This window comes from Apodemus sylvaticus, chromosome 23 (genome assembly GCF_947179515.1).
Source record: "Apodemus sylvaticus chromosome 23, mApoSyl1.1, whole genome shotgun sequence".
Lineage (NCBI taxonomy): Eukaryota > Metazoa > Chordata > Mammalia > Rodentia > Muridae > Apodemus > Apodemus sylvaticus.
In genome coordinates this window covers 41,371,197-41,443,285 of record NC_067494.1, presented here as the reverse complement: position 1 = coordinate 41,443,285, position 72,089 = coordinate 41,371,197, and the positions used below count along the sequence as shown (strand labels likewise).

At 45.6% G+C, this 72,089-nt stretch overlaps 1 protein-coding gene and 1 pseudogene across 3 annotated transcripts; both read right to left on the bottom strand.

The window, feature by feature from the left end:
- Window positions 1–22,611: 22,611 nt before the first annotated feature.
- Window positions 22,612–26,031, bottom strand: LOC127673729 (ran GTPase-activating protein 1-like; annotated as a pseudogene).
- Window positions 26,032–45,474: 19,443 nt separating this feature from the next.
- Window positions 45,475–68,455, bottom strand: Mas1 (MAS1 proto-oncogene, G protein-coupled receptor). Of its 3 annotated transcripts, XM_052169704.1 has the most exons (3): window positions 68,361–68,455; window positions 51,041–51,232; window positions 45,475–47,042 (listed from the first exon to the last, which is right to left on the bottom strand). In XM_052169704.1, exon 3 carries the CDS (start codon window positions 47,004–47,006, stop codon window positions 46,035–46,037), a length of 972 nt encoding a protein of 323 aa, XP_052025664.1. In that variant the 5' UTR covers window positions 47,007–47,042; window positions 51,041–51,232; window positions 68,361–68,455; the 3' UTR covers window positions 45,475–46,034. The 3 variants fall into 3 exon arrangements, 2 of the variants coding, with proteins under 2 accessions (XP_052025664.1, XP_052025665.1); XM_052169705.1 differs by lacking the exon at window positions 68,361–68,455 and having other exon boundaries at window positions 51,041–51,328; XR_007975253.1 differs by lacking the exons at window positions 45,475–47,042; window positions 51,041–51,232 and adding an exon at window positions 67,880–67,984.
- Window positions 68,456–72,089: the final 3,634 nt, after the last annotated feature.

Genomic DNA, 72,089 nt, shown 5'->3' with positions numbered 1-72,089 from the left:
GAGACCCAGCCCTGTACGTGAAATACATATAGTTGCTCAGGCTGCCCGGCGACTCCCTATGGAGCTGAGAATGGTGTTGGGATCCCGATCTCCCTTCCTCTGTCTCCTGAGTGCTGAGATCCCACGCATGTGCCACCGTAATTGGGCAAAACTGCTTAAGTGTTCTCAAACAGCCTGTCCCTGTCAGGACACTTCCAGATGACAAACCCCATCTCAGATTCACCTCAAGCTACAACGCCCCAGAGTCATCTATCTATCGGCATCCTTTGAGGTCTGTCCTTGCCTCTCTGTTCCTCTTTCCCTTGTGCCTCCAGGACACTGTCACAGATCCCCAGTTTGATGTCGCTTCTCAGTCGACTCTGCTCTACTGAGGTTTTTCTGAAGTTCCTAGTTGAATTTCCAGATTCCTGAAGACAGATAAACAATACCCTGCCGAGGCTTAGCGTCTGGCTTAGGCAGAACAAACCCACTCTCTTTCCCAGACGCCTGCCAGTCTCCCCTAGTCACGTTCAATCAATCAATGTTTTACCACTCATACATTTATTTATCTTGCTGGGGGAGGGGAATGTGCCCACCTGGAGCTTCCTTGTGGAGCTCAGAGGCTAACCCACAGGAGTTGGTTCTCCCTTCCCGCCCTGTGGCTTTCAGAGAGTGTGTGGCTTTGTGCGTGGGTGTGGTTATCTCCTCTCTCTCTCTCTCTCTCTCTCTCTCTCTCTGTGTGTGTGTGTGTGTGTGTGTGTGTGTGTGTGTGTGTGTGTGTGTCTGTGTGTGTCTGTGTGTGTGTGTCTGTGTGTGTATCCATGTGTGTGTGTATGTGTGTGTGTGTGGAAACTGACCTGAAACAATCCTGTGGAATGTGGGAAGAAAAGACAAGAACCAATCATAATATCTTTCTTTCCACTTGTGCATTAAAATATGCACAAGTATTTTACAAATATACTACTTTGACTAGGCTGGGCAGTTCATGGGACTAGTCCATGTCTCTAATCCCAGCACTTGAAAGGCAGAGGCAGGCAGATCTGTGAGTTCTAGGCCAAGCCTGGTCTACAAAGCAAGTTTCTAGGTTAGTCAGAGCTACACAGAGAACCTCTGTTTCAAAGAACTGGAAAAAAAATATATATATATATATATATATGATGACTAGGATAGTGGTACCTGAACCAAAACTTTTGTACTAACCCACAGGTTTCTACCTAGGACCCTCCTAGGTATCTCCTTTGTTTTGTATTTGTGACAGGGTCTCGTGTGCTCTAGACTGGCCTCAAGACTGTCCTTGAACTCCTGATTCGCCTGTGTCTACGCCTCCAGTGCTGAGCTTTTAGACAGGCCCACCATACCCTGTCTTCCCAAGAAGACATACTGACTCCCTAGAGGGACTCCAATGCCACCTTCCTCAGTAGATTTTTGCCTGATTTCTAAAGTGTCTGAAGCCCATTCCTTTGTATCTCTTACTATAACAAATGAATGCTTTTGGTCTTGTCATTTAGATCTGATTTTTTTTTTTTTTTAGACAAGTGGCTCTGCCTAACCAAGGCTGGCCTCAAACTAGTGAACCTCCTGTGACTCGGTTCGCAGGAGAGTACCACGCCACCACTCCTGGTTTAGATGTGTATACAAGTTGCCCTTGGTCAGCATGGTTGAAGCTTACTGAGAGCAGAGATCATATCTCATTATCTCTGGAAGCCTAGCATTGCTCCACACAGCAAACAGACATTAACTGAATGTACATTTGAGGTTATCGCACACAAGAACCGAGACTGATATTTGTGTTTGTTTTTGAGGCCAGGGCAGCCTTGACACCATGATCCACCTGCCTCCACCTCCCATGTGCTGGGGTTTATAAGTGTGCACCCCCATTCTCAACTTTAAGGTTAGGGGCTGGAGAGACGGCTTAGTATCTGAGAGTACTGGCTGCTTGTTTAGAGGACCTGGGTTCAGTAGCCAGCGTCTGCATGGCATCTCACAACTGTCTGTAACTCCAATTCCGGGGGAAGCTAACACTCCCTTCTGGCTGCCACTGGCACCAGACACACACATGGTGCACAGACATAAAATGGAGGCAAAACACCCACACAAATAAAATTTAAGAAATATGTTTTTAAATTTTGATCTCAGTATAACTTGATTGTTTTTTGAGACAGGTTCTCACTTATAGAGACTAGATGACCTTAAACATGCCTCTGCCTCCTGAGTGCTGGGATTAAGGGTGTGTGCTACCACATACTGCCATGATTTGCTGTTTAGATAACGTATTCTTCATAGAGTGCGTAATGGTTATTAATAAAGAATCCTGGAAGCCTGAACATTTGTTCTTCCAGAAAAGGAAGTGTCCTGGATACCTTCCAGGTTCCAGTCCACAATAAATAAACAGATAGATAGATGATAGATAGGCAGGCAGGATAGATAGATAGATAGATAGATAGATAGATAGATAGATAGATAGATAAATGATAGATAGGTAGATAGATGGATGATAGATAGATAGATCGATAGATCGATCGATAGATAGATAGATAGATCCTGACAATGTGATTACCACAAGATGGCAGAGTAACATTTCAGTCCAACATTCTCGAAGTGCTTTCCTGACACCACAGGTGTCACTAGACATCCCTCTGAGAATAGAAAGTGTCCACAAAGAAATTTTGACAGGAGCTGGTGTGACCCACAGATTATCTGTTCTGTGTCTTGCTGTCCTCTGCAAAAGGTGTCAGACACCAAGCAACACCTACCTCCTGAGCATGTGATGGGGGTACTCTGTCCCAGCAGGCTGCATCTCTTGCAGAGTGGCAGAGTACAGCTGTCCCAGGAGAGTCACGTGGGCCCCGGAGAGAGACCAGCCTGGAGAACACAGAGAGGGGTTGTCTCAAAACAGAAGCATAAAAGAACACAGGCCTGCCTCAGGGTCAACCCTGGTGGGCGGCTCCGGTGACTTACATGGTCCCTGGGGAGCCAGAGGAAGTTAGTTTTGGGGATCGTTACATGGGTTACCCCGTGTTTCTCTGTGACCTGCAGGTCCCACAATGTTTCTTGGGGACTTAGCAAGCAGACAACAGAAGAAAGCAGATGGTATCTTCAGTAACCACAGTGGTTGGCTTTAGGTTTTGAGTGCCTGGTCAAGGTACTTCGTTGTGATTTGTAACGTAGTCTCACTACATAACCTGTGTGGCCTATGAACCTCAGTCATGTGGTTAATGACGTATGCCCCCATTGCTGGAGGAAGTGATTTTTAGAAGAATCTGTCCTGTGATGCCTCTGCATGTCCCCCTATCACTAACAGAGCCTGCAACAAGGAGATTCTGATGGACCTAAGGGCCTCTTCTCCCCAGCCCTTCCCTCAAAGAGAAATGATCAGAGAGGCAAATGGCCCCTTTCCTGGGACAGTGGACAAGCACTGTCCCAACTCCATATGATAATGTCACTCAGTGGAGACTCGCTAGGCTCTTACTCTAAGAACCCACACACTTAATCTTCATAACAATGCTTTGAGTTAAGCAACTTATTATTTATTTAAGACAGAGCCTGTCTTTGTAGACCAGGCTAGCCCTCAGATCTTCATATAGCCCAGGCTAAGAGAATATTTTGATTCCCATTATTTGCACCCCCACACCCCCACCAAGGTTCTAATAAAGCCTCCTCAGCTTAGAAGTTACCCCAAAGAAGGTGCCAAGAAGGGTGGTGGACTTCTACTCTCTAATAGCTTGTCCAGACACAAGGACCTGAGTTCAATTCCCCAGGACCCACATATAAAACAAAGCAAGGCGTAAGATCCTATGCTTGTGATTCCAGCACTGGGAAGGTGAGACAGGAGACTGTCCGAGACTCCCTAGTCTTCCTGGAATGCCCTAGGCCAAACTGAGACCGTTTTAAAAACCGAGAGAGACAGCACCTGAGGAAGAATGGCCCTTAAGGTTGTCCTCTGACCTCCACAAGTACACACACACATACACACACATGCACACACATGCACATACACACATTTGCCCATGCACATACACATGTGAACATACACACACACAAGAAAAGAGAAAACCATTTGCTTTTATATTGTATATCTGACTTGGTGGACTAAAACTACCATGAGAATGAATTCTAACATTTGGGAACCTGGGGGCGTAGAAGATTGACAGGTTCAAAGCCAGCCTGGACTACATAGTGAGTTCTAGGCGAGCCAGGATTAATAGCAAGACCCTCATTACAAAACTACACACACACACACACACACACACACACACACACAGATGCACACATGCAGAGAGAGCTTGATTTTATGTGGACCTGCCCTGGCAGATGCAGATTTCAGGGTTGCTAAGTTCCCCATATCAAGCCCAAGCACGCATAAATCTGAGAGCTTGTGACTGACATGCTCTCTCTAGCGGTGATATGACAGGGCTCAGAGGCCACTGTACAACAGGAAGTGAGCCTCCTAGGACGCCCCGGGAGAACAGGGCAGCTCAGCTAGGAGATGGATGGGTGAGCCCCTGCACATGGTACCCGCATACTCTGCCGAGTGCCACACACTCTCCATCCAGCTGGCGCTGTCCTTCTGCAGAAGGCTCAGGGACAGAAAGCCCTCCTGCCTGGAGCAGCTGGCTCCAGTGGCTTTGCAACTTTTGGCACCGTCTTATCTTACTTTGATAAAAAGGAATTTTGCAATAAAATTTCTTGGCCACGGTTCAGTGAAGAATTTCTCGTATTATCATTTTAAAAGCTTTGAGGGGTGGAACTGGGAAAGATAGCTAAGCGGTAATCTTCTAGAGGGCAGGCATTTGACTCCCACAACCACACTGGGTGACTCATAGGATTCCAGCAGTCATTCCAGCTCCATGAAATCCTCTTCTGGCCTCTGTGACCATCCACACTCAAATGTACATTTATACACATAGATTATGCATATGCATACACATACACATATACACATACATTTATGTATGCAAAACAAATCATTAAAAATTAAAAAAGTTTTGGAGGGCTATGGAGATGGCTCGGTGAATGGATGCTGGCTTGCTGTGGAAGGTTGATGATGGTTCTCCAGCACCTACATTAAGAAGAGCTAGGCATGGTCCACACAGGTGCTGGGCAGGCAGAGATGGGGGTACTTGGAGCTTGCTAACCACCAGCCTAGTATAAAAATGAGCTCCTGGTTCAGTGAGAAACTATATCACGAACGTAAGCACAAGATAGTCGATCACATTACCAGAGCTCTAAAAGAGACCATGCCTCAAAAAACTAAGGATTGTGATATAGGAGACAGCTGAGGTGTGCTCACATATACAAGTGCGCGCGCGCACACACACACACACACGTACTTCCCAGCTGGGTATATAACACACACACACACACACACACACACACACACACACACACGGTCCTATGTTGATCCCCAACCACACAGAAACAGAGTATGGCAGTACATACCTGTAATCCCAGCACTGAAGAAGACAGAGAGGCAGGGGGAATCAGAAGTTTAGGGCCATCTTCTGCTACATAAACATCTTGAGGTCCAGGTACATGACATCCTGCCTCAGCAAACAAAACAGAGACACAAACAGAATATTTTTAAAGTATCGTTAGTATGCTGTAACCTGTTGACACACAGACTGTCCATTGATAGCAGACAATTTGAGATGTTTTGAAACATGCAGAGGCCCCTGAGATCATCGGCACACTCAAGATAGTTTATGTGTCTATCCCCCACCCCCTGGAATATCCCTCTGTCTCTCCGATGTAGTCTGCTCCAGTCTCCACCAAGCAGACCTTGGTGTTTCCATCATTTTCTAGAGCGGACTAGAAATGGAAACCTACAATACTATGTAGTCCTTTGTCCGAATCCTTCCATTCAGCATAGTTATAGTGAGACTCTGCTACATTGTTGCATGTGGCCTGCTAGCTCACTCATCTGTGTTACTAAGTAATTTTCCACCGTGGGGATGTTCTAGGGTTTGATCCCTCTGCCTGGCTTTGGATAAGTCCTGTCTTTTCTCTGGAACAACTACCTGGCATTGCGTGGACTGAGCATACCGAGGCCATTTTTAAGACTCTTAAGCTAAACAATTATACCTTTTAAAAAATGTTTACATGATTCTTTCATTCCCATGGACCAGAGTTCTTCCATATTTTTGTCAGTATGTTTTAACAATGTATCTTAATGGGGGTGTAACGGTATCGCATTGGTTTTAGTCTGCATTTGATTTAATTAAGGCTGATCTTGGATATTCTGTGTTGTCTTTTTTGTCATCTCTGTATCTTCTGGGGACAGTAATTGGAGGTGGTATTTTACTACGTAGACTGTAGCCTAACTTTTGCTAATCTTTCTCCCTCGGCTTCTCAAGTGCTAGGGTCACAGGCCTCCACTTCCATGCCTAGCTTATCTTCCATCTGCTTACCTTCTATGGTGAAGCATTTGCTCAAATCTCTGCCCAGTGTAAAAGTGGATGAATTAACACACACACACACACACACACACACACACCAGTTACCCAGTTACCAGGGCTGGAGAAAATGTTTTAGCAGTCAAGAGCATTCGCTGATCTTGCAGAGGACTGAGGTTCCTATGCAACTGGAAATCATTAGACAAAATGTAAAGGAAGTGGGGTTTAGAGGGCCTCCTGAATGATCTTTGCAATCTGCCAATAAGCATAAAACTAGTCTGAAATGTGAATCTTTTTTTTAAAAAAAAAAAAAAGTCGAAGTAGTTATTTAGAAGAACAGCCAGGGAAACATTTATTACAGTTGCTGTGAAACACTGGATTCTAAAAAACAGTCATCCCTGTATTATCTTCCCAACTGCAAAACAGTCATTAGCCTCCAACCCTCCAGATGCTCCTGTCTGGCTGTAAATGTGTGTTTATTTCTTCAAGCTGTAAAACGGTTCTCACGGGGCTCCACAAAAGCACAAGTGTTTTAATCACCCACCCACCCCCCTCTGGGCACTCTCACCCTTCCAGATGTTTCTCTTCCCAAGTAACTTTGACCACGTTACTCTCGCTAGTGTGTCCGAGATACAGAACGTCCCTTCCGAGAAGAGTCCGGAGATGCTTAATGTGTGTCGCACGTTGTAAAACACACAAGAGAGATTATATGCTAAGGCCACTGCCAGGAATCACCGTGCTTTCCCATAGAAGTAGAACATGCATACCCATCCACCCGGGAACTGAGAATTGGAACCCCGCTGACAGAGGCATTCTCAAAACGCCTATCACATACCAGGGATGAGCCCTTAAGAGCAAGAACTCAAAAAGAGCACAGGGCTCTGTCCCATGTGGATACCAATTAGATTTCCAGATTCATGGTATAGCTTCATCCAAGAAGAAGGTTGTATAATATACACAGTGTTAAAATGACAGGGCATCCAAACCCTGAGCACAGTGAGGCCTCATCTAGCTGAGTGGAACCCATGATGGTTTGGTCTGCGCTGGACTTCAGTCCTGGGCTTGTGACCACAGCAAAAACCACAAGGGACTCAAGATTAAAATCCATTCCGAGTGTGTAGGACAAGCACAGAGCCATCCCAAGCGTTGGAGGTGATTCCTGGAAAGACCAGAAAGAAACCAAATCTTCACTGTGTGCCAGATTCATTCATCTGTGACAGAGATCCGAGGGAAAATGTGCCGGGAGGACTGGGAGGGGCCCCCAGGACACCCGCCTCAGGAGTGTATGCCTTTGCTGAAATAGGATCTGTGACGCACACTGTAGCCACAGATCATTCCAGGAGTGACAAAGTGGTCTTTCCATGAGTAAGTGCCCACATAAATAAGACTTCGTCTTGTGAAGTCTTGGGCCTCTTCACACACTGGTCTTGAGGAAGCTGTTATGAAGTGGCCATAATAGACAAGGCCTCCCTACTAACCACAGTGAGGAGCCACAGGCAAACTCTAGTGACTTTGAGCAGCTTCCAATCAGCAACCAAAGCTGCAGCTTGAAGCTAAAAATGAGTAGGTCCTGCCCATGACCTTCTGGATCCCAGCAACAGATCTCTACCTTTGAGCTTCCGATGAATAGCAGCCTGTGTCAAGGCCAGAGCCTGGAACCCAGCTGAGTTAGACCCAGGCTTACACAAGGCTCTCCTGTGTCTCTCTGGCCATTCTACCTTCTTATGTAGACCAGAATGGCCACAAACACTGTGATCCTCCTGCCTCCGCCTTCTGACTGCTAGGATTGCAAGTGTGAGCAGTCACTTCCTGCTACTGTTTTTCTGCCATTAATTTTTTCACATTGTAAGAAGCAACCTTCCCCACCCCTACAGTCACAGAGCAGAATCAGGAATCAGAAGATCCTGCTGGAAGGTGGCGGCTCAAGTCTTTAATCCTGGTACTCAAGAGGTAGAAACAGCTGGATCTCTGTGAGTTTGAGGCCAGCCTGGTCTACAAAGTGAGTTCCAGGACAGCTAGGACTACATAGAAACCCAGTCTTAATCTTACCGTCCCCACACACAAAAAAAGAAGGAAGGTAGGAAGGAAGGAAGGAAGGAAGGAAGGAAGGAAGGAAGGAAGAAATCTGAAGTTCCTCGGGGAATCAGTTATAAAATAAATACAAGAAAAAGAGCAGTTTCTCAAAGAAAGCATATGGTTTTCTTACCATTATTAAAAATAAGTAAGGTAAAACTTCCAAATAATAATTTTCCACCAAAGATCCCACCTGAGACCCAACCCATTTAACTTTGACAGAACAGTTGGCCCAGAGAGGGTGATGGCTTTCAGGAGTTGCATAGACACAACTGAGGCATTGCCTCCATCTTTCTCTGAAGGCTGCCACAGCTGACGTAACATGGAACCAAAGCTAAACAATTAACAAAGACAAACAAAAGATGTGGGGGTTTCTTTTTTTTTTTTTCATTTCACTGTGGAATGAAATTTGATATCTGAAAGAGAAGCAGCTGCTTGGCTGTCCTTTTCAAGTGTTTTCAAGCGACTTTTGTATAGTTGAGGCTGAAATAAATCATATACACACAAACAAGAACAGCAGGAGCAGGGAAGAGGGACTTGTTAAAGGAGAAAATGGTACAGAAACGGAGGAAATCCAAAAAAATCCTCAGATCCTACTACAAAAGCCTATACTCAACACAACTGGAAAATCTGGATGAAATGGGCAATTTTCTAGACAGATACCAGCTACCAAAATTAAATCAGGATTAGATAAACCATCTAAACAATCCCATAACCCCTAAAGAAATAGAAGCAGTCATTAACAGTCCCCCAACCAGGACCAGATGGGTTTAATGCAGAGTTCTATCAGACCTTCAAAGAAGACCTAACACCAATACTCTTCAAACTATTCCACAAAATAAAAACAGAAGGAACACTGCCCAATTCTTTCTATGAAGCCACAGTTATGCTGATACCAAAACCTCACAAAGACGCAACAAAGAAAGAGAACGTCTGATCAGCTTCCCTTATAAATATCCATGCAAAAATATTCAATAAAATTCTCACAAACCAAATCCAAGAACACATTAAAACAATCATCCATCATGATCAAGTAGGCTTCATCCCAGGAATGCAGGGGATGGTTCAATATACGGAAATCCATCAATCTAATCTACTACATAAACAAACTCAAAGAAAAAAACCTACATGATCATGATTAGACGCTGAGAAAGCAGTTGACCAAATCCAACACCTCTTCATGATAAAAGTCTTGGAAAGATCAGAAATTCAAGGCCCACACCTAAACATAGTAAAACATACAGCAAACAAGTAGCCAACATCAAATTAAATTGAGAGAAACTTGAAGCAATCCCACTAAAATCAGGAACTACACAAGGCTGCCCTCTCTTTTCCTACCTATTCAATAGAGTACTCAAAGTCCTAGACAGAGCAATGAGACAACAAAAAGGAGGTCAAAGGGTAACAAATTGGAAAGGAAGAAGTCAAAATATGAATATTTACAGATGCTATGATAGTATATTTAAATGACCCCCAAAAATTCACCAGAGAACTCCTAAACCTGATAACTTCAGAAAAGTGGCTAGATATAAAATTAACTCAAACAAATCAGTGGCCTTTCTCTACTCAAAGGATAAACAGACTGAGAAAAAAATTAAGGAAACAATACCCTTGGTCATACCTTGGTGTGACTCTAACTAAACAAATGAAAGATCTGTATGACAAGAACTTCAAGTCTCTGAAAAAGAAATCAAAGATCTCAGAAGATGGAAAGATGTCCCATGCTCATGGATTGGCAGGATTAATATAGTAAAAATGACCATCTTTCCAAAAGCAATCTACAGATTCAATGCAATCCCCCATCAAAACTCCAGCTCAATTCTTCATAGAGTTACAAAGAGCAATTTGCAAATTTATCTGGAATAATAAAAAACCCAGGATAGTGAAAATTATTTTCAACAATGAAAGAACTTCTGGCAGAATCACCATCCCTGACCTCAAGCTGTACTACAGAGCAATAGTAATAAAAACTGCATGGTATTGATACAGTGACAGATAGGTAGATCAATGGAATAGAACTGAAGACCCAGAAATGAACCCACACACCTATGGTCACTTGATCTTTGACAAAGGAGCTAAGACCATCCAGTGGCAGGGAACAGCATTTTCAACAAATGGTGCTGGTCAACTGGTGGTTAGCATGTAAAAGAATGCAAATCGATCCATTCTTTATCCTTGTACAAAACCCAAGGGTCTCCACATAAGACCAGATACATTGCGACTAGTAGAAAAGAAAGTGGGGGAAAGCCTTGAGTACATGGAACAGGGGAAAATTTCCTGAACAGAACACCAATGGCCTATGCTCTAAGATCAAGAATTGACAAATGGGACCTCATAAAATTGCAAAGCTTCTATAAGGCAAAGGACACTGTTAATAGGACAAAATGGCAACCAACAAATTGAGAAAAGATCTTTACCAATCCTATATCTGATAGAAGGCTAATATCCAATATATACAAAGAACTCAAGAAGTTAGACTCCAGAGAACTAAATAACCCTATTAAAAATGGGGTACAGAACTAAACAAAGAATTTGCAACTGAGGAATACCAGATGGCTGAGAAACACCTAAAGAAATGTTCAATATCCTTAGTCATCAGGGAAATGCAAGTCAAAACAACCCGGAGATTCCACCTCACACCAGTTAGAATGGCTAAGATCAAAAACCCAGGTGACAGCAGGTGCTGGTGAGGATGTGGACAAAGAGGAACACTCCTCCATTGCTGGTGGGATTGCAAGCCAGTAAAACCACTCTGGAAATCAGTTTGGCAGTTCCTCAGAAAATTGGACATAGTACTACCAAAGGACACAGCTATACCTGGGTATATACCCAGAAGATGCTCCAACATGTAATAAGAACACATGCTCCACTATGTTCACAGCAGCCTTATTTATAATAGCCAGAAGCTGGAAAGAACCCAGATGTCCCTCAACAGAGGAATGGATACAAAAAATGTGGAACATTTACACAATGGAGTACTACTCAGTTATTAAAAACAATAAATTCATGAAATTCTTAGGCAAATGGATGGAACTAGAAAATATCACCCCGAGTGAGGTAACCCAATCACAAAAGAATACACAGGGTATGAACTCACTGATAAGTGGATATTAGCCCAGAAGCCCAAGATACAATTCACAGACCACATGAAGCTCAAGAAGAAGGAAGAACAAAGTGTGGATACTTCAGCCCTTCTTAGAAGGGGGAACAAAATGCCCATGGGAGGAGATACAGAGACAAAGTGTGGAGCAGAGCCTGCAGGAAAGATCATCCAGAGACTGCCCCACCTGGGGATCCATCCCATATACAGTTACCAAGCCAAATAAATACACTATTGTGGATGCAAACATGTGCTTGCTGACAGGAGCATGATATGGCTGTCTTCTGAGAGGCTCTGCTAGTGCCTGACCAATACAGAGGTGGATGTTCTTAGCCAACCATTGGACTAAGCACAGGGTCCCCAATGGAGGTGCTAGAGAAAGGACCCAAGAAGCTGAAGGGATTTGCAGCCCATAGGAGGAACAACAATATGAACCAACCAGTACCCCCAGAGCTCCCAGGGACTAAACCACCAATCAAAGAGTACACATGGAGGGACCCATGGCTCCAGCCGCATATGTAGCCGAGGATGGCCTTGTCAGAGGAGAGACCCTTGGTCTTGGGAAGACTCGATGCTTCAGTGTAGGGAATGCCAGGACAGAAGTGGGAGTGGGTGGGTTGGTGAGCAGGGGGAGAGGGGGATGAGATAGGGAGTTTTCTGAGGGGAAACAAGGAAAGGGAATAACATTTGAAATGTAAATAAAGAAAATATCTAATAAAAAGAAAGAAACCACACACACACACACACACACACACATAATGAACTAAGGTTTTGGCTTCTGTTTTCCATCCCAGCCTGCCTGCTTTCTTCCCTTCACGTTAATACTGTCAGGCGACTTCATAAAGTTGGGTGCTCGCGGGAAGAACACTTGAAGACTGTATCATGGAATAGCCTCTTCTCCATAGGAATGACGGAGCAGTCACAGGCGCCAGCTTCATGCCGGGCCACACTCTTACAGTCAGGGCATCTCTGGTCATGGTTCCCTCCTTGTTTATGTGACCTGCACCTTGGGGACAGTAGAGGCGTCTGGGGACAGCAACAGCTGAGAAAACTGTGTCCTGAGTTAGGACACAGTTACCTGTGGAGCCTAGTGCCCGTGAGATTAAAGCGCGGGACCTATCTCTTCCTGGACTCTTAGAAGGCCTAAGCATTATCAAGGCACTGTTAAAATCTGTCAACATTGCTAGCAATGTTAGGAAGATGGTTTTTTTTCCCCTCTACTCTTGTTTGGGTTTTGTTTTGTTTTGTTTTAAGGGTTTTTTTTTTTAAACGTGTTTTTGTTTGTTGGTTTGGTTTGGTTTGTCTGATTTTGTTTTTGAGACAGGATTTCTCTGTCTTGGAACTCAATTTGTAGACCAGGCTGGCCTCGAACTCACAAAGATCTACCTGCATCTGCCTCCTGCATGCTGGGATTAAAGTCATTCAATACCGCACCCAGCCTGTTTTTAATTGTTATTGTTTGTTTGTTTGTTGCTTTTTTAAAAAAGATTTTATTTATTTATCTTATATATATGATTTATACACTGTAGCTCTCTTCAGACACACCACAAGAGGACATCAGATCCCATTACAGACGGTTGTGAGCCACCATGTGGTTTCTGGGAATTGAACTCAGGATCTCTGGAAGAAAAGTCAGTGCTCTTAACCACTGAGCCATCTCTCCAGCCCGTTTGTTACTTTTTAAAATGTGTATGAGTGTTTGCCTATATGTATGTATGTATTGATGCCTGGAACTCACAGAGTCAGAGGGCACTGGCCTGCTGAGGGAGTTTCAAATGGTTGTGAGCTGCAATGTGGGTGCTGGGAACCAAACCTAAATCCTCTGCAAGATGAGCCCTGTGCTCTTAAGTGCTGAGCCATCTCTCCAGCCTCAGTATTTGTTGTGTTTATTTCTTTGTTTTTGAAAGGTCTCTCTACATAGTTCCAGGCTTTCCTGGAGCCCCCTGCATAATCTAAGATGACCTTCAACTCAAGACATCTGCCTGTTCCTGCCTCCCAAGTGCTAGAATAAAAACTACTTTGTTTTGAGACAATGTATTACACCATAGCCCAGGCTGCCCTAGAAATTACTTTGTTGCCCAGGCTAGTAAACTTTGCCAGTCTTTGTCATCTCTGCCTCCCAAGTGCGGCTGTTTATAGGATGAGCCACCACACCCTCCTATGCCAGGGATGGGCAATTTGACTCATGTTTGGCTTTCCCTTGTCCTCTTGGCTGCCTTAAAGATGCAGCGTCCCCTAGGGCTATTTCAAACAGTTCGTGCTGGATTTTTAGCTCTCACAAACCTTCTGATCACAAAGGTCAGAGGGGAAGCCCTCCCCCGGTGGCCGAGTGAGGAATTGCTGGAATTGGTGCCAAAGGGACAAAGCCTGAATCCATCCTTCATTTAGTGCAGATGTGATGGGACTGCTGCGCGCACGGGAGTGTACATACACACACACACACACACTCCTCCAGCTACTTAAGTTCCTTAATAAGCTGTCTAGGAGACATCCTCCCTCAATGTGCCCCCCATCCCCATAATCCCCATACTGCAATAGTAGGACCTACCTAAAGCCCTCTCGCTAGTTTTGGTTTTTCTTTCTTTCTTTCTTTCTTTCTTTCTTTCTTTCTTTCTTTCTTTCTTTCTTTCTTTCTTTCTTTCTTTCTTTCTTTTCGTTCTTCAAGACAGGGTTTCTGTGTGTAGCCCTGGCTATCCTGGAACTCACTCTGTAGACCAGGCTGGCCTCAAACTCAGAAATCTGCCTGCCTCTGCCTCCCAAGTGCTGGGATAAAAAGTGTGCACCACCACTGCCCGGCCTCTTTCTTTTTTAAAAAACACTCAAGGCTAGCCTCAAATTCCTGATCTTACCTTAACCTTCCAAGTGGCTAGGATTGTCACCACGCCTGACTTGGGTAGACTCTGCTTGTCTATGTTCGTAGTGCAGACTAAGGAACCGAAGCAGGAACGTGACACACGGTGTGCCGCTGGCAGCTAGCACCAGCTGCTGCTGTCCAGGGAACGAAGCGGCCAGCGTGAAGAAGCCTGGGGAGGGGGAGGGGTGAAGGCCACAGTCAGGGTCATAGGCTCGGCCGCCACAGTGAAGCCCAGAGGCAGCAGGCAGGATTGTTCTGGCTCCTTCCAAACTTCTCATAGCACCCCTCAATAGCAAGACTTAAACCCCATAGAGCAGAAACGCTCAGAGCCTTCCCAGAGCTGGGATTCTAGGTGAGCAGCCGCCATTCGACCCTCTGACTCGGGAGTCTAGCTACTATGGGAATTCGGGTAAATAGAATCATATGTTGTTCGTCCTTTTACAGCCCCCTCATTCCATCCAGGATTGCTTGAGAGTTCACCGCTGGTCAAGCACGCACGGGTCAGGACTCTGGTCTCCTCCAAGGCTGACTCTGTAGGTGTATGAGAAGTTGCGGCTTGCACGCCCCACTTATAGTGTGGACCTCGTCTTGCTTATCCGTCCCTCTCTGACGGGCACCTGTTCTAGAAACATGGACACGTGAGGGTCTCCTTGAGCCTCTCGGTCTGTTAGGGATTGGATCTAGAAGAATGACTGGATCCCATGGTATCCTAGATTTAACTTTTGGGGGACCCTCCATGATGCTTTTCACAGTGGCTGTATTCATTCCTATTGCTGTTGCCGAGTCCCTGTTGTACACAACTGGAGAAGCAAGGGTGACCGGGAGTCCATCTGGAATGTAAGCCCACCCCCTACCCCCAGCTCGTTGCGTTGGTAACGGAACCCCAGCACAGGACGCACTGCTAGTGTTGAGACTTTTCCTAATTAGGGTCCTCCTCTTTCTCTTGTGTGGTTGATTTTGTCATGAGCCCTGTGTGATGGTCCTCAACATCTCCTCTGTCGTTTATACCTGCCTGCCAGGCCAAATATGTCCTTAACCATTTCAAGCCGGCCTACTTTACAAAGCTCACAAAACCTGATATATAAGACAAATGCTGGGGAGATGGCTCAGTGGTTACAGCACTGACTGCACTTCCAGAAGTCCTGAGTTCAAATCCCAGCAACCACATAGTGGCTCACAACCATCTGTAATGGGATCTGATGCCCTCTTCTGATGTGTCTGAAGATAGCTACAGTGTACTCACATATAATAAATAAATCTTTAAAAAATAAGACAAACGTTCTGTAAGAGATACTGTATAAGTCTGGCTTCTCCAGAGAAATAGATCCAAAAGAATATATAAACATGTGTACATATAATAGACATACAGACATATGTGTGTACTACTATAGTGCATATACACTAATAAAGCATATGCTATGTGTGTACTGTGGATACATACATACATACGTGCATGCATACATATTAATTGCATGACATATTTATGGAGACTGAGAATTCCTAAGATCTGCACTTGGCATTCAGTAAGCTGGAGACAGGCAGAGCCCTGAGGCAGGAAAAGACCACAGTCCCAGCTCAAAGAGTCATGCAGACTCCAGATTCTCCCTTTAAGATTTCCTTACTGGGGCCTGCAGCAGATTGAATGGGGCCTGACTACCTGAGAGAGAACATATTGCCCAACTCAGTCTGCAGACTCACGTTTCGTCCAGAGATCTCCTCACAGAGTACAGATTAATATTTAGCTAAATGCTTGAGCTATTAACTCAGACCAGTGGATTTGTCAAGTCCACCTCCACAGGTTCCCAACTGCCCTGGTCCTTTGAAATGCTCTGGTCTCTTATTCTCCTTCTCTGGAGGAGTTGCCTTGTCCTCTCCAGGTGGCCTCCCGGATTACAGTCAGTCTCTGGAAGTCCTTTGTTAGGAGCAGATCTTTAGCCCGCCCTGCCCAGCACTGCTTTGAAACGTGTGCAGCAATAGCACCGCCTAGTGGTATGCCCTCTCCCAGCCACAGAAAAAAAACAACCCATTTTTTAAAATTGGTTATTTTATTTATTTACACTTCAAATGTTGTCCCCCGTCCCAGTTTCCCCACCACAACCCCACATTCCATCCCCCTTACCAACCCAACTACCCACTCCCCTCACTGCCCTACCATCCCCCTACACTGGGTCACCAAACCTCCACAGGACCAAGGGCCTTCCCTCCCATTGATGCCCGACAAGGCCAACCTCTGCTACATATGCAGCTGGAGCCCTGGGTCCCTCCATGTGTCCTCTCTGGTTGGTGGTTTAGTCCCTGGGAGCTCTGGGGGATCGGGGGTCTGGTTGGTTGATATTGTTGTTCTTCCTGTGGGGTCACAGTCCCCTTCAGCTCCTCAGTCCTTCCCCTAACTCTTCCATTGGGATCCCCGTGCTCAGTCCCACACTTGGCTGCAAGCATCCGCCTCTCTATTGGTCAGGCGCTGGCAGAGCCTCTCAAGGGACAGCTATCCCAGGCTCCTGTCAGCGTCAGCAAGCATTTCTTCAGCCACCAAATCTTGAACCACCCAGGATAGTCCAAAACCAGAAGCTTGTTTTTCACCCCTCTTATTCCAGCCACGTGCTTGGGAAGAAGCCAATCACCCTCATATCACCTTGTCTTCAGTACCAAGTCTATTCCCAAGCCCCTTGGGTTTCTATCCGTGTCCAGGGTATTGTGGGTAAAGTGGCGGGGGGGGGGGGAGGACGAGAGGTAAAAACAATTTCCACTTTCTTCTGAATGCAAAATGCTACGCTCTTCCATTGACAATAAGCACACCATTAAAAAGATCTGGGTGACGAAGCTAGAAAGATGACTCAGCAGTTAAGAGCGATGCTGCTCTTTCAGAGGACCCACATTCTGTTCCAGGTACCCGAGCAGGGTAGATCAGAACTGCCTGTAATTCCAGCTCCATGTGGATCTGACACCCGTTCTGGACTCCTCAAGCACCCGCGCGCACACAAACACATACACGTGCCCACACATGTACAAATACACAGGACTTTAAAACTTGAAAATAAATATTTTCAAGTTGTATTTTGTTGGGTCTCAGGGCCCTAGCTTGCTGGCATCTTAGCACTAAGCATTTAAGTCTGGTATGAAACTTAGACTCCTCTATAGCACTGTAGTATTCATGTTTAGCATATATGACATGCTTGATGAAGGTTTGAGCTAACTTAAATAGGTATGGTAAATAATATTAGGCTGACCACGTCATGTGGAGGATTTATTTTTTCCCCAAGCAGGCCCTGTGATTGCAATTACGTGTTATGGAAAGCCCTCAATTATATTTATTATTGTTTCCTTATTTAAGAGTTATTTATTATTATATCTAAGTACATTGTAGCTGTCTTCAGACACCAGAAGAGGGAGTCAGATCTCTTTACAGATGGTTATGAGCCACCATGTGGTTGCTGGGATTTGAACTCAGGACCTCTGGAAAAGCAGAGCCATCTCTCCAGCCCCTTATTGTTTCCTTTTAAGCAAGACTATAAGGCTCTGGTTTCAGCAAAGCTTTCAAAAAAAAAAATCAGAAAAGGGGAAACTTCCTTCCCAACTAAATGGTTAAGATCTCTAAATTTAAACAGTGACGCTCTCCCCCACCCCGTAACTATTTAGTAAGAACCTGTACTATTATGAAACCTTGTCTGTTGACAAAACACAATGTAAATTACTAAAAAGCAAAAAAAAAAAATGGACTTTAAAAAATATCTTAAACAATTCTTTTTGATCCCGGAAAAAAAAAGCAGCTGCCTTTGGGTTTTTTTTTGGGGGGGGGGTTGGTTTTTTTGTTTGTTTGTTTGTTTTTGAGACAGGGTTTCTCTGTATAGCCCTGGCTGTCCTGGAACTCACTCTGTAGACCAGGCTAGCCTCGAACTCAGAAATCTGCCTGCCTCTGCCTACCAGAGTGCTGGGATTATAGGTGTGTACCACCACCACCCAGCGCAGCTGCCTTTGTAATCTTTCATTTGCTTTATTATAATTAATACAGATATTTGAAGATGCTTTTTCTTCAGAAAAATATGTTAGAGAGAGAGTTAATGTTCTTCATCAGATGACAGGCAGAACCTGTCAAAGGCTATTTACAGCTTGCAGCAGAGAGCTGAGGAATAATTTATTTGGCTTATTAAGTTCTGCCTATGCCCCAAAGCCAGCAAAACTCCAAACCCTCACATTCTAAAATGTCAGAACCCTCTGATTAAATGTCTTGATATCCACCATCTGTCTGAGGCTATCATCTGTGAAATGTGTTTGCTTTTGCCAAATGCAATCTGCCCCAATACTCTGGGTGGTTGGGATGTACTCGTGGTTCAGAGACTTCTAGCCTCCAAAGGCCTCCTGGAAGGATAAACTCGTGCAAGCTGGGGCCAACCAGAGACAGACAGGGAGTTCTAAACTGCAGCTCAACCTTAGGGGGCTCAGCTCATTACCAAATGCTATGCACACCACCAGAGTTTACAAGAAACCTCTCTCCACCCAAGACTTCTACAGATCCTGGAAGTCCATGGGCTCCCCCAAGGATCTGTGAACGGGTTGCATCCCCATAGAACTGCTCTCTTTGTAATCCCAGAAGAATTTTTTGTGTGAATTTCTAAGGCATTTACAGCCTTCATTAGATGAACAAAAGGGTCCTGACAATTTATGATATTCAATATTTAGAATTCAACCCCAAATTATCGACTATATCAAAAGGGAGGTTACAAACTGTAAATTTCTTTTTTTTTGCCTGATTTAATTGTCATCTCCAAGGCTTACTGCCTCAGTCTGCTAACCTAGGCCTAGTCCTGAAACTTCTCTATCCTCCGTACAATCTTACCTAGCCTAGAATGTTTTCAGTCTGAGACTTATTGCTGAGTTCACTCATCCTTTCTAGCGCTTTTGAACTCTGGCTGGCCAGTCAACTCCACAGTTCTGGCTCAAAACTCCTCTTCATGCTGCTGACTGGTTCACACTGACTTCTTTCAGCTTCTGACTGAATTGCTCTGCTTGACCTCACACTACTTTTGGCAATCTGTTCTAATCTTCTGGCTCCTTCTCATTCTCTGGCTTGTTCTGTATCCACTTGTATTTAGCATGTTCTCTCTCTACATCCTGACTCTGTACAACTGTCCCAGTAAAACTGCCTTCTCTCTGCTCTACTCTCTCTCAAGTCACCTCTCTTTCCTCTTTGTTCTCGTGAGAATTGGATCTATAATATTCTGTCAAATCTTTCTCTGCTACTCAATTAGACATCACTTTCTTTCTTTCTTTCTTTCTTTCTTTCTTTCTTTCGTTTGTTTGGATTTCTTGTTTATTTGTTTTCTCTGTGTAGCCCTGACTCTCCTAGAACTCACTCTGTAGACCAGGCTGGTCTCGAACTCAGAAATCTGCCTGCCTCTGCCTCCCAGCTGCTGGGATTAAAGGCATGTGCCACTACTGCCCTGCTAGACATCACTTTCAAACATACTGCTTCCTTCTACAAACTAACTTTACTTTCATGGTTTGGGACTAAATGTGTGTACTAAGGGTGTGTCTGTATTCCATCCAGAGTAGCCATGTTGCTGGATTAAAATCCCTTCGCAACACACAAGTCCTTTGAACCTGGCTCCCTGCCAACAGTCAGGAAGCACAATTCGTAAAACGAAACACCACCTGTAAGCGGAAGTCGGGCGGCAGTCCCAGCTCCTACAGCCCCAGCCGCCCAGGCTCTGCCTCCCATCTCAAGTGCTGATTAATGAGTAGTGGTAAAGTTCAGAGGAAGGAGAGCTGATCCAGGCAGAACAGGAGGGGACAAGAAGGAGCGCTACTGACACCAGGTTCATCTGAGCGTTGGCCTGAGCTTTAATTACCTGTTTACAGCTTTTCCCCTTTACCTTTCTCTTCTTTTTTCATAGAATCTTAGTTTTAAAAAAAAAAAATGCCACCATGCTTGGTTTCATGCGCTGCTGGGGATGGGACCTAGGGCAGGTTGCCAGGCAACCGCTCTACCAATGAAACGTTTCTCCAGCTCTCAGCTTCAGCCTTGAAGGACAAAGAGATAGACTGGGTATCACTGATTTGTTTGTTTTTCTTGATAAAAGCAGATGTATGCCACCACGGCCCAGGAATGGCTAGTTTTTTTTTAAGTAGGCCCAACTTGTAGGATTGACATGCCTGTCTGCAAAGTGGAGCAGGTGGCTCAAAGGGCAGGAGACAGGTACAAGTGCAGACAGAGCAGACATGTTCACCCTGCGAGGCTCAGTAAGTGTCTGGTGGCTTTTGTTCTCATTATTTTTTAGCAAAAGTAAACTCTGAATGTGTGTTTTATCACGATCTACTGTAAGCTTTAATTTTTTTTTCAAAACCTACTTTTAATGACAGTTCTTAAATGCTTTAACCTTTCTTCTAGCCCACCACCCACCAGAGATAGTGGAAAAGGAAGGACATGGGGTAAGTGAACCTGTTTGGAAATTGTTCTTCGGAGCAAATCCTGCCTGCGTTGTCAGGAAATCAGCAGTTTGGTTCACAGGTTGGCAACAGCAGCTGGATGCACTCACAAACACTTTACGGATACACCAGCAGCCCAGTTCGGGAGAGTCAGGATAGCAAACAGGAATCAGCAGCAGTGGCGGGACCTAACAGGAACAGCCAAAATCAGCACAAGTCAGCAGGAGAGACCAGAACCAACAAGGACACCAGGAATTCTTTGCTGCGCCTCTCTCTGTGAAGCAAAAGATTAGTGAAGATGAGAGACCAAGCATTCTGTGAACAGGACACCACAGGCAGGATTCAGAAGACTTGTTCTACATCTTCACTAAACAAAGCCAGCAGGGAGAGAGGGCATCACCGGACAACAGAGCTTACATGCAGCTGCAGCAGTTAAGGTAGAAACCTTTCGAACATTGATCAGTGGTGGGGCTGGGGGATGATTCAGAACCTGATGCTATTGCAGAGAACTCAGGTTCAAATCCCAGAACCCTCACAAAGGCTCACATAGTGTTTTGTTTCCCAGAGATCTAATGCCTTCTGCTGTGTCCTACTGGTACTGCACACCTGTGGTCCACATAAACGCATGAGGCAAACCACTCATACGAGTAACATAGACAGTTACAAAGAATGATATTTTCTAGAGATTTATATATTATTATAAATACACTGTAGCTGTCTTCAGACACACCAGAAGAGGGCATCAGATCCCATTACAGATGGTCGTGAGCCACCTTGTGGTTGCTGAGAATTGAACTCAGGACCTCTGGAAGAGCAGTCGGTGCTCTTAACCCACTGAGCCATCTCTCCAGCCCCTCAGTTTGCTTTCTTCTATGTTCCAGGAATATCTGCCCAGGGAAGGCATCACAGTGATCTGGGCCCTCACACGTTAACTATCAATCAAGAAAATACCCCCCACAGACGTGTTCACAGTCGGGTCTGACAAAAGCAATTCCTCAACTGAGGTTCCTTCCTTCTAGATGATCCGGCTTGTACCAAGGCGACAAAACGAATAAATAACAAATCACTCGGAAACAAGCATACAGTTCAATCCAGGGAAGGAAGCATCTATGGTCAATAATGATAATAATAATAACAATAATAATAATTATTATAACAGTAACAACAACGGCAGCAGCAATAATAATAATAACAATAATAATAATAATAATAATGGATGAATAATGCCCGGCACCTTGAGGGAACTAATACACACAAGCGGAGTTCACAGCAAGGGAGCTTGAGCTATCTGCATGGTCAACCACAGACAACCACAGAGCAAGTCAGACTGGTAGGAGTGAGGCATTGTGTAGGGGAAGGTAAGCGACTTCCCCACATCTGACCTGCCTACCTTGGAAGACACTTTGGTGCGGTTTATAGATCCGGCCCAGCCCTCACAGTCTTACGGATGAGCTTCAGAGAACTTTTGAAGCAATTGTTCAATATATTTAATAACAAAGCTGCTTTCCACCTCTGGGCATTACTAACCCCGCAGTGGACCGGGGTTAGTCCAGCAGGGAGATGAAGATGTGCAATCCAGACAGGAAGTGCACACACACAAACACACACACACACACATACACCAGACCAACACAGTATCAAAGGACCAATATGATATGAGAGACAAAGACCCTCCCCTGCCTCTGGTCAGAATCCTATCCAATGGAGATGCTGGCTGCACTCAGTCCATCTAAGACCCCTGGTCTCGGGGGCAGGCAGGGTGAGAGACTGAGGAGAAGTTGGCTTTAAATCTAGATGTTGGATAGTGTCTGCAGCAGACTGTGGCGGGCAAGGGCTTCCAGCGCGCCATTGGGCTTTGTCTCACACACACACGCCAACAGCAGGGGTGCAAGGGCCTTGGGGAAATAGTCCTGCCTCACCACGTGCCTCGACACCACCAGCGGGCCGTGCAGGTTGGGAATGGCCTTGATCTTGTCTTCACTCACGCTGGAGCAGACCCGTGTGGATGAGCGACCTGGTAGGGAAGGTGCTGGAGGTGAAAGAGGAACAGCTTCATGAGGGCCTCAGTGGCCTCCAGCACGGCTGTCTTCACTGAGGCTTCGTCCCTGAGGCCACCTTCAGGAAGGCTGAATCAACCTTCTCAGGGTCGGCGGTATCAGTCTGCTGGACCATCAGCACTGAGACCTCAGGACCCAGGCGCAGCAGCTTCTCTGGGGAGGGGAAGTCTGTGGGAGGCTGAGAACAGCACGGAGGCTGGCTCCCCTCTCTTAGAGTCCAGAGGGTGTAACTGGCTCCTTTTCCCGACCCTCGCTGCAGTGGCTCCTCTTCTTCCTCATCCTCCTCCTCTTCGTCCTCTCCCTCATCATCACTGAGGGATGCCAGCACCTTGGCCATCTTGAAGCTGTCCAGCACCTCCTGATGTCACTTGCCGCCCTCTTCTCCTAGGGCATTGCCCTCGAGGTCCAGCTCCTCCGGCTCAGCCTCGTCAGCCCTGACGGCCTCGGTGACAATGAGGGCAGCATCTCTCCTGATTTCCCAGAATGACAGGCTCAGCCCCTTCAGCTTGGACAGGCCCCTGCGGACAGCATCTGCGATGGCAACGGTGCCCTTAGAGCGCACCAGGGAGTCTCCAAAATTGATCACCTTCACTTGTCCCAGAGTCTTCAGGGTCTCAGCCATGGCCACCGCACCCTTCTCAGTGAAGGTGTTGTCATTTAGGTTGATGACTCCCAACAGGGGGTTGATGGCAAATACCTGGGCCAGGGCTGTGACACCAGGGTGGTTAATTCCATTCTGTGGCATATGGACCTCTTCCAGGGTCTCCGGTGATCCCATAAACTTCTGCCAGAGCAGTGACTCCATCATTCTCCAGGAGATTTATGCCAGCCACAAACACCTTCAGGGTCAGCGGCTTGCCTTGGGCACCGGACTTGCAGTGATAGTTGGAGCTGCTGCCAGAATCTTGCCATCACCGATGCCCATGCCACAGTTGTTAAGCTTGGGTTCCCACAGGGTGAAGCAGGCTGGGCTCTTGAGGAGGACCTTGAAGCCTTGCACTCCATCGGATCCAAATGTGTTGTCACTGAGGTCGAGTCCCACCAGCTGTGTTCCTGCAGTGATGAGTCCCTCCCCCAGTGAGCTCAGAGCTGGTGGGATCTCAGACCGAAGCCTTCCGGTGAACATCTCACTACAGTGGTATCCTTTCAGCCTGGACTTTGTCTCTAAGGCCTTGGTAATGTCTCTGGCAGCTTCCACACCCACTGTGTTGCCCTCCAATCGCAGAGCTTCGAGGCCGTCAAACTCTTCAATCTCCTTAATCACATCTTTAGCATCTTCTGCCATAGTTAGTCTGAGAACCTTGCCTTTAAAACTCAGCTGTCCTCCAGCTACCTGGATTTTGGCCTGAGTCTCTGCCAGGTTGGCAATGTCTTCAGAGCCCCTAACTACAATGGCGGGCTCCCCTGGAGGTCTATAACCACAAACTAGCCTGCCTTGAGAGGGTACGGAACGCGTGTTGGTCACTGCTTGAGAGCCTTCCTGAGGGCCAGGCTGCTCACAGAGCCTCCTTATGGTGAGCCCAGTGACCAGTTGGTTTGTCTATCCTCCCTGCTGTGGCTGCTTGGTTAGCTTGTGCACACCACCTGCTCCGCGATCCCCAGTGATTATACCTTGAAGCAACTGTTAAGGCAACGTGTGTAAAAGATTTTAGGCAGCAATGTTTCAGTTTAAAAACAAACAAACAAACAAGGGGCTGTGCCTTAAGCTTGGGCAGACCATCAGCTTGTCTGAAGACCCTACAATCTGAAGGCATCCCAGGAGGTCTGCTACAGCCAGGGCCACAAGCCTCCCAGGAGACTGCAGCAACTAAGGGACACAGGAAGCAGGCTCCAGACAGAAACACCCAGGCCAGTTAACACCAGAGATAACCAGATGGCAAGAGGCAAGCACAAGACCATAGACAACAGAAGCCAATATATTCTGACAGCATCAGAACCCAGTTTTACCACCACAACAATCTCTGGATACACCAACACGCCTTAAAACAAGGATGCTGACCTAAAATCCTCACATAAAGAAAACAGAGTTTTTTAAGGAAAATATAAACTCACTGAAAGAAATACAGGAAAACATAGGTAAACAGGTAGAAGCCCTTAAAGAGGAAACAAAATTCTTTAAAGAAATATAGGAATACATAATCAAATAGGTGAAGGAATTGAACAAAGCAGTCCAAGACCTAAAACTGGAAGTAGAAACAATAAAGAAAACACAAATGGAGGCAACCCTGGAAACAGAAAACCTAGAAAAGACGTCAGGAATGATGCACGCATCAGCAACAGAATGCAAGAGATAAAAGAGAGAATAGCAGGCATAGAAGATACCTTAGAAGATATTGACACAACAGTCAAAGAAAATTCGAAACAAAAAAATTTCTAACCCAAAACATCAAGGAAATCCAGGACACAATGAAAAGACCAAACCTATGAATAATAGGAATATAAGAGAGCAAAGATTCCCAGCTCAAAGGACCCAAAAAATGTCTTAAACAAAATTATAGAAGAAAACTTCCCCAACCTAAAGAAAAAGATGACCATAAATGTACAAGAAGCCTTATAAAACACCAAATAGATTGAACTGGAAAGAAAATCTTCTCACTACATAATAATCAAAACACCAAATCCACAAAACAAAGAAAGAATATTAAAAGCTGCAAGGGGAAAAGGCTGAGTCACATATAAAGGTAGACCTATCAAAATTACACTGGACATCTTAACAGAGACCCTAAAAAAGATCCTGGGAAGATGTCATACAGACTCTAAGAGAATATAAACGCCAACCCAGGCTACTATACCCTACAAAACTCTCAATCATCATAGATGTAGAAACCAAAATATTCCATGACAAAACCAAATTTAAACAATATTTATCTACCAATCCAGAGGATTCTAGAAGGAAAACTTCAACACAAGGATGATTCCTACACCAAAGATAGAACAAGATATTAATCATCTCACAACAAACCCAAAAGGAGAAAATCGCATGCATGTAATGCCATCTACTACAACAAACATAACAGGAATGAACAATCATATGTCTCTAGTATCTCTCAATATCCCCAATAAAAGACATAAGCTAACAGACTGGATTCAAGCAAGCAGGGTCCAGCATTTTGCTGCATACAAGAAATATACCTCAATGACAATGACAGACATTACCTCAGAGTAAAGGGCTATAAAAGAAAGTCTTCCAAGCAAACAGTCCCAAGAAATAAGCTGGAGTTGCCATCCTAATATCCAATAAAATAGACTTTCAACCAAAAGTTATTAAGCGTGACAAGGAAGGACACTTCATATTCATCAAAGGCAAAATCCACCAAGAGAAAGTCTCAGTTCTGAACATCTATGCCCCAAATGCAAGGGCACCCACTTTCATAAAAGAAGCTTTACTAAAGTTCAAAAAACACATTGATCTCCACATAATAATAGTGGGAGACTTCATCACCCCACTCTCAACAATGGACAGGTCATTGAAACAGAAAATAAACAGAGACACTAAACAGAAACTAATAGAGGTTATGAACCAAATGGATTTAACATACATAACATTTCACCATAAAACAAAAGACTATACCTTCTTCTCACACCTCATGGTACCTTTTCCAAAATATACCATATAATTGGTCCCAAAACAAGCCTCAAGAAGATTGAAATAATCCCATGCATCCTATCAGATCACCACAGACTTAGGCTAGAGATTTCAACAACAGCAAAAACAACAGAAACCCCAGATACCCATGGAAACTGAACAACTATCTACTCAATGATAATTTGGCCAGGGAAGAAATAAGGAAAGAAATTAAAGACTTTTTTAGAATTCAATGAAAATGAAGGCACAACATTTGTCACAAACTTATGGGACAAAATAAAAACAGGGCCAAGAGGAAAATTTATAGTACTAAATGCCTTCATAAAGAAATTAGAGAGGGGAACAAAATACTCACAGGAGCAAACATGGAGACAAAGTGTAGAGCAGAGACTGAAGGAAAGGCCATCCAGAGACTGTCCCACCCGGGGATTCATTGCATATACAGTCACCAAACCCCTATTGTGAATGCGAAGAAATGCTTGCTGAAGGGAGCCTGACATGGCTGTCTCCTGAGAGGCCCTGCCAGAGCCTTACAAATACAGAGTCCAATGTTTGCAGCCAACCATTGGACTAAGCTCGGGGTCCCCAATGGAGGAGTTAAAAAAAGGACTGAAGGAGCTGAAGGGGTTTGCAACCTCATAGGAAGAACAACAATATCAACCAACCAGACCGCCCCCCCCAAACCTCCCAGGGACTAAGCCATCAACCAAGGAGTACACATGGCTCCAGCTGAATATATAGTAGAGGATGGCCTTGTCAGACATCATGGGAGGAGAGGTCCTTGGTCCTATGAAAGCTCGATAGATGCCCCAGTGTAGGAAAAGCAAGGTCAGGGAGGCAAGAGTGGGTGGGTGGAGGAACACCTTATAGAAGCAGGGGGAGGGGGATGGAATAGGGGGTTTCCGGGAGGGGCAAAATCGGGAAAGGGGATAACAGTTGAAACGTAAATAAAGAATATATACGAAAGAAAGAAAGAAAGAAAGAAAGAAAGAAAGAAAGAAAGAAAGAAAGAAAGAAAGAAAGAAAGAAAGAAAGAAAGAAAGAAAGGGAAAGGAAAGGAAAGGAAAGGAAAGGAAAGAAAGAAAGAAAGAAAGAAAGAAAGAAAGAAAGAAAGAAAGAAAGAAAGAAAGAAAGAAAGAAAAGAAAAGAAAAGAAAAGAAAAGAAAAGAAAAGAAAAGAAAAGAAAAGAAAGGAAAGGAAAGAAACAAACAAACAAAGAAACAAAGAGAAGAAAAGAAAGAAATCGAAGAGATCTTACACTAACAACTTAACAGCACATCTGAAAGCCCTAGAAGAAAAAGAAGCAAATGTACTCATGAGTAGACTGTGGGAAATAATCAAATCAGGGTGGAAACCAACCAAACAGAAACAAAGAGAATCAACAAAAGCAAAAGCTGGTTCTTTGATAAAATGAACAAGATAGATAAATCCTTAGCCAGATTAACCAGAGGGCACAGACACAATTTCCAAATTAACAAAATCAAAAATGAAAAGGGAGACGTAATAACAAAAACTGAGGAAATTTAAAAAATCACCAGATCCTACTACAAAAGCCTATATTCAACAAAACTGGAAAATCTAGATGAAATGGATGGTTTTCTAGACAGGTACCACACACCAAAGTTAAATTGCGAGCAGTTCAATTGTCCTAACAGGCCATATCCCCTAAGGAAATAGAGGAAGTCACTAAAAATCTCCCAACCAAAAAAAACTCAGGGCCAGATGGATTTTGTGCAGAATTCTACCAGAATTCTTCAAAGAAGAGCTAATACCAACATTCCCCAAACTATTCCATAAAATAGAAACAGAAGGAACACTACCTATTTCATTCTACAATGCCACAATTACTCTGATACCTAAACCACACAGAGATCCAACAAAGAAAGAGAACTTCAGACCAATTTCACTTATGAAATTACAAAAATACTCAACAAAATTCTAGCAAACTGAATCCAAGAACGCATCAAAATCATCATTCATTATGATCAAGTAGGCTTCAGACCAGGGATGCAAGGGTGATTCAATATACAAAAATCCATATATATATATGGATTATATATGGATTATTATATAATCCACTATATAAACAAACTCAAAGGAAAAATTACATGATCATCTCATTAGATGCTTTTCATAAAATATAACACTTCTTCGTGTTAAATGTGTTGGAGAGATCAGGAATGCAAGGCCAATACCTAAACATAATAAAAGCAATATAAAGCAAACCAACAGCCAATATCAAATTAAATGGAGAAGTATTTGATGCAATCCTACTAAAAATCGGGGACAAGACAAGGATGCCCACTCTCCCCATATCTATTCAATATAGTACTCAAAGTCCTAGCCAGAGCAATAAGACAACAAAAGGAGATTAAAGGGATACAAAATGGCAAAGAAGAAATTATCACTATTTGCAGATGATATGATCGTATACATAAGTATACCCCAAAAATTCAATGAGAGAACTTCTACAGCTGATAAACAACTTCAGCCAAGTGGACGGATATAGCCTCTTCTGTGAGAAACGGAGTGACAGGAAGAGATTTAGCAGTGTAGAGGTAAAGGAAACTGAGGTGGAGAAGTGGGTGGGGCACACCAAGGTGAGTGAATGGATGGATGAGTGCATGAACAAGCCTCCCAGACGGATCTCAGTTCAGATGTCAGCTCTTCGCAGCATCTTATCCTGTCGATCTCACCCCCACGTGGGGGGGGGGGGTGCATCAAAAAACTGGCAAAACCAGCAGATTTTAATGGCTAGAAATTAATTCAAAATCAAATGTATAATGAATCTGAAATGTTTTGGGCACTGCTCAACCGTGTTGCATTATGGGACTTCACTGCCTACTCTCTCTGCACTGCCTCACGTGCCGGCAAAGACTGCCTGAAGCCTCTCTGCCGGGACTCAAGACTGCAGTACGTCATGAGGTGCAGAGCCTTTTCTCTATGGGTGTCTTTTCCACTCTGTAAGACATAATGACTTAATTATGGAGAACAAGGACGTTTCCTGCTTCCCTGACACCATTCATTATCTTTCCTATGTGATAAAAAGTCCTGAACTGCTTAAGGCAAAGAAGGGAGGCATCTTTGGTTCATACAGTATTTCCATGTCTGAAAAAAAACCTGCTATCTGAGGACTGTCAAGATGGCTGACAGGTAAAGACGCCTGCACCAAGCCTATAACACTCAAATACCTCAGGACCCACCAGGTATAAGGAGAGACCCATCTCTCAAAAGTTGTCCACTGACTTTCTCTCACATACCTTGGCACACACATGAACACAATTGAATGGAAATGTAATAACACAAATTTGGTTATTTGGATTGCTGGCTTGAGTCCCATAAAAAATATTTGTTCAGTGAGTTTTGGCTTGAGATTAAAACAGAATACCCAACAATTTCTGGTGTCCCCAAGCATACCTCTGTACCAAGTATCCGTGCAAAAATGGCGTCCTCCACATTATTTACTTTAAAATCAAAATATCAATCAACAAAAGAAGAGAAACATTGAAACATTGCTGTGATTTGAGTGAAAACGTGTCCCGCCTAGGCTCAGGTAAGCAATCGATTTCCATCTGGTGGCGATGGCGGGGGAGGTGTGGTCCTTATCACCTTGCTGGAAGACGTTTGTCACTGGGAACAGACATGGACATGAGATAACCTTGCCCTACGTCTTATTCATTCTCTCTGCTTTGTGCTTTTGGTGGAAGATGCGAGCTCAGCTTCCTGCTCTGGTCACCATGCCTGCCTGCTGCCATCCCTCCTTGTCCTTATGGACTCTTAGCTTTCTGGGGCCATAAGCCCAAATAAACTCTTCTCTCCGCAGGGGGAAAAAGTGTCCGGATATAAAATTAATTCAAGCAAATCAGTATTCAACTGGGCTGAGAAAGAAAACAGGGAAACAACACCCTTCACAATAGTCACAAATAATATAAAATATCTTGGGGTAACTCTAACCAAACAAGTGAAAGATCTGTCTGACAAGAGCTTTAAATCTCTGAACAAAGAAGAAGACCTCAGAAGATGGAAAGATCTCCCATGTTCATGGATTGGCAGGATTAATATAGTAAGGATGGCCATCTTGCCGAAAGCCATCTACAGATTCGATGCAATCCCCCATCAGAATTCCAACACAATTCTTCAAAGACATGGAAAGAGCAATTCTCAATTTCATATGGAAAAACAAAAAACCCAGGATAGTAAAAACAATTAACAATAAAAGAAGTTGTGAGGTAATTACCATCCCTGACCTCAAGCTGTACTACAGAGCAATAATGGATAAAAAGTGTATGGTATTGGTACAGTGACAGGCAGGTAGATCAATGGAATAGGATTGAAGACCCAGAAATAAAACCACACACTTACAGACACTTGATCTTTGACAAAGAAGCCAAAAATATACAATGGACAAAAGAAAGCATCTTCAATAAATGGTGCTGGTCTAACTGGCAGTAGGTAGGAAGAAAAATGAAAATAGATCCAGATTTGTCACCTTGCACAAAGCTCAAGTTCAAGTGGATAAAGGACCTCAACATAAAACCAGATACACTGACTAATAGAAAATAGGGAAGAGCCCCGAACTCCTGTGCCCCCAGAGTAGGGGTAGAGATTTCCTAAATAGAACTCCAATGGCTCAGTCTCTAAGATCAAGAATTAATAAATGGGACCTCATGAAACTGAAAAGCTTCTGTAAGGCAAAGGACATAGTTAATAGAACAAATCAGCAACCTAAAGATTGGGAAAAAAATCTTCACTGACCCCATATCCCATAGAGGGCTAATATTCAAAATATATAAAGAACTCAAGAATCTAACCTCAAAAAAAAAAAAAAAAAAAAAAAAACAACCCAATCAAAAAATGGGGTATAGAACTAAACTGAGAATTCACAACAGAGGAACCTCAAATGACTGAGAAGCACTTAAATGTTCAAAGTAATCAGGGAAACGCAAGCCAAAACAATCCTGAGATACCACCTTACACCAATCAGAATGGCTAAGACCAAAAACTCAGGTGACAGCACATGTTGGCAAGAATTTGGAGGAAGAGGCTCACTTCTCCCTTGTTGGTGAGATTGCAAACTGGTACAATCTCTCTGAAAGTCAATCTGGAGGTTCCTCAGAAAATTGGAAATAGATCTACCTACATCACTCCTAAGCATATGTCCAAAAGACGACCCACCATGACACAAGGGTACATGCTCCACTGTGTTCATAGCAGCCTTGTTTGTGATAGCCAGAAGCTGGAAACAACCCAGATGTCCCATAAGGGAAGAACGGATACAGAAAATGTGGTTCACTTACACAATGAGGACATCCTGAGTGTTGCAGGCAAATGAATGGAACTAGAAAATATCATCCTGAGCGAGGTATCTCCCACCCAAAAGGACATGCATGGTATGTATTCACTAATAGGTAGGCATTAGCCAAAAAGAAACACAGAATACCCAAGATACAATCCACAGAACTCAAAAGGATTATCAAGCCATAGGGTCCAAGGGAGGATGCTTCAATCCCACTAGGGAGGGAGAAGAAACCAGAGGAAGGGAGGGAACTGTGTGAGAGAGGCGGGGGAGGAGCAGGAGAAAGGGGAACTTGATCAGGTACTGGAGGTGGGAACCAGGAGTGAAGCCCTGAGAGCCAGCGGAAAGAATAGAAACCTTGGGAGGTGGGAGGTAGAGGGACCCTCTAGAATGTACCAGAGACCCGGAAGTAAGAGAACCTCAAAACTCAAAGGGAGATGAAATGCCCAACAGTGAGGAGACAAAACTTGTAGAATCCACCTCAAGTAGAGGGATGGGGTTGCCATCCCACAATCATAAACTCTGACTCAGAATTCTTTCTGTCTAAAAGAACTTCAAGGACAAAAATGGTGAAGAGATTGGGGGAAAGGAGAGTCAGTGACTGGCCCAAGCTAGGACCTATCTCAAGGGGAGGCTCCAAGGCCTGACACTATTACTGATGCTATGATGTACTTACAGATAGGGACCTAGCATGGCTGTCCTCCAAGAGGCCCAACAAGCAGCTGACTGAGACAGAAGAGATACTTACACCCTGCCAATGGACAGAAGCCGGGGACCCCTGTGGTTGAATTAAGGGAAAGTTGAAAGAAGCTGAGAAGCTGAGGAGGAGGGCGACCCTGTAGGAGGACCAGCAGTCTCAACAAACCTGGACCACCCCGCCCCCCCACCCCACCCCCACCCCCACCCCCCCGAGATCGCTCAGACACTGCGCTACCGACAAGGCAGCGTACACCAGTCGATATGAGGCCCTCAACACATATACAGCAGAGGGCTGCAGGTCTGGACTCAGTCAGAGAAGACGCAACTAATCGTTGAGAGACTTGAAGCTCCAGGAAATGGGGAGTCCTGGCAGGGTGGAGGGTGGGGTGGGGACATCCTCTTGGAGTCGGGAACTGGATGAGGAACGATCAGAGGGCAAAACAGGAGGAGGATAACAACTGGACTGTAAAGAAAAATTAAAGATAATAAAAATAAAACAAACAAAAAACAAAAACACGGGTCTGGTGAGATGGCTCAGTGGGCACTGGCTCTGGCTTGTCTTCAAGAAGTCCTGAGTTCAATTCCCATCATCCACATGGTGGTTCATGACTATCCGATGCTCTTTTCTGCCGTGCATGCATACATGCAGATAGAGCACTCATTACATCAATAAATACTTTTAAAAACACACAAATGGACACATTCCACTGAGAAGGTAAATAAAGGGAGGTATAGTTGCCTAGTAGGATATATTTCAGCAGTTAAAACAGAGGGACTGTATACCACACAGCCACCAAGGAAAACAGGCTGAGCATGGTCGGCAAGGTAAGTAATACAGCACTTACCTTACCTAGAAGGCCCTGACTTCTTAGACACAATACAGAAAAGAAAAGAAGAAAAAGAAGCAAGACACTAAGCATACAGGTTAAGTGGGGGAAAGATGGGAAAGATGCAGAAAAACAAATTATGATACAATTCTTTTTTTTTTTTTTTTTTTTTTTTTTTTTTGGTTTTTTCAAGACAGGGTTTCTCTGTGTAGCCCTGGCTGTCCTGGAGCTCACTCTGTAGACGAGGCTGGCCTCGAACTCAGAAATCTGCCTGCCTCTGCCTCCGAAGTGCTGGGATTACAGGCATGAGCCACCACCGCTGCTGATACAATTGTTTACAGGCCTCTGGAACCACACCAAAAAACAATGTATCATTTGCATATGTGACACAATGTTGACTGGGGAGCTATAAGAAAACCTAGGGGCTGGAAACGTGTTCAGTTGGCAGAGTAATTGCCTAGCATGTCTGAGGCCTGTGGTGGTGGGAAAATGGCCCCCACAAGCTCCTAGGGAGTGGCATTGTTAGGAGGTGTGGCCTTGTGTGATGACATGTGATCTGAGGGCGGGCTTTCAGGTTTCAGATACTTAAGCCAGGCCTAGTCTGTCTCTCTCTGTCTCTGTCTCTCTCTCTCCCCCCCCCCCACACCCCCATTGGGGTGTACTGTGTCTCTGTTAACTCTGAACTGACAGAGCCTCATATTTTATAAATATTTGTTTCTTCTTCACCTGCCTAAGACAATCTAGAATTGTATCTGATTGGCTTCAACAAAGAACTGACATCCACTCTGGTAGGAAGTGGAAGGCAGAACTTCCGGGAAGAGATAGGGATTCTGGGAGAAGAATCGAGAGGCATGAATTCAGCCAACAGACATGGAGGTGAATGGACAGACCAGAGCAGAGCGGTCTAACTGGCCATGTGGTGGGACTTCGTGCTAGGATTCGTCAGGTTAGAGTAGCTGGGTGACTGTCCAGCAAAAGGTCTAAGCTTTAAAATATTAAGAAAGCCTCTGTGTCATTATTTATATCACTGGCAGGTCTGGAAAAGTCCCACTTTATCTCTCTCTGCCTACTGCCTGCAGATCCGGATGTAGAACTCTCAGCCACCTCTCCAGCATTGTCTGTCTACATACCACCATGCTTCCCACCATGACAACAATGGACTAAACCTCTCAAAGCCAGCCCCAACTAAGTGCTTTTTTATATAAGAGTTGCCGTGGTCATGGTGTCTCTTCACAGCAATAGAGCTTTGACTAAGACAAGGCTGTAGGTATGATACCTAGCACTGTACACTGCTGTACACTGCATAATACCAAGCGTGGGGATATACCTGTGACCCCAGCACAGGGGAGGTAGAGGCAGAGGGATCAATCTCAGCTACCTAGTGAGTTCCTGGCCAACTTGGGAGATGGGAGACTTCTTGTCAAGCAGGCAGAGGGTGTGTGTGTGTGTGTGTGTGTGTGTGTGTGTGTAGGGGAATTTAGAGTAATGGGTAATGTGTATATAAGTAGATTACAATTTTTATTATGTTTATTTTGTGGGGTTAGGATGTCAGAGAATGACTTTAATTCTCTCTTTCCTCCATGAAGGTGCCAGGGATCGAACTCAGATCATCAGACTTGGAGGCAAACACCTTTAACATACTAAGCCACTATGGTTCATAACAACATTAAACAAAGACATTACAGATGGCTTTGGAATCATCAACACCAAACTCTGTATGACACACAGAAGTGGGAAAGAGGCAAATCATTTATTTGTTACTAGGTACTTTTGTTTGTAGGAAGAAAGTTTTCTTTGTTAATTCACTCAACATTTGTTGAGAGATGATGTAAGCTGTGAAAGAAGTGGCCCCTCCAGAAACTGGACACTGCAGACCAAGGGTGAATGCCTAGCCTGGGTCACCCCAACTCAGGGAGGGGCTGCAGAAACAGAAAGTACCCTAGATCCTTGAAGACCTTACAGTTGTTTAAAATCACTTCAACTCTCTATATCTCTATATCTATATCTAAAAGATAAAGATACTGGCTAATTATTACATAATTTATTTTTATTCATAACTCTGTATACGGCTAATTCTTAAAGTAATTTCATTCTTCCTAATTCGTTATTCAAATGTTTTTTTTTCATTCCCATTAGCCTTATGTTTCAGCATCTAATTTCTCTCCTTTTCCCATGATGCTCCGGGACTGTCCTTCATGTTAGCAGCCCCATCTGTCTAATGTTTTCATTCTGTTCCCTCAGTCTTGCCAGGTTTTGCTCCGGAACATTGATGTCATCTTCTTCCCTTAGGCCCCAGACCCCGGGATTTAGTTTCAGTCGGAGCAACCTCTAGGCAGATGCAGCCCACAAAACAAGGATATTCACACACCTGCCAGGCCCGCGTCCAGTTCGCAGAGATGCATGCTGGTTCTTGGCTCTCCTCTGCTTGCCCAAAGGAGTAGTAAAGCCTCCCTTTAGAATGTGAGATATGAGCTTTGGAGAGGTCCCTGTTCCATCTCCTCCCCAAACTTTAGCCAAACCTCAGCAGCTGGGCTGGAGGAGGAAGGCGGGGGACAGGGAAGGGGCCAGAACATCGAGGTTTGCTTTCCTGCTAGGAAATAGTTATCTCTCTGGACAATATTAAGCTTGAAGGAACTGCTTAACACTTCCCCCAGGGACTCCCCAAATCATCTGTGTCCTGGGCCCATTTCTTATCTTCTCCTTCGAGGGAAATAGAGAGAACAAAGCAAGCGTTGGTCAGTCTAGAAATGAATCTAGTAATCGAATAAGAGGAAGAGCGGGGGCTGGAGTCAGTCATGGTTTAATTGAGGGATATTGCCTAGTGATCTGGGGGTGAGAGCACACACTTGTGCAGCTGGAAATATCAAGTGAGGTAACCACAGGAAGCCTCAGAAAGAGGGCCTGCAAACAGGGAATCGTCTTACGGCAGCCCCACCTTATCCAAGGGGGATACATTCCAAAACTCCAGCAGATGCCTGAAAACGCAGGTATCCTGAACCCTGCATCGTGGACAAAGCTAATCTACCTGCTCCATGTCCTTAGCACTTGCAGCCTCTGTGTACCATGACCCTTGTACTTTGGAGCCATTGTTAAGTAAAGTAAGAGTTACTTGGACACAAGCACCGTGAAACCTTGGCAGTCAGCCTGTTAACTGAGATAGCTAACGGGAAGTCGCATATACGTTGTAGACAAGATACACTGCATGGAGGAACGGTAAATGTCCCAAGTAAGATGGAGACAGGCCACGCCAGAGTTCATTGTGCCACTCAAAGCAGTGTACCATTTAAAACCTACGAACCGTCTACTTTCCAGAATTTTCCATTTGGTGTCTTTGTGTGACCAAGGGAAGCCACACCTCAGTTAAGAGGAGACTATGGTAGGCACAGGGCCCGGATGCATGTCCAAAGCTTCAATTCCAGCCCCAGTGCTGGACAAACAAAACTCAAGACTACAAACAAGACAAAGTAGGTTCCTGTAGTCTCTGCTTCTAACAAGGTGGTGAAGTTAATTTGCATATCATTATCCATGCAAGTTACACCTGAAACTAAAGCAGGCCGGTCATGTGAAAAGTAAGGAAGCTTGCAAAAAATAAACAAACAAACAAACAAATAATAAAAAAAAATCAGCCGGGCTGTGGTGGCGCATGCCTTTAATCCCAGCATTTGGGAGGCAGAGGTAGGCGGATTTCTGAGTTTGAGGCCAGCCTGGTCTACAGAGTGAGCTCCAGGACAGTCAGGGCTACACAGAGAAACCCTGTCTCAAAAAAAATTTAAAAAAAAAACCAAAAAAAGAAAAAAATATCACAGATTTGTAAAAGACTTTTGGTTATATAACTCATTTCTATTCATTGATTTATTTGCAAATAGATTATGCAAAACCTGTTACCATGGAATCCACCATATTTGATACATAGATCTTATCAACAGGATATGAAATGAATGAAAGAAATTTAATTTTCTTTCAGAGGCTCTTTCGGGAGAGTGAATATTTATAATGCTGGTCTCGAACTTGTAGTGCAGTCAGGCCGAGGTCAATCTTTAGATCCTGATGCTGCAGCCTCTTCTTCTGGGTTTAAGTGGTGCTGGGAATCGAATCCTGGGCTTCCTGCATGCGAGGCACGTATCTGCCACCTGAGCTCTGTCCCCGGCTCTTCTTGTAAGTTTGCTACTTCTCTTTAGCCCTAGAGAAAAGGCTTCGGAGTAAGGAGAGGGGACATGGAGGGACAGTACCCCCATTCGTGATCTTGAATCTGTACATGACGACTAAGAACAGTGAATGGAGAAAGAGGGGAGGGGAAGGATAAGGTAAGGTCAGGGAGTTTGCAAATGACACCGGGTGTGGCTGCCAAAGGCACAGACAGAACAGACCCTTGTCCTCTATGGAGACCTAGCTCACACAGGGAGAGGCAGGGAGAGATGCCCGCTCTGGGAGCATGGATACTGACTGACATTTCCAACTGCTCCCTCACCAGCACGTTGGGAGGACAAATAACTGTCTAGAATGTCATCGTGGTGGCCTTCTGGGGCTGTAGTGGCAGCGGCCCAGTCTCCAGGGGCAGTGTGGCCGGTATCAGAAATAGCAAGCTGACGAGACTGGCTAGATTGGGTGACTCAGCCTCCCTGGTACAAATCCAAGAGTTTCCCTTCCTGGAGTCATCCCTGACTGCTTTTGTCTGTACCTAGCGTAAAAGTGCACAACGGCACACACAATACGCCACCATGCAGAACACAGCAGAGACGACCCAACAAGCTCAATACAGGCCCTGGGCATGGCGGTGCACACCACTGCTCCCAGCATTTGGGAAGCAGAGGTGGGTGGCTCTCTGAGATCTAGGCCAGCCTGGTCTATATAGTGAGTTCCAGACCAGCCAAGGATAGACATAGTAAAACTCTGTCTGAAAAACCAACAAAAATCTCAGTACAGCGCACCACAACACAAGACAACCAACACAGCATAATACAATATAACATGACCAGTGTATATCTGAAATGTCCCCAAAGACCATATACTTTAGACTTGAAGACTGGGTCCCCAGGATGTGGTTCTAGGGTGGGAAGGAATGGAACTCAGGGAGCTGAAGCCAGAAGATCACTGGGGCCGGGGAGTCCAATCCCAGCCTGGGAAACAGCATAGCCTTGTGTCCTAGTTAGAATTACCATTGCTGTGATGAGACTTCAGGACCAAAAGTAACTCAAGGAGGAAAAGGTTTATCTGGCTTACACTTCCACAGCAGTTCTCAGAGGGAAGTCAAGACAGGAACTCAAACAGGGCAGGAAGCTGGAGGCAAGAGCTGATACAGAGGCCTTGGAGAGAGGCGCTGCTTACTGGCTTGCTCCTCAAGGCTTGCTCAGCCCTGTTTTCTTATCCAGGACCACCATCCCAGGGCTGGCCCCTCCCACAATGGGCTGGCCCCACCCACAATGGGCTGGCCCCTCCCACATCAATCACTATGAAAATGTGCTACAGGCTTGCCTACAGCCAGATCTTATAGAGGCATTTTCTCTGCTGAGGTTCCTTCCTCTCAAATGGTTCTAGCCTGTGTCAAGTTGACCTAAAAGTATTGAGTACAGCCTGCATCAAGAAAAGAAGAGGTGTGTTCGGCTCGAGAAAGCTAAGTCAGTAGACTTGACTGTTGAATGTGATATGAGAATCTCACTCGCTGGGCAGTGGTGGCGCACGGCTGTAATCCCAGCACTTGGGAGGCAGAAGCAGGTGGATTTCCGAGTTCGAGGCCAGCCTGGTCTACAGAGTGAGTTTCAGGACAGCCAGGGCTATACAGAGAAATCCTGTCCCCCCCCCCCCCAAAAAAAAACTCACTCTCCTCCCATCCTCCCTCCCCACATGGGCAGGAGAGAGAGAGGGAGGGAAAGAGGGAGGAAGGGAAAAAGAGGAGAGGGAGGGTTTTTAATAAACTTTTAAAATTATAAATTAATAACATTTTTAAAGGAAATGAAACTTACTTCTCACAGTTGCAGAGGCCAGAAGTCCAAGTTCAAACCTGCAGAATCCTTGACTGGTGAGAAATACTTCCTGGTTCCTAGGCTCTCTGGGTCCTCTTTTTTTATTTTATTTTAGGCCCAGTAGCAATTTTATTAGAGAGGAAAACAACACTGTGTGCCTCTGGGAGCTAATCTAGGCTCTCTCCCTCTCCTTGAGAGAGGCCTGTGTGAGGAGGGCGGGCGCTGCAGCCTAAATACAGACCGAAGCTTTGACTTTGAAACTTTAACTGTTAGCAGCTGTGGGGTCCGGGGAGCCGGATGAGAGGAAAGGAGAAACCTGTACAGGGGTGCATGGGGTGAGGAAAAGGTGTTCGGAGAAAGAGATGAATGGCCAGAGTGCCAGAATCTGGGCTGGTGTATCCCCTCTCCAACACACACACACACACACACAGAGAGAGAGAGAGAGAGAGAGGAGAGAGAGAGAGAGAGAGAGAGAGAGAGAGAGAGAGAGAGACTGAAAGACACAGAGAAGGGGGAGTCAGAGAGGGAGAGAAGGGGGAGAGAGAAGGGGGGAGGGGACTGAAGGAAAAGAAACGTGACACCATTTAGAGTCAGAACAGGAAAGAACAGGCAGACTTAGCAATGAGGGTCTATAAGCAACTGCCTGGGTTCTCTTTTAGAAAAGTCATCCTAGCCAGACGTAGTACCAGCTCTCTGAAAGCAACAGCAAGCAGATCTCTGAGTTCAAAACCAGCCTGGTCCACAGAGTGAGTTCCAGGACAACCAGGGCTACACAGAAAAGCTCTGTCTCAAAAAAAAAAAAAAAAAAAAAAAAAAAAGCAAAAGTGTTAAAAAGACTGATCATCCTGTTCATGATACCGTTGACCTCAGGACCTAATGACTTCCCCAAAGACCGTCATTTAAGGGAGTGGGATCAGACCCAAGCAGCCAGGTTCAAGGTTTGTGTCCTAATTAGCTTTAATTATCAACTTAACCCAGCCTAAATTCTCAGCTGAAGAATTGCCTAGATCACGTTGGTGTGTGGGCAAGTCTGTGGGGGGATTGTCTTGACCTTCAGTTGATGTAGGAAGGTCCAGATCGTCGTAGCCAGCACCATCCGTAGGTGCGATGGTCCAGAACTATATAAGAAAACCAGCTAATCATGAACTGACAGGCAGCATTCTGCCCTCGTTTCTGATTCCATTCCGGCTGTGTTCTTGCCCTGACTTCCCTCTGTGACGGACTGTTGACCTGGCACTGCAAGCCAAATAAAAGGTTTCTCTCCTAAGATGCTCGAATCAGCATTGCTTTATTATAGCAACAGGCAGAAAGTAGAGTCAGTAAAGGGAAGTTGGCAAGCAGGGACTGTGTACGGTTGATGACTTTTGAAGTCTTCAAGTGTCCCTATGGAATGCAGAAACATTGATCACCACCTCCTTAGAGAATGGTCTCAGAAAACAAGACCCACTTAGAGGACCAAGATGTACGTCCCACCAGATTGACAGGCAAATCTCGTCCTCTGACTCTTCTTTATAGCTCCTTCTCCAGAGGAGACTGGCGTGCTCAATGGTTCTGTTTGATTCCTGGAAACACAGAAGCGCAGCCCAGCAGCCTGAAGAGGCCCGATGGGTTTTGGGGTTTCACCGAGCCACCGCTTCGTAGTAAGCGCTTTGGGGAATATTTTTACATTCTCCATTTGCCTAACAGGGAAGCATTCTAAGAGTTGAGTTTTGACCAAAAGCACACACCAATAAATCAGCGTGGTAAGGAATGACCTTTGCAGCTGAGCTCCTGAGATGTTTATGCAGCCACTCTGGACAAGGCTTCCATTCTCTGCCTAGGGTGGGGATGGAACAGAGTTTGCAAGTCTGAATCGGCCCAGTATTAGGAGTGTTTGGGTTTTGAATTTGTTACCAAGTAAATTTGATTCACACTGAACCCAAGATCCACATGTGGAATCATTATGCTCCTAAACACATACAAAAAAAAAATATTCTTATGCTCCACTATTTCAGTCTTTTTCTCCAGACACGTCTCTTCATTCCTTCAGAACAGAGAGAACACAGTTTCGGATGACTGAGTAAAAATGACCCCAAAGGATAAAATTGGAATTATATGCACAACCAACTCCCTACAGAAAATGTTTCCCTCAGAGCTGAAGAGATGATAGCTCAGCAAATCAGAGCGCTTGCTTTTCTTGCAGAAGATTCAGGTCACTTTTATGAGTGTGACATGGAGAAGGGCATGGAGATTGGAACCTGTTTCTTTCATCAAGAGTAGGGGTGCTGTTGTCATTTGGCTTTTTAAAGACGGGTCTCAAGCAACCCGGGGTGACTTCAAATCCACTATGTAATCAAGGCTGGCCTTGGACTCCTTCCTGATCTTCCTCCATCCATCTAGGAAGTGCTGGCATTATAGGTACGTGGTTGTTAGAGTGTTAACTACCACCTTGGTGTCTGGCATTTGAGCTCTGAGTCCTCAGTTGGTGGCTCTGGGGAGCCTTAGGAGATGTGGCCTTGCTAGAGAGGAGGTATGTCACTGAGGGCGGGCTTTGAGAGTTTAAAGACTGCCACTTCCGGTGTGTCCTCTCTGCAGTCCTTCAAGATGTCCGCTCTCAGCTCTTAGCTTCTAACTCCAGTCATCATGCCTGCCTGCTGCCACATTTCTCTGCCAGGATGGTGATGGAGTTTTATCCCTTTGGTACCACAGACCCAAACAAACCCTTCCTTCTATATGTTGCCTTACTCACAGTATTTCATCCCAGAAATGAAGAGTGACAGAGACAGGTATATGCCGCACGCCTAGCCTCAAGAGGTAGTGTCCACCTGTTCTCCTTCTCATCCCCTGAACTTCTTGGAAATGGCTCTGAGTGACTTGGGCAAATCGCCTAAAAGCCCAGTGGGTACAAATTATCCTTTTTTCTCTTTATGCTTGCAAATTTATGTATTATCATTTCAGTTTTTAATTTATTTTTAGCTGTTTTGTTTTGTTGTTTATTTTTTTCCTGTTTGGAGATAGGCTCTTGCTGGGAAGCAGAAGCTAACTGTTACTGTATAATGTGCCTCCAAGTCCAGACTGGCCTAAACTCCTGGTGCTCCTCCGACTCCATCCTCCTCAGAGCTGGGATTACGGGACACACTGTAACATTTGACTCTTGTGTTGTTGAGACAGGGTCAAATGTAGCTCATGCTCCCCTTAGATTGCCTGTTTTAGCTGAGGCTGGCATTGATTGACTTTTGCCACCCACTTTGGCCTTTTATGAAGCAGTATCTTACACTATGATTAGTATAACCCAGGCTGGCCTGAAAGTTACTATGTAGCCTAGACTAGAACTTAGAGCAATCCTCCTACCTTGTTTGCCTGAGTGCTAAGGTTGTGGGCATGAGTTACCACACCTGATGGGAGGTTTTAAATTTTTTATTACATTTATTTATTGTGTGTATGTGCACACATACACACACACATACATGCATACACACGTGCACACACACACACACACTCACATACTCACATGTATATATATGTAGGGGAGGGCACACATACCACATCTTTCAGGATTTGATTTTCTCCTTCTACCATGTGGATCCTAGGACTCAAACTCAGGTCATCGAGTTTGGCAGCAATCACTTCCATCTTCTGATCCATATTTCTGACCCTAGTTTTAATCTGTTGTTCACTTTGAGAATAGACTTAAAGGAAGAGAGAGAAATTCATCTTTAAAAAGACAGAATTCTAGGCTGGAGAGATAGCTCAGTGGTTAAAAGCACAGACTGCTCTTCCAGAGGTCCTGAGTTCAATGGGGTCCCAGCAACCCCATGGTGGTTCGCAACCATCTGTAATGGGATTCTGGTGTGTCTGAAGACAGCCACAGTGTACTCATATACATTAAGAAAAATTTAAAAAGGAAGAAAAGCAGAGAAAGAAAGAAAGGAAGAAAGAAAGAAAGAAAGAAAGAAAAGAAAGAAAAGAAAAGCTGATTATTTAAAAAAAAATACAGAATTATTTTTAAAAAATACAGAATTCTACCAGGTAATGGTGGCACATGTCTTTAATCCATGCACTTGGGAGGCAGAGGCAGGAAGATCTCTGAGTTCAAGGCCAGCCTGTTCTACAGAGTGAATTCCAGGAAAACAACAAAACAAACAAACAACAACAACAAATAGAACTTCAAAACCTGCCTCTCTACAAAGCATCACTTGTTGGGAAATTGGAGGAATGTACAAACACAGCAGTCCATTCAGTCTCCTCACCTCATCTACAGGAAGGAAATGTATTCAAGCTTCTGGTCAGCTCACAGTGCTTCCCTTGAGGTCTCTGTGGCTTGACAATGTCCACAAAGCTCTGTGGTCCTCATGGCTTAGCCATGAGTGTGTGACTCCATTGGGAGATGCTGGGACTTTTGGTCCTCACCTTTAGTGGGTGGGACTTAGGGGAGGGAAGTGAGAGCATTGGAGGCATGCCCTGGAAGGGGATATTAGGATGGTGGTGAACAGCCCTTCTCTACCACATGCTCCTGGCATGATGTCTTATGCCACTACAGACTTAAAGGGACAGGTGACTGTGGACTGAAATTCTAAAGTATGAGACAACATAAATCCTTCTCATAAACTGGCTTATCTCAAGTATTCATCATAGTGACAGAAGGCTGGGTAACAGAATCTCTTTGGGGATGCGATGAGGCTGACCCCCTGCCAATGGCACAGAGACCTGGTACATGGCATCCGGGAGATAACGGAATCAGAGGGGAGCTGTGCTGTGTGGTATATTCCACTCTTCCCCAGCACAGAAACCCCACTTCCAACTGAAAACAAGATCGTTGTAAATGTCACCGCTCTACAGCCCATCTGGACTCCCGAACACAAGCTGCCTAGCTTCTGAATCAGATGTCATCACCCACTGAAAAGTCTCCTGCATCCAATTTGGCTAGCAGCGGGGTCTCAGCTCAGCGGGAGAGACTCACAGCTCTCCTTTAGCAAAGCAACCCTATGTGACCACCATTATTGCTCCTGAGAAAGAAACAGGGTGGAGGGGACAGCAGGGAAGATTCTTTCCACCAGAGATCTTCCAGCCCTGAGGCACACAAACAATGGAGAAAAATACCAATGGTTCATTTATGGATTTGAACATTTGCATAAAGAACCCCAGCAAGCACTGCCATCTCTGTGAGACTCCCAGAGGGAAAGTCAGGAGCTTGGCACTCTAATGTATTGTCTATAAACTCAGACAGTGTTCAGTCAAAATCCAAGATGCGCGGTCTGGGAATGGTAACTCAGAGCAAACAGGAAACAGCTTGCCTGAGCCAGCCCTGAGTGGAGAGGCCCTTCAGAGGTCAGTCTTGGGGGAAAGCATCCAGACCCCTTAAAGATGTGTTGGTATCCTATTAGCTCTCACCAGAAGCCTCCTTCTCAGAACAATGAGACACAAAAAAACCTGGTGTCTGTGGCAAAACACTTGCCATGCAAGAGTGAGAATCAGAATTTTGGATTCTCTGGTACCCACACAAATGCTGAGTGTGTGTGGTAGCCTGTCTCTAAGCCCTGTGTGAGGAAGATAGAGAGAATGATCCTTGAGGCAAGCTAGTATGTTAGACTATCCTAGTTGATGACTCTGGATTTGACGGAGAGAGCCTGTATCGACGAATAAGGTGGAAAATGATGGATGATGTCCAACCGTGAGCACAGTGTGCACGCTCACACTGTGCACACTCACAGTGTGCACACCCACAGTGTGCGCACTCACATACATGCACACATATACCACATATGCAGACACACACATTCACACATATGTAAGCTGCAGCATGAGCACAGCATGAGACACACACACACACACACAAACACACACATACACACACACAGAGCCTCAGGAAATAGAGGCATCAGGTGCAGAGAGATGTGTATGAAGCTGCAGGGAAGAACTGCCTAGCTCTAAATAACCCATCGCTATGGCGGACAGGTCTTCAAGAACACAATAGTCCTCAGAAATCTCCTGAATTAAGTTCCATTTGTGAAATTGTATATGCAGCAAAAAGGTTTACAAGCATAGACTTCCACTCCATGTGTTATTCCCCAAGGAAAGGAAAACCATGCGAAACTCTTCCAAGAGGGAACAAGTGTTTGTTTCCAGATTTTAAAATGATGTCCCAATATGTGGCTGCCTTGATTGAAACAATTGCCGATGTTTCAGCGGAGCTGTTATACCACAAAAAGCTTTCATGCGACAAGCCAAGAGACCTTTGGGGAATCTACATTCAACATTTACAAACACAAGGTGATATTTGTATAAGTACTTTGCACTCTAGTTAAAGGGTGAGGAGAGGTGGGTATTTATTGAACTTTGACAATGAGCTGGGTGCTTTGCCTACCTCACTGGACAATAACCTGCGCAGTACAGACTGTCACTATTTCCACTAAGGGAGGAAACCAGGCTCCCCCAAAGCCCCTTGTGTGAGGTCACATAAGAGCACACTGCAGTCATTGCATGGCCTCCCCAGGTTCTCCGGGTCACATTTGGGATAGTTCCTGCTAGAGCAGTTTTTATAGTTCACTGTTGATCACTACCAGGCAGCTAAGAGAAGAGTGAGTCTTTGATAAGGATAGAAAAGACCAAGTCCCGTCGTGTATGGGAAGCATTTCCAGAAGATACTAGGTAACAATACAAGTTCATCATGGATTAGACCCCCATGCATGTAGAATGCTTCCCTCTGTATCATATTTAGGAGATTTAAATGGACTTAAATTACATTCCAAGCACAAATTGAAAGCCACCCACATTCCACCATTTTCTATCCACAATTCCCCCTGCTGTCCTCAGACCACGGTCTCAATGGATACAGTGTTTCCATTGCCCGCCTGGCGTCTGGGTTGCATCTCATCTTTGAAAGCCCTGGTCAGGACCACTTTTAAGGACTCCCTGAAGCGCTTCTTCTTACTACTGCCCACAAAAAAGTAGATGAAAGGGTTGGCACTGCTGTTGATGGTGGAGAAAAGCAAGGAGATGTTATGCAGGTTCCCAAAGGCTGACCAGTACTCATAGTACAGCAGGTAGAGGACCCGCATGGGCATGGCGAAGATGAGGAATATGATAATGGTGACCATGATGACTATGTACAGCTTTGAAGAATGGGAGGCCCACGTGTTCTTGCGTATCTTCACCACCAAGATGGTGCTGGACACTAACATGAGTGGAGTGAAGACCAAGAAACTGAGGATGGCTATGAAGATGATGACCGCCCGGCAGTCACTCCGAGAGTGACTCTCTTCCCCACTGTCGATGCACATGACGTACTCCATGGTGGTCACCAAGCACGAAAGTGCCCACAGGAGGGCACAGACAAATGCCGACTGGTGCTTGGGGCGGTGACATCTGTACCAGATGGGGTAGAGGACCGATAGGCACCTCTCCACGCTGATGGCTGTCAGCAGATAGAGGCCTGTGTTGTAGCCAAATAGGAAAGTCACCGATAACGTCACGATTGTATAGTAATGGCCAGAAGAGAGTTCATAGTCTAAGGCATAGTCGATGGACAGAATGAAAATACAAAAGAGAAAAGAGATGTCAGCAATGGACAGGTGGGTGATGTAGACCGTGAAGGGATTTCTCCTCATCCGGAAGCAGAGGAACCACAGGAGGATCCCGTTCTCCACAAAGCCCAGAGGGGAGATGCTCATGATGACCCAATGCACTATGGGAATGGGTGGGTGTGAGCTCCCCAGGGCATTTCTGCTGGAGGTATTCATGGCTTTCTCTTCAGCAAGGGACGTCATATTTGTCTGGTCCATGAGGAGTTCTTGCGCTGGGCCACTTCAGGTCATTTTCTGTAGATGAGCCAAACAAACAACATGTATGAAATTTTCAAGAATTGAAATAGAAGAGACAGTTGGGGGGTGGGGGCGTTGGTTCAGTTTGGAAAGTATGGTCTTTGTAAACACAAGAAACTGAGTTGGTAAACCGGGCAGAGGTGGCGCACACCTGTAATCCCAGCACTCTGGGAGGCAGAGGCAGGTGGATTTCTGAGGTCGAGGCCAGCCTGGTCTACAGAGTGAGTTCCAGGACAGCCAGGGCTATACAGAAAAACCCTGTCTCAAAAAAAACAAATCTAAAGAGAGAGAGAGAGAGAGAGAGAGAGAGAGAGAGAGAGAGAGAGAGAGAGAGATTGAAAGAAAGAAACTGAGTTGGAGCCAGGCAATGGTGGTGCACGCCTTTAATCCCAACACTTGGGAGGCAGAAGCAGGTGGATGTCTGAGTTCAAGGCCAGCCTGGTCTACAGAGTAAGTTTCAGGACAGCCAGGGCTACACAGAGAAACCCTGTCGAAAGAAAAGAAACTGAATTGGATCCCCCAAACCCACATTTTAAAAGAAAACAAATAAATAACAACAACAACAAAAAAAAAAAACCTAGGTGTGGGGCCTGGAGAGATGGTTGGGTGGTTAAGAGCAGCTTGCTTTTCTTGCAGAGGACCTGCGTTCAGTTCCCAGTAGCCATATAGAGGCTCATAATCTGTAATTCCAGTTCTGGTACATATGGCATCCTTTTCTGGCTTCTGTGGACACTGTATACATGTGGTGCCTACATGCACATGCAGATAAAACATTATACACATAAAAACCATGTATTTTAAAAAGCTGGATGTGATGGCACACATCTGTAATCTCAGCACTGGGAAGACAGAGATGGAGAAATCCTTAGAGTTTTCTGGCCAGCCAGACTAGCCTAAGTGGCAAGTTCCAGGTCAATAAGTGATCCTACTTAAAAAAAAAAATGGGGGCTGGCGAGATGGCTCGGTGGTTAAGAGCACTGACTGTTCTTCCAGAGGTCCTGAGTTCAAATCCCAGCAACCACATGGTGGCTCACAACCATCTGTAATGAGATCAGATGCCCTCTTCTGATGTGTCTGATAATCAGCTACAGTGTACTTACATCTAATAAATAAATAAATCTTAAAAAAAAAAAAGCAAAGCACCAGAGGAACAACACTCAAAATTGACCTTCTGATCTCCACATATATGCCCATCCACATACATGTGTACCTGCGTGCCTATGAATACACACAGAGAGAAATAAATAAAATAAAATAGAAGAGAGAGCTAGGGCTCATAACCCTGACATTATGGCTAGAAAGTTTAGATCCTGGAGAGATGGCTCAGTGGTTAAGAACCCATCCTGCTCTTGCAGAGGACCCAGGTTCTATACCCAGCACCCCCATGGGCGCTCTTAATCAACAGCTCTAGTCTCAAGGGATCCAACACCCTATTCTGACTTCCAAGGACACCTGGCATATGGTACACAAACACACATAATGGCAAAACAGTAAACAAATCACCCATACACACAAGATAATATGAATAAACAGGGGCTAGAGAGATGGCTCTGTGGTTAAAAACATATTGCTCTTACAGAAGACCCAGGTTCAATTCCCAGCATCTACCCAGTGGTTTACAAGCATCCAAATGGGGGATCTGATGCCATCTTCTGACCTCTGCAGGCACAGGCATACAGGTGGTGCACATACATACATACATACATACAGGCAAAACACTCCCCCAAATAAAATTAAATAAATTTTTTTTTAAAAAAAAAGTAAAAATAGGGCTAGAGAGATGGCTCAGTGGTTAAGAGCACTGACTGCTCTTCCAGAGGTCCTGAGTTCAAATTCCAGCAACCACATGGTGGCTCACAACCATCAGTAATGGGATCCGATGCCCTCTTCTGGTGTGTCTGAAGACAGCTACAATGTACTTGTATGCATAAAATAAAATAAAGCAAAGTAAAAATAAACCAGAGAAATTTATTCTGATGATCTATTTTACTTAACCCAATGGGTTCAAAGTAACATTTCCTCATATATCTGATATGAAATTAAAAATGAAAGCAAAAGGATGTATCTCCCATACGTAGTGTCCACCTTAGCAGGTGGGCCATCTCTCCAGTGCTCAACAGGACTGGGGGACCACCCTGCAGGAGATGATATACTCTTAGCAGACGAGCCACACTTCCTGTGTGGAGCAGGTGCCCAGTGTGCTGTAGGACACCTCGGACTTCAAACGCTCACAAAATGAAATTTCACATACAAAGATGGGTTGCCCAAGTTCTTAGGGGCAAACCCAAACCAAATGCTGGGAATGTGTGAAACCAAACCTAAGCTGTGTTGTTAGGGAAGGTGACAGGGCCATCCTGCTGTCTCAGACGAGGCTCGAGTACCCAAGTCCCTCTGGACCTCGAAGGCAATCGGCACTTGGCTTCTTGCCTGAGGAAGAGGGCTCTCCTATTTGTTTGTAATGATGGGGTACAAGGGATCCCCACCACTGTGCCTGCCTCCCTCCCCTCTCCTTGCTCCCAAGCCCTAAATTCACAGCCTGTTTCTCCTTACTCTGAAAAGATGAGTCCCACACTTTCACTTCATGATCCAGTTTTTTTTTTTTAAATTTCCGTTCAACTTTTCTCCCTTTCCCAAAAAAGCTTCTAACTAAATTCGCAGAAAGAGATGAGAAAACTGTTTGAACACTTTAGGCCCAATCGCATGTCTTTTTTTAAAAAAAATCAAACCAACCTTATTCAATTCTATAGTTAGAGATTTCAATTCGTGGTGACAGGCTTTCTCCATTCTTTCAAGATTTAATTTTAAGTCGTTGTACAGAGTGTTAAAAACAAGAACCACGGCGTAGTTTTTCTGGGGAGAAAGAACTGGATCTAATTCAATTCTGTGAGTGAATTGAAGGAGAACTTGCCAAAAACCAGGCAAACACACAGCCGGGTATAGCTTTATATAGTTTTAAGGGAGACCTTATATCACTGGGTTTTGAAGGGTCAGTAGGAGTTCGTTTGCTGAATAAGGGGGGAAAGGCATTTTAAGAAAAAAGAACACTGTGGAACATACATAAAGGCAGGAGGTACAGAATTTCCCTACCAGCTGGACATGATAGATTATATCTGTAATCCTCACAGTCAGAACTGAATCAGGAAGATCATTACAAAGTCAAGGCCAGCCTGGTCTACACAGTGAGCTCCAGGCTAGCCAGGACTATGTAATAAGTAACATCCCGTCTCAATCCCAGTACTACAAAAAGATTGGTTTTTGGCCAGCCGGGCACGGTGGTGCACACACATTTAATCCCAGCACTTGGGAGGCAGAGGCAGATGGAACTCTGCTTTTCCACAGAGAAACAGCACTCCTTTCTGCCCAGGGCATCCTAAGGAGGGAACACTGTTTTCTCAGAGTTAGGGTAAAACTCAAGAACTGTATAGTTAGGCTGATTTTGATCATGGGGTTGGAATGCAAATAGTTAAATTACAAAAACTAATTATCATAAAAAACAACCATGAATATAATCCCTTCGTTGTTTTGTTAGAGTGAGATTTTAATGAAATGAACACACTGCTTTAAAAAAAAAAAAGTCACATCCCAAATGTTGCTCAGTCAAGAGGAATTTCCAACTGTCCCGTAGCAGTTCAGCAGGCCTGGGAACCGGCTGCCCTGTGTGCCCATCTGTCCAATCCCTGTCTTCCTCAAAGCTCCTAGCTGTCTTATCTGTTGCACATCTGCTGTGAGCAGCTGGGGTATTTGACCGTGCGGAACTAAAGGGAAGGCTCACTGACAAAACAGCGTAGCTTGGAATTTTCTCCAGCCACAGCCGACACTTTCCCAACAGCCCACAAACGAGCTCCCCCAATAGGGGCCTCATTCCCTGGCAGGAAGACTGGTCTGGAACCACTTCCTGCCTCCAGGTAGACCCAGCTCTGGGACAGCGGGTTCTTTGTCCAGACATGCAAATCATCTCGTTATAGAGTAACTGGAGTTGCAGACTGCGTGTTTACCTGGCTGGCAGTGGCAGTCCGAGGAGAAGGACAGCTCATCCTATCGGGTCTTGGTGGAGAACACAGTGGTGGAAACCTCAGCCGGGGACAGAGGGCTAGAGGCCTGAGGCAGCTGGTGGCATCCTTAGTCAGTGGCTCGGACAGCATCACAGAGCTGCGTTCCCTCCTCCCTGTTCCTCATGGAAGCACCTCCTAGGGAGAATGAGTTTACTGGAGCATCAGAGTGCACACATTAAGGCTTTGACATCCGAAGACCCCTTCTTGGCTGCCTAACTATGAGAGCTGGGGAGGGAAGCCATCCGAAGCTGTCATCTAACAGGGAAGAAAAGGCACAACCTCACAGGGGCGCCCCCCTGCCCCCCCCCCAGCAGCTGCCGGTCCCTGGGCAGCTACACAGTGGTGCCTGAAAATGCTCAGAGATCGTAATCAGAGAGTTAGCCGGGTCTCCTGACTGCCAGCCAACAGCCGAGCCTGTTTCCCACTCAACAGAGAGGAAAGCATTGGTTTAGCTGAGCCTTTCTTTCACTTCCCAGACAAATGGAAGCTAGAGAGATTGGAAGGACTCGCCACTTATGCAGGGTCCAGCAAGCCAGAAGAATCAAAATTAACCTTATTAAACCATTGGAATAGTCCCTTACATCTTTCTTCCAATAGCTCAAACATGTTTTGTTTTGTTTTGTTTTGTTTTGTTTTGTTTTGTTTTGTTTTAAACTGAAATCAGTCTAGGTAAGGGTTGTTATCATACATTTTCTCACTTGATAGCATATTATATTCTTCTTATCAGGATAATCTCTAAAATATGGTTATTTTCTGCTAATCCTCTAACCTTGAACCTACCAATTGCTTCCAATTTCTCATCATTATTTAAAATACAAATATAGCCTGGCAGTGGTGGCACACAGCTTTAGTCCCTGCACTTGGGAGGCAGAGGCAGGTGGATATCTGAGTTCGAGGCCAGCCTGGTCTACAGAGTGAGTTCCAGGATAGCCAGGGCTATGCAGAGAAACCCTGTCTCAAAAAAACCAAAATAAAATGAAATAAAGGTAAAATACAAATATGCTCAAATTCACAATCACATCCAGACACTTTCAATCAGATTCATAAAATGTGTGCGAGCATACACAAACACATATGTCTTTACCAACATCTCCATGCTTATAATCTCCTTCTATGACAGTAAAGGACCTGGCTCCTGCCATTCATATGTGTGTAAACAACCTGCTAAGAAGCCCCCCTCTGTGACCAAGCAGCCCACACTGCCGCTGTGCCCTGCTTTGGAATACTTTTCTCATCTAGCAGGGGCTCCTCGGCGCCTCTACCTCCCACACAGCCGCCATCCCGCCCTGTGTGCTGCGTGCTGCAGACATCCTCTGCCAGGGCCCCATTCCTCCATCCCCTCCCTGCTGGGCTGCCTTCCCTGCTCAGGCAGACACCACCCACCTTGAGAAGTGGCGGAAAGGCAATGCTTCGCACAACCCACCCACCTGTAGGAATTAAAACAAAGATAGGCAGTTGCACATTTACACATGGGTGTGAGAGGTTGGTTTGTTTTATTTTCTTCAAAATCAATAGAGGTTACATTATGTTCTTAAACTGTCACAAATCTGATCTTACAATCTGGGATCTTTTTTTTTTCCTTCTGGCATTAGGTATCTCTTTAATATTATGCATCCCCTGTTGAACTGTTTCTTTTTCTGGGACACAGACACCCCAATTTAAAAAAAAACAGAGGTCCTGCATTCAATTCCCAGAAACCACATGGTGGCTCATAACCATCTGTAATGATATCTATCTGGTGCCCTCTCCTGGTGTTTAGGCATACATGCAGGCAGAACACTGAATACATAGTAAATAAATAAATCTTTTTAAAATAAATCTTTAAAAAAAAAAAAAAGATTCTACTTTTCAGCCCCTACCACTAAGTCGCAGAAACATCAAAGAAGAGGGCACAGGAAGATTGTGAGACCCAGAGGCCCAGGACATCTGTGTCAAGATACCTACCTTTTTCTATATAGGCCAGGGAAGCTGTACCTGTGAAATCTCAAAAATATAGCTGCCTAATAAGACTTGAAAAATGACAATACCAGTTTCCATGCCAAGAAAGATGGGGGAAGGATTGCAAGACCTCACCCCTAGATGAGAAGCTACAGGTTATTAATGAGAAAGAGAAGCCCCACCTTCTCCGGGAAGGAGTCCTTGGATCACTATCCAACCCCAAGTGCCCAGTCTTAAACACATAGGAATATGACAACGCTAAAGGGGTTCAGAAGGTTGTATTTATAAATGTATATGTATATGTGAGTATCTATGTAACAATCATACTTAAAGAATAAGAGGCCCATGAATGTGAGAGGGAGTGGGGGAACAGGAGAGTAGGCGGAAGTACAAGAAAGCCAGAATGGTGTAAACACAGTGCTCACACATGAAATTCTAAAATAATAATAATAATAATAATAATATTTTCATTTCTTATTTTTAATGATGTGTTTGTGTGTGTTTGTGTGTGTGTGTGTGTGTGTGTGTGTGTGTGTATGTGTGTGTGTGTGGTGTACCTGAGTGCAGTGCCCACGTAGGCCAGAAGAGGCCATTAGACCCCCTGGAGCTGGAGTTACAGATGGTTGTGAGCTGCCCAGTGTGGGCTATGAACTGGAACTAGATCTTCCGCAAGAACAGTGCTGAGCCGTCTCTCCAGCCTCAGACCTGTCTTGAACTGTTGCGGTTGGCTAAGCCACAGCAGCCGGATTCGGAGCAGGTTCCATGGTGCTTCTTCTAAGTGTGACCTCACCTGTCCAAGCTCAAAGCACTGACGAAGACACAGCCTTCGGGATGCTGAGGTCTTGCAAAGGTCATGCTCCTTGTCTTGTGACAGAACCCAGGCATGACGCCCCCGATTGCCTTCTGTGTTTTGCTGAAGGTAGAGTAAAGGACAGCCAGTGTCTTATTATTTCCATGCCATTTGTCAAGTCCGAGCCTCTTCCTTTCCTTTCCCAAGGAGACTGGAATCTACTTAGATGTGGCTGAAGTCCCTGGAGGAGCTCTGATTCCAGAGTGTCAAGGATCTAGAATGTGGTCTAACCTTATGTCTGAGAATGGTCATTGTTTTCTCAGTAGATGTGTCAGAGACTGCAAAAGAGGCCTCATCATGCCCCATCACAGTGCAGAGGTCTCGGCTGAGTGTGTCTAAAGCTGGCTGCCCCAGGAGCTTAGCGTTCAAGCCAGCTGATCACAGATGCAAGCCCTAAGCCAAGACGCCTGGCCCCTCTCAACCTTGGCTCCTTCACACAACTGGCATTTTTTTTAAACGTATTTCTGGGAGGCTGAGATAGGAGAAAAACTAGAAACTGAAAAATCTAGAGATTGGAGAGTTCTTTGCCAATAGGAGCCTTGTGGAAATGTCAGGCTGAGAGGATGAATCAGCAAGCAGGGGAAACAAACATGGTGGGTTCCCGGACGGTGGAAAGATGGGAGCTTGCAGAGCCAGGCCCCTGACAGCTCCTCCCGGGGCTTACACTCACCTCTCCCCTGAATAGGTGAGGAGCACTTGCACAGTGGAGCTGATAGCAGATTCGGGGAGAGTGAGTGCGGACAGAAGGTGCTTGTATGCAAGTCTAAGGACGTGAGTTCAAGTCCCAGAACCCACTAAAGGTGGAAGGAGAGATTTGACTCCATGAGGCTCTCCCCTGACCTCCTGCACATGTGCAGGGGCACACACACACACACACACAGAGAGAGAGAATGATAATACATTTTTAACTTTTTAAAATAACAAACGTCACACCTTTATGTGCCTTCTCTAGAGACTCAGAAGCAGGGGGCCCCTCTCTGCCTTCCTGCTCATGTAAACAGTCTTTCCTGAGCTCCAGACTCCCATTCTGAAACGCATCTTCTAAGAGAGGGACAGGAGATGTGGGGGGAGGGGGAGGGAAAGAAAGGATAGAGGCAGAAATAAAATAATAAAATAATAATAAGAGAGATGACAATAAACTAGGGGTTGGAGGGGTGTGTATCTGAAACCTGCTCCTGTTAGTGTGTGTGTGTGTGTGGTGTGTGTATACATTAACCTGCACAAATAGAAAGTCATTTGTGAGACAGCCCTTCCACAGCAAGGAGGACCACAGAAGGACATGTGTGGGACAGAACAGCTGTCCGGAGTTAAGCACATCACCCTCACACCACAGCCACCCGGGCAGAGAGGCAGGGACAGGTCCCCCTGCTGAGTTTGCAGGAGGATGGACTTAGTGCCCTGTTTTCCAGAGTGGGGGGTAGTTATGTCTCCTTCAGGGCATTTGGCATGCCTGGCCATTTAGAATTCAGCTCAGTTGAATACGCTCCTACATCTAGTGGCTGAATGCCCTTCAAACCGTAGGACAGCCCCACACCAGAACCCTTAAGTTCTTCAACTGTCCACCGTGCCGAGCCTCCCTACTCCAGAGGCCGGCTTGTGATCACCTTATTGTCAGACACAGGAATGTGTCAACAGCCGGTACCCCCCTTGCCCGATCACCCCACCCACCCTGGCTTGGAAATACCACTAAGATACGCCAAAGCCTGCTTAGTACACACTCTGCCACCACTGGGCTGGACAGGGCTTCACAAACTTTATTGCTAAGGCAAGCAGAGAGAAACCTGCCCAGCTTGTCTCTAGCCATGCCCGGTAGCTCTGTCAAGCAGTTTCAGTGCAGGAATCGAATACTGTTATAGCCCAGTTCCTCTCTTACTCCTGAAGCAACCTTGAAAGCATCCACGTCCACCATCCAATCTGTGAACCAGCCCTGTGATTCTTCCATACCTTCCCAGTCATAAGTCGAGACGACGAAGCTATGGCAGAAGTTTCAACCCAAACACTGGAAAGCATGTCTGGGAATATTTCCCCCCAGCAGAAACGCAAATTTTCCCAAACGAAGGCAGGGGGGAGACAGAAGTTTTTGCCAACACACACTGACAGCAAATATGACTCCACAAAAAGCAATCGGCATAGAAATCGCTACCGGGGCGACAGCTCTCGGAATGGGAGCGATCTTACTGCGTTTGTCAAGAGCATCTGAACAACTCCACACAATGGAGTGCAGACTCACTGGTGTCCTTTGCTCAGGAAGGGTCAGAGGTGACAGCAAGGGGATGGCTCCTTTGAATCCTGTGGCATCCGTACCGGGCCAGGCCCCCAGGTCCCCGGTCCCAGCATCTCCCAGAATGGCTGCAGACGAGTCTCTGAAGTCAGAGCTGCTCTCCCACTGCTGAAATATTTGAGCTGCGCGAGGCAGATGGTCCCACGCTTATCAGCAGAAGCGGAACTTCAAATGGCATCATCCGCTGACACACAAGTGAAAATCTGTACCCTGATCCACGGTGGGAATAGGCTGGGGGTAGTACAAAGTGACTTGTCACCCTCCAAGACAAGGGCCAGCCTGGGCTAAGGAGAATAGTGCTCCTGAGATATGATGTCGCAGAGGACAGAATACATAGGACCATTCCTATTCCTAGCTAGGCTCAGAAGGAAGCATGTGACCTGCTTTGAGCTCTTGAAGACTCAGTGTTCTTCACTGTAAAATGGATTTTTAATATTGCCTCAAAAAGGTGTGGGGATTAAAAGGGACATGAATGTCTGAATCTGCATAGTAGAAGGCACCTGGATCAATAATTCAGTATGCTTTCCCTCTTACAAGTCCTTGGAGTACATCGAGAACAGGTTAGTGCAGTGTAGAAAGTTGGGCTGAGGTAATGGAGAGGAAAGGAAGCCAGGATAGAGGGGTCTGTGGTAGAGGAGCTTTGTCTGCCCCGGGCAGTACACAGGCAAATTCCTTCCCAGGAATTGTTAGGTACAAGTTCTCACACAGGAACTCGGAAACACAGCATTAACATCTTTCCCCCTGACCTCTGCCCACTTTTCTCCAAGAACTCAAAATAAAACCAAGCAAGAGAATTCTAGATCACCTGGATCTCAAGGAGCCACGCCCACAGTGAAGAACCGCAGGTAGCCACACCCACAGCGAAGAGCCACCCTCCAGTCCGGTCCACACCTTTTCTTTTCAGAGGGCTTCTTCCAGTTACCACAGGGAAGCAGCAATGACCCTGGAACCAGTCAAATCAAAGGGGAGGAAAGGTGATTCCAACCCACCGGAAAACAGATGAAAACTCAAACTCTTTCCAAAGCAGGTCTGTAGGGCAGGAGCACAATTGCCCTGCAGGAAGTCCAAGGCTCTCTGGGGTTGGGGGGTGGGTGGCAACAGGGGTGAGAGGGTGGGGACCACAAGACAGAGGTCTACCCCAAAGACCTTCAGAGCACAGCTGGTCCCAGCAGCAGGCACAGACAGACAGAGGGTAAGTCAACAGAACCAGTGAGCTCTGGCCAGATGTCGAAAAAACTTCTCCGTTACCTGATTTCCATGTCCCAACAGAAGGGAAGACCTGCCTCCTGGAGGAGCAGAGTCAGGGAGAAAACAAACCCCACTAAGGACAAACTACAAGGTAGAAAAGGAAGGACACACCGTGGGGAGGGATTCGTGAAAGGAGCCAGTAGGATCTAATGAGAGCCAAGAAAGGGGTTGGCCTAGAGGTCCCCTGGCGTGGCATGGGGGAGGGGAGAAGAGGAAGGAAGGATGGAAGAGAAGGATCTTCTCTGCTCTTCTATCCACATTTGCTGCTCCTTAGAGCTGAGACAGTCCTGATTTGGCGAACAGTTGACCCCAGCGGGTTAGTGGAGCCCTGAGCAGACTTGACCAACTAGAGAGAAGACTCCAACGCCATTCATTGTTCAAGTCAACAGAAGAGAGGAGCACACCGATTCGCTTTTTCCTATCTCTTATCCTGGCCACTCTGGCAGAGGGCTAGTCACCCAGATTGGAAGTTGATACCAGTCACCAGGTGACTGCAGAGCAGTGCTCCCAGGAAGCTAAGAGGTCAGCTGGTCTCCAGGGGAGGGGGCTGTTACAAGGGATGGCTCCCCTCCCACCAAGTGAGTGGGTGGGGGAAGGTGCCGATTGTTTTGTGACTAATTGGCACCGCCAACAAAACAGGAACTATCACAGATGGGGCTGGGGTTTCATTTGTGGTAGATAATGATTTATGCTTAGAGAAAATACAGCAACTTACTGTAAAAATAAAGCTGCCTGCATTTAAGCCACAAATAGGACGGCTATTTCTGTGCTTGGTTTGTCTTTGCGAGGAATCATTTTCTTCAGAGGTGGGAAGATCTGAGGGGGAAGGAGGTATAGAAAGAGCAGGAACAGGGCCAACTGAGCCTCGGGAAGAGAAGTCCGTGGCCCCCAACTTTCCTTCCATAGAAGTTCTAGACTGTGCTCCCGAGAGATAAGTCATACCTTTCAGAGTTCCCTAAACATGCCTGTTCCTCCTGTCAGACAACACAAATGAAAAAGACCTTGAGGGGCTCACAGGAGCAAGGGAAGAGAAAAGATAATACGAAAGTAACTTAAAGGGTTTAGGCTCACGGTTCAAGGGTTCAATCTGTCATGGTGAAGAAGTTAGGAAGACAGGAGTTTGGGTCACTTTCCATCAGCAGTCAGAAGTCGGAGGGCAACAAACTCGACCACTCAGCTGGCTTCCATCTTCACATTCAATCCGGATCCCTGACCCATGGTATGAATGGCGCTGCCCAGAGGCTTCCAAACCCACTCAACCCAAGAGAGAATCCCTGACCGGCATGCCAAGAGGCCTGCCTCCTAGGTGAGTCGTGTTAACAATGGACGTTGACTATCACACACGTTAACACAGGAATCCAGGTGGCAGATTCATGGTAGCAACGAGTGAGTGATGGAGCCCGTACATGGTGAGTGACAGAACCCAGAAGTGGAGCCCTGCTCCCTGGGTTCAAATCCCCTCTTTCTATCTTAAGTCGTTCCAAAGTCTCTTAGTAGATGGGTGGGGACTGGGAGTAAAGGGATTTGACTCTCACTGAGCTAGGGAAGGACATGCACTTCAGTCATACCCTCAAATGTGTCCTCACCTGGTACCAACTCTGCCCAGTCCTAGGTGTTGGTTGTCGATCACAGGAAGATAGCCTCAAGCGCTCCACCAAAGCTCACTGCTCCCTTCTGACCTTGAGAATCCAGAGAGCTGGAAGAGCTGGTAACTAGAAAACAGGTCAGGCCCACAGAACATGTTAGACAGCCCAGTGTTACGCTGTCCTGCTCCACAGTTTGGAACCGAATTCACTTCAAGGATGCTAGAAATCCGATCTTCCAAACTCGACTAGAGTGAAATTGGCTAAGCCGTTCTGTATCTCGCTGTTCTGACTGACGGGCTCTCAGAACAGAACCAGCCCCCCCCCCCCATCTTTCTGATTGACAGGCTGTCGGGACAGGACCGTCCCACCCTCTGCCCTCCATTCCTGCAACAGAGTCTTCAGATCTCTGTGACCAGATAAAAGCCAAAGATAAAACCCTGAGAATGAAACTCTCCCAGGCCCGTTTGATCCCACCCGCCTGGAGCAATCGTCTTCCCTAACCCTATACAGGGATTGGCTGGATCTGTCCCAAGAGAGGATTTTCTTTTTTCAGAGCACATTTCTTAGACATGGAGTCTGAAGGAGAACTGACCCACCTCCCTCATGCGCTTGGCCTTCTACCTAGACAGGCCCACGTGGGGTGATCTAGTGAGAGCACTCTACCAGGTGGAAGATTCTTAGGTACGAGAAGAGAAAACGAACTGGTTTAGGAAGATGGGCTTATCAAGGATGCCGCAGTTGCAGCCTAAACGTGGCCCAGCCCCGAGAACTCCCTGACATCCTCTGTCTGAAAGGAGGTTTTTTTCCCACCCAATAGAAGAGCCTTTCCTAAGCAATAAGTAGGGCACCAAGTGACCCAGAATGGGTGGCAGTCCTAAGTAAAGACAGCATTTGTGCTAAGGGCCCTGAGAACGCCCCCATGCCATGCCCCTCCGACAGACTGCCCGTGGCCAGTAAAGATGGCTACAGCCGCCAGGCAATGCACCATTGTATCCAAAATAAAAATGCCAGGCCAAGCGTAGACGAACTAAACGGAGGCCTCTCTGGGTTCCTTGGAATGGCTGGTGCCCTGACAACAGGGCTAGGCAGTCTGAAGCAGGAGGAAATGATTGGATTAATGGATAAGGCATCAGGAAGCATGGCCTGGCCCATCCCAGTTAAAAGGACCACCCTGACTTCGAACACATCACATCTCTGAGGTTGACCTTGAACAGTTTTTTAAGATTTATCTTTCTTATTCTTAATCATAGGCCAGAGGAGTTGGATCACCCTGGAGCTGGAGTTGTGCAATGCCCAGTGTAGATACTGACAAGCAAACTCAGGTCCTCTAGAAGAGCAATTATGTGTCCTTAACCACTGAGCCATCTCTCCAGCCCCGACGACGACGACGACGACGACGACAACGACAACGATGATGAACTTACAATGCTCCTGCCTCTGCTTCATAAATGTTTGCATTATTACAGGCACCCATCACCATGCCCAGTTTTATGCAAATCCCATGCATGCTAAGCAAGTATTCCATCCGCAGAGCCACATCTCCAGTCCTTTGAACAAGTGTCTTTAAAAAACGAAAGAAAAAGAAAAAGAGGGGGAGGCGGCTGGAGAAACGGCCCAGCGGTTAAGAGCACTGACTGCTCTTCTAGAGGTCCTGAGTTCAAATCCCAGCAACCACATGGTGGCTCACAACCATCTGTAAGAGGATCCAATGCCTTCTTCTGGTATGTTTGAAGACAGGGACAGTGTACTCATATATACATAAAATAAATAAGTAAATCTTTAAAAAAAAAAAAGAATATTTATTTGGGCATGGAGTGAAAGTTCAGTGGTTAGGGACTGCTTTTCCCAAGGACCTGGTTTGATTTCAACCACCCACATGGAAGCTCACCAGCATCTGTAATGCCAGTCTTAAGGGATCCAACACCCTCTTCTGGCCTCCACGGGTACTGCATAAATTTGGAGCACAGAAGTATGTGCAGGCAAAACATTTAAATGTTTAAACTTTGTATTTATGTGCATGAGCATTTTGCCTGCATGTATGTCTGTGCACCGTACGTGTGCCTGAGATCTGCACAGGCCAGAAGAAGGTGTCAGAGCCCCTGCAGCTAGAGTTACGGTGTGCCTGTGAGGAACAAAACCCAGGTTCTCAGAAAATCAGTACATGGTCTTAGCAGCTGACACATACCCCCAGCCCCAATGAACAGATATTTTATAAAAGAAGTTAAACAAATGGCTAGTAAGCTCATGAACAGGTGTTCAAAACATTAATCATCAGAAGAATGTAGATTAAACCCCAAATGAGATACTGTCTCATACCTGCTAAAATGTGTATACAAAAGATGGCAAACAAAAGAACTCAGACCAAATGTTGATGCCGAGGGGACAGTCAGAACTTTAGAGGCTCTGCTGGGAATGCAGAACCGGTTGACCAAGCTGGGCAGGAATTTCTTTACAAAGCAAACACATGCTGCACCTTATGAGCCAGATTCCCACTGTTAGGTATTTATCCATGAGAAAGTAAACGCTAGGGTTGGAGAAATGGCTCAGAGGTTGAGAGCACTCGATGCTCTCCCAACTTCTGTTCCCAGTGTCCACACTAGGCTGACCTCAGCCATCAGCAGGCTCCATCCAGTTCCTGGGAATCCTGCGCCCTCTTCTGGCTTCTGTGAGCACTGCACACACACACACACACACACACACACACACACACACACAAGAAATCTTTACAAAGAAAAGAGAAAATGTATATCCATCAAAATCCTCATATGAGAATTTCATAACCATCTTATTTCTGAAAAAAAAATAAAAATCTGGGGGGACTGGACTGGAGGGATGGCTCAGCATTTAAGAGCATTAACTGCTCTTCCGGAGGTCCTGAGTTCAATTCCCAGCAACTACATGGTGGCTCACAACCATCTGTAATGGGATCCAATGCCCTTTTCTGATGTATCTGAAGACAGCTACAGTGCACTTACATATAATAAATAAATCGTTTGCAAAAAAAAAAAAGAGTCCTTTGAACTAAGAAACATTTGTATAGAGGCAAAGCTTACTATACCCAGTGAAAATCACAGCTCTCAGTTGTTGTTCCCTTTGGTCTAACTCGATAAGTTCACATACCCATGTGGGCTGTGTCCCAACCTAGACATGGGATGTTGTCTTCCCTAGCCAGTTTGACACAACCAGTGCATAATAATCAGATTTCTACCAGTATATGATAGAGTGTTCTCTATGAGATGGATATCTATGCTGCTGCATGTATCTGAGTCTGTGCTTTTTACTTCAGAGTAGTTTTATATTGTATGAACACATATCAATTTGATTGATCCAGCTTATTTTTGATGGTTATCTTAACTGTTTTCAGGTTCTGATTAAAAAAAAAAAGATTTATTTATTTACTTTAGGTATATGAACATGCAATCTTCAGACACACCAGAAGAGGGCATCCGATCTCATCACAGATGGTTATGAGCCACCGTGTGGTTGCTGGGATTTTAAGTCAGGACCTCCAGAAGAGCAGTCAGTGCTCTTGACCACTGAGCCATCTCTCCAGCCCGAGGAACTCTTATAGCTGAGCCTGTCCTTTTAAAGGTCACATGTGCCTCCGGGGTCTACGAAGGTGACTGGCTACTGAACCAGAGGCACTAAGTCCGAATCTGTATTGGAGCCCTCGTGGAACAGCAAAATGAAATGCCTTCCTTGCAAACTCTGAGAGGAATAAAGTTTCACATTTATTTCCTTCATAACTTCAAGTCACATGTTAAAGTAACAAGCCTGTCACTTCCGTTTTCCTCCGCTCTCTGCTGTCCTACACTCAAAGCGTTTTCAAGTAGCTCGTGTTAGCGGATAGAAATTTTTGGCGGGAAAGGATAGGTTAAGAAATTAATTATACTCAGGAAGCTGAAGCGGGAATTTGGATATCACAAGACCTCCTCCAAACAAAATAAAACCAAACAAAACAAAGACCTTAATTGTAAATAGAGGACTCTATATCAGTCTACAGCATCATAGCGTCATGAAATTTTATTTCTATTTAATTTTATTTTATGTGTATGGCTATTTTGCCTACATGTGACTGAGAACTGTGTACATGCCCGATGCCTTTGAAAACCAGAAGATGGCATCAGATCCCCCTGGAATTGGAATCAGAGATGGTTGTGAACTCCCATGTTTATGGTAGGAATCAATCCTGGTTCTTTGCAAAAGCAGCCAGCCAGTGCTCTAAACAGCTGAGCCACTGCCCCAGCCTCATTCTGATACTTCAACCACAAGGAAGCTCATGCACTTTCCAAAGCTAGTCCTGAATTCTGCAGTTCCCTTGTATTTCCACTAGGGGGTATCTAGGCCAGCAAGGATTAACATGCTTAATGAAAATCTCCAGCCAACTGATTAAAAAAAAAAAAAAACACACAAATTACACATTCACACTACCAATAAAAACATGTAAAATAAACACCAAGGAAATGTAAATTTTAAAAATACATTTGCCATTTTCTTGTACTGTGTTGGCAAATGTTAAAAAAAAAATAAAATAATCTTTTGTTTGTTTGTTTTTGTTTTTGTTTGTTTGTTTTGCGACAGGGTTTCTCTGTGTATCCATGGCTGTCCTGGAATTCACTCTGTAGACCAGGCTGGCCTCAAACTCAGAAATCCGCCTGCCTCTGCCTCCCAAGTGCTGGGATTAAAGGCGTATGCCAACACCGCCCAGCTAAAATAAAATTATCAATATTGGAAAGCAAGCAGATGTGTTGCTTCTACAGAGACCAATGAATAAAACTTCCTCCTGAGCAAGAACTGCCTTCTCTGGGTCCTAACAGGGTGACCATCCCCAGCCACAGTATTGAGCAGTATGCAGGTTAGTTTTTGTCAACTTGACACAAGCTAGAGTCATCCAGAAGGTGGGAAGCTCCTAAGAAAATCCGTCCACTGGGGCTGGAGAGATGGCTCAGCAATTAAGAGCACTGGCTGCTTTTCCGGAGGACCCAAGTTCTATCCCTAGCACCCACGTGGCAGCTCTCAACTGTCTGTAACTCCAGTTCCGGGGGTTGGGGGGGGGTGCCTGACACCCTCATACGAACATACATGTAGGCAAAACACCAATGTACATAAAATATTTTTAAAAAAGAAAGAGAGAGAGAAAGAAATTAAGAGAGAGAGAGAGAGAAGGAAAGTGCCTCCATCAGACTGGCCTATAGACAAGTGTGTGGGGCATTGTTTTGATCAATGATTGATTGACTGATACTAGGAGCACAACCCCCGATAGGCAATGCCGCCCCTGGACGGTGGTGCCAGGCAATATAAGAGAGCGAGCTACGCATGCGCGAGGGAACAAGCCAATGACAGCACGTCTGTCTGTCTTGCTTTACCTCCTGCCTCCAGGTTTCTGCCTTGAGTTCCTGGCCAGGCTTCCCTCCATGATGGACTGTGATGGGGACATGTAAGCCGAAATAAATCTTCCCCTACGCCGCTTTTGTTCGGTATTTTTTATTACAGCAGTAGAAAGCAAGCTAGGACTGGTGGGCTCTGGAATTTTAATAAACATTTCTTTCCGTGTCCTCTGACGATGCCTTGCCGGGCACGTTGCACTTTGTCACTTGCCTAGATTATGATCACGTGCTTGTCCAAACATCAAGGAAAAAAAAAAATGTCCAGTTGTGAGAAAGACTATTTTTGGAGTGTTGCCTTGGGACGCGGAGTCTATCCATGCCAGTGGCTGTTCTAAATCTTTCCCCGAACTCAGCCCTGCATACTTGGCCGGCATTGTTTTGGCCCTTCATAGAAATATAACTTCTAAATTTTCCCTTGCAGATATTCATCGGCTGTACAAACAGAAAAGGCCTAAACTGCTGAGAGCTGAGCTCCTTGGGGTCATGGCCGCTACTTCCCACAATACCTGCTGGCTTTGCTCGGAAACTCTGAACCTTCAAGCGACGCCCGGTTTTTGCCACATGGATACAATGCTTGCTATAAACTAGGTAGTAGGCCTGGATCTGTTGCTTTCCCCCTTGCTGGGAGGAAATCCCTGAGAAATACAACTTAAGGAAGGAAGGGTTTGCTCTAGCAGCTGGAGTGAGAGGCGGCCAGCCACAGGACATGGCGCCCTCCACCAGGAAGCAGAGAGAGATGAATATGCATGTGTTCCCCTCCTCTTTCCCTTTCCACACGGCCTAAAACCCCCAGCCCACAGAATGCATTGTCTACCTTAGGGTGAGTCTTCCTGCCTCAGTTTACCCAGTTGAGAAACTCCCTTACAGATGTGCCCAGAGGGATGTCTCCATGGAGATTCTAGACTCCCTCAAGTTGGCAGTATTAACCACCACAGGGGTTAATTGCTAGAGAGCCCGAGAACATATATTTGGTCTGCTTTGGGAATGTACCATTTGGTGGCCTGAAATAATTTGGTTAGAAGCCAACCCTGGGTACCATTAAAGTTGTTTTCATTTCTCTTTTCTGCCCATGACTGTTTTGTGGAAACTGGTGGGTTTTTCCTTCACTTGTAATATCTTCAACAGTGCTGGGAAAAGAGTCACCTTCAGAGGAGAGCAGCTTGTTTAGTGTTCTCACACAAAGAAACAAACTTCAAGAGCCCTGCCTGAATCCTCTCAGGAGGGTTCTCCAAATTCTGTGATAGCGTGTGCTAAGTTCCACATGTCTACTTGTTGTGTGTCTGGTTTTCATAGAAACATTAACACCTTGAAGCAGCAGTTTTGCCTCATTAATTTAAAATTGGTAAAATACCATTATGGTTGGTATATGCTCAGCCCAGGGAGTGGCACTATTAGAAGGTGTGGCCCTGTTGGAGTAGGTGTGGCCTTGTTGGAGTAGGTGTGTCACTGAGGGCGTGGGCTTTAAGACCCTCATCCTAGCTGTCTGGAAGCCAGTCTTCTAGCAGCCTTCAGATGAAGATGCAGAACTCTCAGCTCCTCCTGCACCATGCCTGCCTGGATGCTGCCATGCTCCCACCTTGGTGATAATGAACTGAACCTCTGAACCTGTAAGCCAGCCCCAATTAAATGTTGTCCTTATAAAAGTTGTCTTGGTTATAGTGTCTGTTCACGGTGGTAAAATCCTAACTGAGGCATCCCCAAATTAGTTTAATTTTAAATTGTGTTTAGAATTTATATGGCAATTTTAAAATTGTTTTATAATGGTTGTGTATGTGTGTGTAGATATGTGTATAGAGGTGTTTGCATGTGAGCAGGTATGTGTGTGTGCATATGAGCAACTGTGTGTGTGTGCATGTCAAGTGTGTGTGTATATGTCATCAGGTGTGTGTGTGTGTGTGTGTGTGTGTGTGTGAGTATGTGTATGTCATCAGGTGTGTGTGTGTGTCTATGTGTGTGTGTATGTCATTAGGTGTGTGTGTATGTGTGCATGTGAGCAGGTGTGTGTAGAGGCATGCTTGTCTGTCCATGCCATGTGGACTCCAGAGATCAACTTTGGGTACCTTTATTACTCTCCACCTTCTAAATTATTTTTTTATTAATTCTTTCATACAAAGCATTTGTTCACACTCATCCGCCCCCCCCTTAACTCCTCCCAGATCTACTATTCTCCTTTATGCCCTCTTTTATTTTTCTTTCCATTTTATAACCCACCAACTTCAGTTCATGCTGTTTATACACTCCAGGTTCTGGGGCCATCCACAAAAGCAACTCCGCCTCAGTTTCTGAGACGATGACTTTGGATCAAGTATTTCAAGTACACTGGCTAGTCTTTGAAACCCTGGGCCCCTCCTGTATCCACATCCTAGAACCCAGTGATGGAATTATAAATGCATGCCTCCACCTGGTTATTATGTGAGGTGTGTGCAATTTACTTCAGAGCTATTTACCTCCCCCATCTTAGACTGATTTCTTGGGTGTTAATTTCTCTGGTCTAGACAGAAAGCCATTTGGGAAAGAAACTGTGTTGATTGTCCCCACCAGGACGCAGTATGGCAGCCAAGTGATGGTCTGGCGAGTGTCGGCTTCCTTGTAATGATGAGTGAGCCGGAGCCCTCTGGTTAAGAACGACCACTCCCTGGTGATAACTTCCTAGAATGCAGATGATCCCGCCCTATGAACGGTAAGGCTACAACATCGTCACCATCCCAAGTCTATTTTGTCAACGTCCTTACGTAAGAGCAGATTGCCTTACCATTCCAATGTGCACTTGCTAAACGATTTAGGAGATTGCAAAGGTGAAAATGCAAATAACTTGGCTGCGTTGGTCTAAGATTGAACGGCACAACACCTGAACTTCCGCACACTTTGTGGGATTCCCTATGGGCAAGTCAATGTTCCAATTCCGGGCCCCATCAACAGCCAGAAGGTCAGAGCTTAACATTCCTGGCACCGTAGCTACTCACCAGCCACCCAGTTAGCTTGTGCTTACTCTCCAAATTGGAGAAGACAAAATAAAAATATATGTCCTGCCAGGAAAGTATTAGTAAAACACAATAAACACATAAGAGTGACCTTTTTAACCTTGTTCCGACTTCAGCCACCATTTAGGGGAGAAGAGTATTGTCAGTATTGATGCCTTCAGCTTGACCACGCAGTGGGTGTGGTCTCCGTGGCTCTTCCCCGTTTGTCTTTTCTTCATTCTGACCTACCAGGCTGACTAGAGAAACAAGGTGAGCAAACCCTCCTCACAAACATTCTTATGAGAAGGTGCTGGGGATGGGGCTTGTGCGCATGCCCAATAGGAGACAAGGGAACTTCAGGGCTTCCCATTAATACCTTTTAGAGGTTGGCTACCCCTATGCATTAATTAGCCCAGGTTAGACTCCTGTTAGAGGATCAACGTTCTCTGGGCCCTGAGACAGGCAGGTATAGACGTGGAAGGGGCTTGGGAGTGGGGCGGGACTGGAGTTCTAAGTGTTGGGGGAAGGAAAAGATGGCAGAGAAGAGAGTTACCAGAAAAGACAAAAATCTCGTGTCTTCCGGGAAATGTAGTTGGCTTCGCAGGAACCGCTCCGATCCAAGATCACAGTCAGAAAACTGTTGGTGCAAACGAAACCCAGCCCAAACCAGGATCTTGTCAGGGTTCGTGGGATCTGCATGTACATCTCCTAAATGGTTCTGAATCACAAATTGCAGAGGGAGTAACTTGAAAGGAAAGTTCTAGAAGAGGAGCATTCTACCCAGGAAGCAGACCAACTCCACAGACCCACGTGGCCCCCTTGGCACAGTCTCACTGAGAAATCCTTTGATCTCACCCATTGCCTCCCTGGAGGAGGCGTAAGCTCTCTGGGGGTTCCCTTCCTAGAGACCAGATCTGAGGGTAAGGAGGATTGGACTACCTGCTGTTACCAGAGGGCCGGTATTCCAGCCCACACTGTGGAAACCATTTCATTTATCCTCTTTATACACCAACCTTCTGAGAGGGACATTCAGTAACGCCTTCATCTCCAGCCGGCTCTTTCCCTCCATCCTGTTCATTCAGCAAAACTCAGCAAGTGGGTGCATGGGCCTTCCCAGTGGTGTGTGTGTGGAAACTGACGGAGAAGAAACTGTGACGTGACAATGTGTGACAAAACCAAATGTGACGGTGACACCAGCCGGCCAGAGTCCCCACTCAGCTCTACTGCTGTCAACTTGAAACAAATCGCTTAACTCCCAGACACCTCTGCTTCATCTCTGAGATAGGGACAGTGACACACCCACATCATAGGGTCCCCCAGCACGTGCTCAAGTGTCTCAGCTGCTGCCCAGGCACCTGAGTGAGGCCCGCCAGCGAGACACACGGAACTTGAATTCAGAGTTCCATTTAAATCTTCTATAAGTCAGTTCATGGTGCCATCTGTAGAGGGGGGGGGGGGAGGGGGGAGCTTGATAAAGCCAGCCTGACTGGAGGGCTGCAGAGAAAGCAGACCATGTAGCACCAAGGAGAGAATGTGCTAGTAATCAGGCATTCTGAAAACTTGCTGTGCCTATTGGCTGGGACTCCCATAACCCACAAACTGGGCAGCCTGAAACAGAAAGCATTCTCTCACAGTGTCAGAAGCCAAGAGTGCAAATCCAGATGTCAGCATGGCCAGGCTCCATCTGAGGCTGAGTACAAGCCTTCCTTGCCTCTCTGGAGCATCCAGTGGTGGGTATCAAGCCGTGGCATCCTTTGCCTAAAGCTACGGCGCCCCTCTCTGTTGTCCCCTGGCCTAGCCCTTACAATTCCATATTCACGTCAGGATGCTAGTCAGGCTAGATTAAATCACTGCGAGTCCACTCTATTCCAGTATAACCCATATTGACTGCAATGACCTGATTTCCAAATGAGCCCGAAGTTGAGACTTCAATGTAGTTTTAGGGGTTGGGGAACACACAGAAATTCAAACCATAGTACCCGAGTTACAGAGCTGAATTGTAACTTCCCCGCTGGGCACATTGGAAAGGCATTAAGATCTGTTTTCTTTACCCAACTCAGGAAACTGAAACTCCAACCACTCCTCAGTTCCACTAAGTACAATCATGTGACTGTGCAGCTGTCGCCACCATCTGTCTCCTGAACCTTCTCACCTTCCTGAACGAAAACTCTGCTCTGCTCATTAAAATACTATGTTCTCGGGCTGGAGAGATGGCTCAGCGGTTAAGAGTACCGACTATTCTTCCAAAGGTCCTGAGTTCAAATCCCAGAAACCACATGGTGGCTCACAACCATCGGTAATGTGATCTGATGCCCTCTTCTGGGGTGTCTGAAGACAGCTATAGTGTACTTGCATATAATAAATAAATAAATAAATAAATAAATAAATAAATAAGTAAATAAATCTTTAAAAAATATATAATGCTATGGTCTCCGTGCTCCAGTCCCTCCTCCCGGCCACCATCCTTCTTTCTCTCTGGAACTCTTACTACTCTGGACTCTGGAATCATATGTAAATGGAAGGAGACATTATATGGAAGTACACTCTCCCACCCAGGCTCAGGTACCAGCACCTGGTTGCCGGCTTTGGGATCATGCCGGCTCTGACTTCCTAAACAGATTAATCTGTCGACCGGGTTGCACTTTGAGGGAAAGGGACGGAAGCATTAGAAGGTTGGCTTGGTTGAACGAGGTAGGGTACAGGCGGTGGGTATATCCCTCCTCCCGCCCTTTCCTCTCCATCCTTCTCTCTCTGCTTCTTGTCTGTCACGAGGTGAGCCACTTGGCTCTTGTCCCTGCTGCTCTGCCTTATCAAGACCCCAAAGCAACAAAGCAACAGTCTATAGGCTGACTGAAACCCTGGCATCAGGCCAAGTGGATAATTCCCCTACTTTCCATTGTTTATTCTGTTACAATAACCTATGGACAATGCTTTTCCTTTCAAGACTGGCTTCTTCCATTTACCATGGTGTCTTCCAGTTCCATCTATGCTGTAGCCTGTATCCAAATCTCTTCCCTTTTCAGTCATACAAGGAAAAAAATATCACTTTCTGTTGATTCATTCCTCTGGGAATGGACCCTGAATTGTTGGAAGGATATCTTTTATAAAGTATCGTTACCTTTAGGTGACATATAACAGGATACCATTCCTGGTAACACTTCTGTCTTAGTTAGGGTTTGCATTGCTGTAAATACCATGACCAAGGCAACTCTTATAAAGACAACATTTAATTGGGGCTGGCTTACAGGTTCAGACGTTCAGTCCATTATCATCAAGGCAGGAGCATGGCAGCATCCAGGCAGGCATGCGGCTGGAGAAGGAGCTGAGAGTTCTACATCTTCATCTGAAGGCTGCTAGAAGCCTTCCATGAAGAGAGGATGAGGGTCTTAAAGCCCACACCCACAGTGACACACCCACCCTAACAAGGCCACACCTCCTAACAGTGCCATTCCTTGGACTAAGAATATACAAACCATCACACACATATAGGGTATAGTGACATTTCAACACAATGTGTACAATGGATAACCAGTCTGTCCATCACCTCAGATGAATCTTCATGCTGGAAACAAGAGTCCTCTCTCTTTGCTGTTTGAGAATATTAATTGATTGCTGTCATGGTTAATATTGTCGATTTGATGGATATAGAGTCACTAAAGAGACAATGTCTCTGAGCATGCTGGGGATTTTTTAGATTAGGTTACTTGAGGTAGAAATACCCACCCTAAATGTAGGTTGTCCTATTCCCAATGCTGGGGTCCTGGGCTACATCGAAACAGAGAGGAGAACTGAGGCCCAGCGTTCATCTTTCTCTGCTTTCTGACGGCCACCTCACTGTCCTGCAAACACTCCCTCCTACCGCGATACACTGTATCCCCTGAACTATAAGTCAAGATAAACCGTTTCTTCCGCAAGTTGCTTTTGTCAGAGCCACAAGCTCATGATAGTTAGGATGCCATCTTTTCTCAGAGCGCTGCAATATAGAATTGGAAGAGACGTGTTTACTGATTGAGCCTGGAATCTCTCTCTTCCTTCACGATTCTCCGGAGCCTATGGAATCAATACCCCGCTAGACATCACCCAAAGACACCCAGAAAGCACTCTGCGTGTATTTTTGGTCCTGCCCCTTACAAGCACCTGGGGATCCGCAGGCAACTCAAATGGCCACCAACTTCTGTAGAAGGAACACTTATTAAAGGAACGTTAGCTGGCTCACCAGGCTCCAGGAGGCAAAAAATAACCCGAGCTGTTAAGCTGGGTTGCCAACGACTGCATGAGCTAAAAGCGTGCAGCAGATTTAGCTCCACCAAGCCGTGGCTGCCGCCTCCGTGAAGCACAGTGAGTCAGCGGCCCTGCCGCCCCTGGTCCCCTGCATCGTGAGTGCACGGCGCCGGCCTCAGTCTGGCCACTGACTCCCCCATGCTAAAGGGGCTTTCGGTGTGCCTGCACCAAATGAGCAGAGTGCATGAGGCAAAATGAAGACTGCTTGGGCTATTGTGCCAAGGTCACAAGCCCATGGCTGGCGTGTGGGTAGAGGATCAGAAAGAGAATCACACGGTGGGTAACCCCCCCCGCCCCCCTTCCCCTTCCTGCCACTCCAGACAGAGAAGGGAACTCAGATACAAAATGATCAAAAGGAGAGAGAGAGAGCCACCTCAGCTTTTGATAAGGTCTCTAGCTCTGTCTGTGATGGTAAGCAATAATTATCCTAAACTACTCACACTAGGGGTTTTGTGGGGCGG

What these genes read in the sequence shown, in the direction of transcription:
- Mas1 (XM_052169704.1), bottom strand. Translation starts at nt 47,006, where the DNA reads ATGGACCAGACAAATATGACGTCCCTTGCTGAAGAGAAAGCCATGAAT.